A 72,089-nucleotide genomic window follows, 5' to 3' on the forward strand; every position below is an offset into this window, starting at 1 on the left:
CCAGGCCAGTAAAATTAAGTGGCAGACTAGTCGCCAGCAGATTAGTCATCCTCTGCTACCTTCGAGGGGATAAGACCGATGTGTTATGTTATTAGATTTTCAGGTGTGCAGATTTCTGAAAAATTAATTTTTTTTGCATGACCTGCTTGCTACCTTCATTCTGTTTGCCAAATCAAGGAAAAAGTACCAGCTCCTCCATTTGATTTGAGTGAAAAATGTTTCTTCATTCTAAAGATACACTGTCATTATCCACAGAATTTGAACTTACAGACGGCGATTCTCCCGAATGTGTGGTGACATAGTGGTTAGCACTGCAAGCTCGCAGCGCCAGGGACCCACGATCTATTCCAGCCTTGGGTGACTGTTTGTGTGAGAATGCATGTTCTCCCCGTGTCTGTGTGGGTTTCCTCCAGGTGCTCCGGTTTCCTCCCACAGCCCAGTAGGCTAGGTGGATTGGCAATGATAAAATTGCCCCCTGGCATCTAAAGATATGTAGATTAGGGGGATTAATGGGATAAATGCACAGGGTTACGGGCACAGGATAGGGAGCCTGGGTAAGATGCTCTGTTGGAGAGTCGGTACAAACACGATGGGCCAAATGGCCTCCTTCTACACTATAGGGATTCTATGAAAGCCCTTAAAAACATGACCAAGTGTGCCTGCTTAAGTGTTTCCCACTGGCGTCACCAGCAATCTGCACGCGTTATTCACAATACGGTAATGGGTCTGATCCCCACCCTCACGTGTTTCACACTGACCCCCTTCCTGATGACTGGCGGCACAATGGCACCGTGGGTAGCACTGCTGCCTCACAGCACCAGAGACGTGAGTTCGATTCCAGACTTAGGATACTGTCTGTGTGGAGTTTGCACGTTCTCCCCGTGTCTGCATGGGTTTCTTCCGGGTGCTCCGGTTTCCTCCCACAGTCCGAAAGACCTGCCGGTTAGGTGCATTGGCCATGCTAAATTCTCCCTCAGTGTGCCCGAACAGACGCCAGAGAGTGGTGACCAGGGGATTTTCGCAGTAACTTCATTGCAGTGTTAATGTAAGCCTACTTGGGACACTAATAAACAAATAAAGTTGGGGTTTAGCTGTTTGCCCTTTACAAGTGGGAGCAGCATTTCAGTGCTCCCTTCAACAGCACTCTTAGTCCAGCCAGTCAAATGGCCGGGAGAAGGTTGGTTCCCAGCTTCCTCGAATCAGAAGTGCAGTGGATGCTGGAAGCTGTGGAGGAGAGGAAGGCCACTCTATTCCTGCAAGTTGGCAGGAGGCTGTCCTCTGCCTGGGTATAGGTGGAATGGGAAACGATGGCCCAAGGAGCTTCAGCAAGCAAGCAGACATGCAATACCGGAAGAAAATGAACGACTTGCTCTGGTCTGCAAGGGTGAGTGCCCATGTCTGCCCTGGCATCATTCATGTCCCTAACCTCTGCCATCCCACCTTAAACCCCCTCGATCCCACTGCACCATCTTCTGACATTGTCACCCAGAATCCCCATCTGATCCCACACTTCCCCTACCCTGCAGTTCACAACTCACCCTGTGATTGGCCTGGCCTCATGTCCAAACATACCACCAGCTATCAGGTGCCCATCCAAGTCTGGCCACCCTCTCACTGTCAGCAATGATTGCCATCAATAAGAGGGACAGGGTGAAGACAGGCGGGGGGCATCCCAAGGTAGATGTTGGACCTCAGGAAAACAGTCCTCCCACACAACTGCCCCCCCACCAGATTGGAAATCTATTGATTTCCAACATCCCACATAATCTTACCATTAATCTTTTTCTCCGTAGCTTGAGATCATTTATATATCAATAATATATTTTCAATTATATATCAGATTCTCCTTCAAGAACTACTATTGAATACAGGACTACGACCCTTTCAGGCAGTGCATCCCACTTGCTGTTTAAAAATAAGTTGTTCTTATCTTTCCTTTGGTCTCCTTTGGCATGTTGGCACAGTGGTTAGCACTGCTGCCTCACAGTGTCAGGGACCCCGGGTTCAATTCTGGCCTTGGGTGACTGTCTGTGTGGAGTTTGCACATTCTCCCTGTGTCTGCGTGGGTTTCCTCTGAATGCTCCAGTTTCGTCCGAAAGATGTGCAGGTTAGGTGGAATAACGATGGTAAATTTGTGGGGTTACAGGGATAGGGTGGGGAAGAAGGCTGGGTAAAACACTCTGTCAGCGAGTCGGTGCAGAGTCGATGCGGTGAATGTTCTCTCCTGCACTGCCGGGATTCTATGATCCTTTCAGTAATTTTCTTAAATGCCTGTTCTCTTGTTACTGACTATCCTGCCACTGGGCACAGTTACTGTTAATGGTAAAAAAGAGAAATTGATTAATGATTATTACAATGATGTGATCAAGTTAAGATATTTGGATCAGGAATTGGCTAGCTGTAAGAAAACAAAGGGTGGTGGTTGATGGGAAATATTCATCCTGGAGTTCAGTTACTAGTGGTGTACCGCAAGGATCTGTTTTGGGGCCACTGCTGTTTGTCATTGTTATTAATGACTTGGATGAGGGCGTGGAAGGATGGATTAGTAAATTTGCGGATGACACTAATGTCGGTGGAGTTGTAGACAGTGCGGAGGGAAGTGGCAGGTTACAGAGGGACATAGATAAGCTGCGGAGCTGGGCTGAGAGGTGGCAAATGGAGTTTAATGCGGAAAAGTGCGAAGTGATTCACTTTGGAAGGAGTAACAGGAATACAGAGTACTGGGCTAATGGTAAGATACTTGGTCGTGTGGATGAACAGAGGGATCTGGGTGTCCATGTGCATAGATCCCTGAAAGTTGGCACCCAGGTTGATAGGGTTGTTAAGAAGGCGTACGGTGTGTTAGCTTTTATTGGTAGAGGGATTGAGTTTCGGAGCCAGGAGATCATGCTGCAACTGTACAAAACTCTGGTGCGGCCACATTTGGAGTATTGCGTACAGTTCTGGTCGCCGTATTATAGGAAAGATGTGGAAGTGTTGGAAAGGGTGCAGAGGAGATTTACCAGGATGTTGCCTGGTATGGTGGGAAAATCGTATGAGGAAAGGCTGAGGGGCTTGAGGTTGTTTTCGTTAGAGAGAAGAAGGTTAAGAGGTGACTTAATAGAGGCGTACAAGGTGATCCGAGGATTAGTTAGGGTGGATAGTGAGAGCCTTTTTCCTCGGATGGTGTTGGCTAGCACGAGGGGACATAGCTTTAAATTGAGGGATGAGAGATATAGGACAGATGTTAGAGGTAGGTTCTTTACTCAGAGAGTAGTAAGGGCGTGGAATGCCCTGCCTGCAGCAGTGGTGGACTCGTCAACGTTGAGAGCGTTCAAGTGGTTATTGGATAAACATATGGATGATATTGGAATTGTGTAGATTAGAGGGGGTTTAGATTGGTTCCACTGGTCGGCGCAACATCGAGGGCCGAAGGGCCTGTACTGCGCGGTAATGTTCTATGTTCTATATAAAGATTACAAATTCTGAACTTTTATTGCAGTCCCACTTTAACCGGCAGAAGTGATTTACTAGAACAGTTCCAGGGATGAGGGATTACAATTATAGGGATAGACTAGAGGGGCTGGGGTTGTTCTCTTCAGAACAGGAAAGGTTAAGATGAGATCAATAGAGGTGTTTAAAATCATGAAGGGTTTATACGGAGTAAATAAAGAGAAACTGCTTCCAATATCTGAAGGGTCAATTAAAAAAAGGGCGGCATGGACAAGTTGGGCCGAAGGGCCTGTTTCCATGCAGTAAACCTCTATGACTCTAATAGACAGAGGGCTCAGATTTAAGGTGATTGACAAACGGACCAAGGGCGTCTTCAGGATAAACTTTCTTCATGCAACAAGTGTTTAGGATTTATTACTCTGAGGAGATGGTGGAAGCAGATTCAACAATACCTTTCAATAGGGGATTGGATAAATGGTTGAAGAAGAAAAATTGCAGAGATATGGGGAAAGAGCCAGCAACGTAGGACTAACCGGATTGTTATTTGAAAGAGCGAGTGAAGACTCGCTGAATGGCCTCCTTGTGTACCATATTAAGTGTGAAGTTTATTTATTAGTGTCACAACATTTACATTAACACCACAATGAACTTACTGTGAAAATCCCCTAGCCGCCACACTCCGGCGCCTGTACAGGTACATTGAGGGAAAATTTAGCACGGCCAATGCACCTAACCAGCACGTCTTTCGGACTGTGGGAGGAAACCGGAGCACCTGGAGGAAACCCCACACAGACACGGGGAGAATGTGCAATACCCGCACAGACAGTGACCCAATCCGGGAATCGAATCTGAGTCCCTGGAGCTGTGGGACAGCAGTGCTAACCACTGTGCCACCGTGCCACTCTGTGTTACATATTTTATTTAATGATGTGATTGAACATTGAGTGGACAGCCAGTGACTGGCTTACATTCCATTGACTGAGACAATATCAGCATATTGAAGGTGACGTAGACCACCAATGACAAGCTGTGAATTTTATGCACACATGTGTATCATAAATAAAATGCCACGGCTGAAATAAAATGCTTCTGAGTATACTTCTCATTCATTTCTACATACCATTGGAAATAGATGTTTCCTAGACCCTGCTACTCTAGTGGTGAAGGAACGGTAAGTATCTGTGAGCGGGTTGTCAGGAGGGGAACATCTGCTCTCCTGTTCCATTCCCAGCAACGCGAATATTATACATTCCGAAGGATGAGCCTGAGCCAGCTGGGAGAATGATTACAAAATGTCGCCCCCATGTTCTGTCAAATATTGTTATTACTTCAGGCAAAGCGAATGTTCAGCGACAAACTATCACAATCTGTTAGGATCTGTTGAAATCTTTCTCGGATAAGCAGAGGTGAGGAGGGGGGGGGGGGGGGGGTGGGCGATGTTACTGGGATTCCACTAGGCTATAATTATATCAAATTTATCAAGTGCTCTCCAACCTAGAAATTGCTTCTGGCAATTAAAACAGATGAACAACAAATTATATTTGTATGCCAGCTTTAATGTAATAAAAGATAACAAAACAAATCAGACACTGAAGTCGCAGAAGGAGATGTTGGGGCAGATGACCAAAAGCTTGGTCAAATCAATAGAATTTAAGGACCATTCTAAAAGCAAGAAAATGAGGTAGGGATATGTCGGGAGGGAATCCAGGTCCGAGGCAGCTGAAGACAAAGCCACCAATGGTGGAGAAATTAAAACTGTGCTCACAAGACCAGACTTAGGGGAGTGTGGATATCCTCCAACAGCCTGAAAGACGTGCTGGTTAGGTGCATTGGCCATGCTAAATTCTCCCTCAGTGTGCCCGAACAGGCATCGGAGTGTGGCGGCTAGGGGATTTTGACAGTAACTTCATTGCAGCGTTAATGTAAGCCTACTTAAGACACAAATAAATAAACTTAAACTTATACATTTACTATCCATGGAAGAAGAGATTTCCGCGTTGCTAAGATAGTACATACCAGTGCTACATGGCACATTGCAAAATTTTGGGAATTGATACTGGTGACATGAACAATAATTGAGAAATGTACACTACAGAACAAGGCCATTCAGCCCATCATGCCTGGGCCAGAATGACAGAACTATCCAATTAGTCCCACTCCCCACTCTTTCCCAGTTGGAGAAAATAACCGAGATAGGTATGGGCAGAGCAATGGAGGGATTTGAAAATAACAATGTGCATATTAAAATCAAGACTTTGTCTCACTGGGAACTGACGTATTTGATCAGTAAGGGAATCAGGGGTTACGGGGAAAGGGTAGGACGTAAGGAATGTTGTCGGATCAGCCATGATCCTATTAAATGATGGAGCAGGCTCAAGGGGCCGAATGGCCTTCGACTTTTCCTATTTCGTCTGGTCCTATGGTCAGCGAGCACAGGGGTGATGGATGAATGAGACTTGGTGCAAGTTAGGATGCAGGAATTCGGGTTTGGATGACCGCAGGTTTATGGATGGTAGAATGTGGGAGAGCAGCAAGGAATAGTCAAGATGAGAGGTAAGCAAAGTATGAATGAGACATTCGGCAGCAGCTGAGCTGAGACAATGGCAAAGGTGGGCAATGTTATGCAGGTGGAAATATGCGGTCTTAGTGATGGCACAAACATATGGTTGGAAGCTCTTCCCAGGGTCAAATATGGGAACTCTGAAGCTCTCACTCTATCCTGGTTGCTGAGTACTCTGATACTTACTCTCCTACACTGACTTTCTAACATTCAGCGCGCCAATCCTAAAATGCTTCTTCTGATCTACAAATTTCACTGTGGCCTCACACCATCCCTTCTCCATGGAAATTATCCTTCATTTCTCTCAAATGAGCTTTTATCTTTTGTGGCACGGTAGCACAGGGATTAGCACTGCTGCCTCACAGCACCAGAGACCTGGGTTTGATTCCCAGTTCAGGTCACTGTATGTGCGGAGCCTGCATGCTCTCCCCGTGTCTGTGTGGGTTTCCTCTGGGCGCTCCTGTTTTCTCCATCAGCCTGAAAGACATGCTGGTTAGGTGCATTGGCCATGCTAAATTCTCCCTCAGTGTACCCGAACAGGCACTGGAGTGTTGCGCCTAGGGGATTTTCACAGTAACTTCATTGCAGTGTTAATGTAAGCCTACTTAAGACACTAATAAATAAACTTAAACTTATACATTCACTATCCATGGAAGAAGAGATTTCCACGTTGCTAAGATAGTACATACCAGTGCTACATGGCTCACTGCAAAATTTTGGGAATTGATACTGTTGACATGAACAATAATTGAGAAATGTACACTACAGAACAAGGCCATTCAGCCCATCATGCCTGGGCCAGAATGACAGAACTATCCAATAAGTCCCATTCCCCACTCTTTCCCATAGCTCTGAAGTTTTTCCTTTCAAGTACACATCGAAATCCATGTTAAAATTCATAGTCATCTTCCTCCTTTGGTAGAAAGTGGTTTCTGTAATGAGGAAATATTAACTGAGGTATAAACACGGTTTAGAGATATCTTTCAGGACTTAAATGTTTAGTGAACAATGATTTTAAAAATCTGACAGGGGTAGATCATTGTGTAACAGTATAAAATGGGTGACCACACATTCTCTTTGACACCATGCCGCACCGAAATAAACAGAATTAAAAACCACAAGATATGTACAATGGGCAGCTAGATTTCTATTATCCATTCTGACTATTAAACACATTCTAATGGCTGTATGAGGGGAACTCATAGAAACTTATACAATTCTAACAGGGTTGGACAGAGTAGATTCAGAAAGAATGTTCCCGATGATTGGGGAGTCCAGAACTAGGAGGAAACGCAAAATACTGGGGATGCTGGAATCTGAAACAAAAACAGAAAAATGCTGGAAAATCTCAGCAGCATCTGTGGAGAGAGAGTAGAGCCAACATTTCGAGTCTGGATGACCCTTCATCTAGGTCATCTAGACTCAAAGTGTTGGCTCTATTCTCTTTCCGCAGATGCTATCAGACCTGCTGAGATTTTCCAGAACAAGGGGTCATAGTTTGAGAAGAAGGGTTAACCCTTTTAGACTGAGGTGAGCAGAAACCAGAAGGGGTGGATGCGTGGAATTCGCTACCACAGAAAGTAGTTGAGGCCAAAACATTGTGTGATTAAAGAAGAAATTAGGTATAGCTCTTGGGGCTAAAGGGATCAAGGGATGTGGGGGGAAAGCGGGATCAGGATATTGAATTTGATGATCAGCCATGATCATCATGAATGGTGGAGCAGGCTCGAAGGGCCAAATGGCAAACCCCTGCTTCTAGTTTTGATGTTTCTATGTAAAGTGCGATGCGCCAGAACCATAAAGGCCTGAACATTTCGAGGATGATCAGTTTTGAGTTAACCAGAGTGATGGGCTGGGATTCTCCGACCTTGCCCATGGCTGAGATTTTCCGGTGCCAAGGTCTCAAGGTCGCCATCCTCCACGAACTGCACTCTTAACAGCGATCAGCGATCCTATCTGTGAACCATGTGAACAAGCACATCAGAGAGTATGTTTGTGGTCCCCTGCTGCTAAGTGGGGGCTCGCACTTGAAGAGAGCTGAGGCTACAGGTTGGATCAAGGTGCCGATTTGCTGATGGTTCTCTGTGTGTGTGTTCTCTGTTGGGGCTCAGAGGTTGCCCCACAGTTGAAGATGGGGTCAGACTCTGCCACGATGACCCCCCTCCCTTACCGAGTCAGATAACTTGCTCAGTACTCGCTGTGTCGGGTCACCCATGATGAATAGGCAGTCAGACAAAGTAATGCATAGTCAATCAGCCAGGACAAGGTAAAGGACTGACCTTCCTGTGGAATGAAGCAATGTATCTTGCAACTGCTATCGCAGCTCACACAGCAGAAACGTATGGGCCTCAATTTCATTTGAATGGGAGATTTTCACACCGGGCTGGGAGCTCAGACTGCGCTGCGAAAGAAACCGCAAACTGTGACATGAAATATTTCTTTGCGAAAGGGTGCACTGGTTCCGAGCTGACTCTAACCTAAGATTGATTTCACACCATCCATCGCCTGCATCACAAAACAACAAGGGGCTGCTCTGGTTGATCCGTGTATCATAAACACCTTCCTCTTGTGCACATTTATGACATTGTTACACTTAACAACAATCAATTCTTCCCTTGGTTTTCGTGATTTAGTTTCGATCAGCGGGCGGAGTGAAAAATTAATAGCACCGATATATACACAGTAAGGGAAAGTTGCAAGCACAATGTAAACTAGAATAAATCCAAATGTATCCCTTGCAGATTTGTCTGTTGTTACGTTAACCCAGTTAAGATCATTTCTGATGTGAAGCCATTAAAATAATGCCCTTTCCTGTACAGGGGTACAGTCTGACACTCTCAATGTGGAGGCGAGTTCAGGGATGGGAGGTCCAGGTGACCGCAGACAGAGATCACGATGATCAATGAACCAGCCTTTCGTTCCTCACATCAATAAAACCGATCAGCTGAAACTTGGGGAGAGCTACAAGCTGGGCATTCTTGACATCGGCACCTGATTGCCTAATCATGTCTTCCCGTTCAAGGTGACGTCACAGGTGGAGAAGGTGGTGAAGAAGGCATATGGCATGCTTGCCTTTATAGGACGGGGCATAGAGTATAAAAGTTGGGGTCTGATGTTGCAGATGTATAGAACGTTGGTTCGGCCGCATTTGGAATACTGCGTCCAGTTCTGGTCGCCACACTACCAGATGGACGTGGAGGCTTTGGAGAGAGTACAGGGGAGGTTTGCCAGGATGTTGCCTGGTATGGAGGGGCTTAGTTATGAGGAGAGATTGGGTAAACTGGGGTTGTTCTCCCTGGAAAGACGGAGGATGAGGGGAGACTTAATAGAGGTGTATAAAATTATGAAAGGCATAGATAGGGTGAACGGTGGGAAGCTTTTCCCCAGGTCGGTGGTGACGTTCACGAGGGATCATAGGTTCAAGGTGAAGGGGGGGGGGTTTAACACAGATATCAGAAGGACATATTTTACAGAGGGTGGTGGGGGCCTGGAATGCGTTGCCAGGCAAGGTGGTGGAGGCGGACACACTGGGAACGTTTAAGACTTATCTAGACAGCCATATGAACGGAGTGGGAATGGAGGGATACAAAAGAATGGTCTAGTTTGGACCAGGGAGCGGCACGGGCTTGGAGGGCCGAAGGGCCTGTTCCTGTGCTGTATTGTTCTTTGTTCTTTGTTCAGTGAGATCACGCTGGGAGGGAGTTTCACACGAATTGCATGTCACCTTTCAAATTGCAGCTGAGTGGGATTGCTGGCACCTGCTTGCTTCCATTTTGCTCACCAATGTCCTTTTCACAGCTGGAGTACTGTGTGCAGTTCTGGTCACCTCTCTATAGGAAGGATGTGATAGCACCAGAGTGGGTACAGGGGAGATTCACCAGGATGTTGCCTGGGATGGAGCATTTGAGCTCTAAGGGAAGACTGAATAGGCTTGGGTTGTTTTCTTTAGAACAGAGAGGGCTTAGAGGGGACATGATTGAGGTGGATAAGATTATGAGCGGCATGGACAAGGTGAGTAGGGAGCAGCTGTTCCCCTTGGTTGAGGGATCAAGCACAAGGGAGCATCATTTTAGGGTGAGGGGCAAGAGATTCAGATGGGATTTGAGAAAAAACTTTTCACTCAGAGGGTGGTGGGAATCTGCAATCCACTGCCTGGGAAGGTAGTGGAGGTCGAAAACCTTATAATCTTTAAAAAGTATTTGGATGAGCACTTGAAATATCAAAACATTCAAGGATATGGGACAAGTGAAGGAAATTGGGTTAGCACGTCTTTTGTGGTAGATATTGTTGGTGCAGGGTCGATGGGCCGAAAAGTATTTTCTGCACTGTAAGACTCCATAACTCTTTGTAAATACAATTTTTGTTCGTTTTGAGGCACCTAGGCACTGATGGTGCAGTTTGTCCTCTGCAAACTTATGGGAGCTCTTGCAACGGCTTTGATTTTGGGATCAGATTCTGGCTTTCCAAGTGCCTAAAATTTCAGGTTACACAAAGTTCTCACCCAGAAGGTAACAAAAGGTTCATACCTGTGCAAACATTACTGCCAATCTGCCAGTGGTTTAAGCACATTTGGAAAACTTTGTATCTCCTCTGACCCATCGGTGTTTATATCAGATATTTTCAGACTGTTGTATCACATGTTGTGTGATCTGGAACTTGTGTCACTCTGGATGGATGGGCATTGCAGCCAGCAAGCAGAGTCCTGATGGCCCAAGAGACTGGTTCTGCGCAGTAGTAGATGGTCCAAATTCCATTTAGCAGTAGATTTTTCCATAGGTTCTATTGCAATGGAATGAGTGTGGGTGCGTGGGGAGGTAACTCTGCAAAATGTACTGCAGTTAAAATTGACCTGGACACATGTTTCATTCAGGGTCAAGTTTGCTATTGGCTGACCTCATTTAGGTTCAAAGGTAGCAGAGCTATAATTCTATTAGGGGAGGCGATGGCTCAGTGGCATTATCACTAGGCTATTAATCCAGAAACTCACCTGATGCTCTGGAGATCTGGGTTCGAATCCCATCACGGCAGACAGTGTAATTTGAATTCAATAAAAAATATTTGGAATTAAGAATCTACTGATGACTGTGAAACCATTGTCGATTGTTGGAAAAGCCCATCTGATTCACTAGTGTCCTTTAGGGAAAGAAATCTGCTGTCTTTACCTGGCCTGCACATGACTCCAGGTCCACAGCAATGTGGTTGACTCTCAACTAGGGATGGGCAATAAATGCTGGCCAGCCAGAGATTCCCACGAATGAATAAAGAAAACAATCCCTGGGATAAAGAGGGATGGGTGGTGTGGGGGGTTATTCTGTCACTGTTTCAGCTGCAGTCTTTGCTGGGTGGGGTAGAGGCTGTTCTGACTGGGAAATGGATGGGAATGGCTGCCTCATACCTCAGACATGTGTAGCAGCAGAATGTGGCTCAAAAGGAGTGAACAAAAAAAAAAGAAGGTTCAGAAATGTAACTTATTGCCCTTTGATTAAATCTTGGGTGGGATTCTCCAGCCCCAAGACCGGAAATTCCCGCCCGAGCTTAATGGTCCGCCGATTTTCCATCTCGCCTGCTACGATTCCCGTGATGGGTGAGATGGGAGAATTTGTTACTGCGCTGGTTCAATGTAACCACCCAAAAATTTAAAACAGCCAGTGTCGGCTTTTGGTGGAACTTGCCGGATGACAAATCAAATCCCATCCAAAACTGGGCATATTGCAAACTTGGAATTGGGATTGGAAACCTGGGAAATGAGAGAGGAAAATTGATTAGGTTATTAAAAAAATACAACCAATTTCTAAAGTCAGTCATGAATAAATGTTAATAATACAGAGGATATTTAGGAAGGAATATTTCTGTCAAATAAATAAATCTGTAGAGTTAAGGATTGATGATTCATGATTGAGCTGCTGGTGTGGGATTTCACTCACTGGGAACATAGGCTGGGATTTTCCATTCCTGTTTTTCTTGGACGGGTTTAGTGACAGGAGGGAAAAACCTCGCGAGAGACCCAAATGATGTTTTCCAACTGCCGGAATTCCCACTGCGATTGTCCCCACTTCCTGCCTGAGGCCTAACAGGAGTAACGCTGGGGACAATGTTACAATGAATTTGAATATCATTTGCAGGCCGCTATGCCTGATCAGCCCCTTCCCGTAAGGTAATCCACTCACATTGATGTGAGGGCGCGCTGGCGTGAATCACAACTGGTGCACCTGGCGCGCAAACCTCCCAGTGAAGCTCAGGTGAGTAATTGCTCAGGGTGGGAGTGGGTCATGCCCTGGCAGTACCCAGGCAGTGGCAGAGGAAGGGTGGAAGCGGAGGGGGGAGGTGGCTGCATGAATATTTACGCACTGGGGCAGCCTTTTAAAAAACAATTACATTCCTAGCGAAGTGGCTCAATCAGAGCCTGCCCTGCCAATGTAGCATCGTGGGACCCGCCTCTTGAAGCTTTCCTCTCTGTGCCCCTAATAATGTGACGGAAAAAGCCGCCTTTGGTGCCCATGGTTTCAACGCCACTTTTCAAGCCCACTGCCACACTCTGTCAAAAAAAGGTAAAATTCCACCCAGATTGGGAATTGGGACCAAAGTGAGCAGGTCCTTGACCTCTGGGTTTGAATTCATGGTGCAGTGAGCGAAGCTCTGTGTTCACAAGTTCCCCAAAACTGACTCTTTCCACAGGTTCTTGAGTAACAACTATAAAGTTGCGTTCACAACAAGCAGAGTACTGACCATGTTCAAGCAGCCCACGCTTGCAAAACTCAAAATATAGCGTCCAACATTAGATTCTATGATTGGATTTCACTTACTGAATAATCCTGTGTGGGCTAAAAATTACACAAACAACTAATTGAAGATTATTAATCAAGCTCGCAGTGTTGCTCAGTTATGCTTGCTAATAGCTCATATATGTTCATACACAGGACCTGTCCACTGCAAATAGGAAGAATGTGCCCAGGCATTCCGCCTTTTTCAATTAACAAAAGTATGGGAGATATCTGTTTCCTGGTGCATGCTTCATCGCAATACGTCAACCAATCAGAATTCACTTGCCAAACAATTAACACCCTTTTCTCATGCAGTATAAATTATTTATTCCCTTTGAAATTAGGTACTCTTGTGTCAGTTCTAATGAGTACAAGACAAAAAAACTTCAACAGCATGTCTCTTTTTTTCAGCAACACTTTAAAATGTTTGAATTTATAACCTTGATTCTCACTGTTATATATTTAATTGGTTGCATGATTACTTTAAGAGCTGATCACATGATTTGATGGTGTTATCATTCGGGTATTTCACAGGCTATTATTTAATATTATCAGTTTTGGTTCTGTGCAGAGAACATCTCTTTCAATAAACCTGTTGTGTGTTACTTTAAATCTACATGTGAAAACCACATCTTGTCTTTTTGTTTAAAACCCACAACCCTTGACATAGTTAGGATGTTACACTCACTCCCAATGTGATTGGGGTGAATGGGTTAAACATAAAGCAGACAATAAACAAAATACAGAACTTGTATATTTGTACTGCCTTTCACAACCTCAGGATGTTAAAATCCCTCTACAGCCCATGAATGCTGATGTCATGTAAAGAATGCAACAGCCAATTTGCACACAGCAAGCTCCCACAAACGACACTGGGAAAATGACCGGATCATATCCATTTTAGTCATGTTGATAGCCTCCATTTAGTGAAGTTATTTCCACAGCTCCGTTCGAGATTTTGACCCAACAGTGATGAAAGACCGGTGGCATATTTCGAATCCAGGTTGGTGTGTGACCTGGAGGGGAACTTGAAGGTAGTGGTGTTCATATATATCCTCTGTCCTTCTCGGTGGTGATAGAGGTTACAGGTTTTGAAGGACAAATTATTGTAGTGCATCGCGCAAATGGCACACACTTCTGTCACATGTGCCTGTGATATGGAGATGCCGGCGTTCCGCACACATGAGGACGGCCTAAACCGGGATGTTGGATTTATGTCACATTATCAGCAACCCTTACAGCTTGCCTCCTGGGCTTGTAGAATCTCACTAGCTGTTCTGTCTGGAGACAATACACATCTCTTTAACCTGTGTTGAATGCTCCCTCCACCCACATTATCTGTACCTTTAAGACCTGGCTGGCTGTAGAGATTTGCATTCTAATTAGTATTCTGTAACTTGATTTCTGTGTCTGTGCACTGTTGGAGAACAGATATCCACTCCATCTGACGAAGGAGCTGTGCTCCGAAAGCTTATGGTATTTGCTACCAAATAAACCTGTTGGACTTTAACCTGGTGTTGTGAGACTTCTTACATGTGCCTGTGACAGAGGAAGTGAATGTTTAAAGTGGTAGATAAGATGACAAAGGCGATAGTCTGGTTTGTCTTGAATGGTGTCAAGTTTCCTGATTGTTGCATTCTTTGAGGCAAGTGGAGAGTATTCCATTATGTTCCTGACTTGTGCCTTGTAGATGGTGGTCAGGCTTTGTGAAGTAAGGAGGTGAGTTATTTACTCATAATTTTCAACCTCTGAGATGCTCTTGTCGCCACAATATTTATGTGACTTGCCCATTTAAGTTTCTGGTCAATGGCAACCCTCCAGGATGTTAATGGTGGAGGATTCAATGATGATAATGCCATTGAATGTCAAAGGAGGTAGACTCAGATGGTCACTGCCTGGCACTTGCATGGCGCAAATATTTCTTGCCAATCATCATTGCAGTCCTTAATGAGGTCCAGGTCTTGCTGCATATAGATACAGACTGCTTCATTTATTGAGGAGTCATGAATGGTATTGAACACTGTGCAATCATCAGTAAGGCATATGGTGAAGGAAAGGTCAGCTGGAAATGGTTGGGCCTCGGGCACGACCCTGGGGAACCCCTGCAGTGGTGTTCTGGAGCTGAGATGATTGAACGGTGGACAAATTTGCATGAGTAGTTTTCGTATAGCATCACCTGCCCGAGCAGGAGGAGCACTTTAATCAGTGTATATTTTTTCTCAAGTTATTAATATTGGCGTAGCTTAAAATTCAATATCCAGTTAATGCCGACAATTCCCTTCTCTCCCACCAGTTTATCCGAAGACAGTGGAGTTGCAAAGACTGCTTCGATTACCTGTGCACGTATGTGAATGGCAAGGGCACGGAGGTAGTGAATGCATTCCTGCTCCGCTGAAATAAGGAAGTGTCTTAACCTCAGAAATTACCGAACACAAATACTAATATTTCATCATCGTCCCCTGAGCATTATAGCAAGTTATCTATCCTTTCCCCAGATTGGAAGGTTGGTCAATGATGTACGAGCTTTCAGATTTTATTTATAAAGCAGACTCTTCCAGATAGGAACAGATCATTTACTTGCTGACACATTAAGACCCAGTAAGTGACCCCTACAAATCCATGGGGTGTTTACTTTCACATTCTTATAAAATATTGCAGTGTCGAATTTCCTGTGTGCCTGGAGGATTAATCATATGTTCCAGTTTACAGATCCTTTCCATGGTCAAGCAGTAAGTTGAAATTTGATTACTTTATCAATGGTGTTGGGTACATGCTTGTTTTTTTATTGTATAGTTAACAGAATTTCTTCAGTTGAGTCCCAGAGACATAAACTCGCAGCTGATTGCCAGTTTTGAGAGAGCCGTCTTTTGAAGCACATTTTGCCTCAATATCAATTGATTTTCTAATGCATTTTAAGCAGCAATGATGTTTTTTTTTATTCAATGGAGACAATTTGAAAAATGAGGCTATTTCATTTCTACTAGGTCTCCCAGTTAATAAGTTTCTACTGTGTTGCTGCTTTGTATTCAGTGACAGTATAACACATTCCCAGACTGGTGATGACATGGACCAGTTTCAATGTTTATCTCCTTTTACACAGCCCTGCAGGAATGGAATTGGAATTGTTTGAAGTTGGTTCTCATTTGCCATCCCCCTTTTCACCCCAGGGGTCAATGAGGGGAGACTTTATTGCTCTTTTTATTCTGAGCTGGGTTTTACCTCTCACCTTTAGCAGCACCTAGAACTCTCGTCCGTGAGCACAAACATTCACCAAAGATCCTTAGACAACACCTCTTAAACCCACGACCATTCCCATTCGAAGGGCAAAGGCAGCAGATACACGGAACACCACCACCTGCAAATTGCCCTCCAAGCCACTCACCATCCTGACTTGAAAATATAGAATCATAGAAGTTTACAGCATGGAAATGGGCCCTTCGGCCCAACTTGTCCATTCCGCCCATTTTTTTTAACAACTAAGCTAGTCCCAATTGCCCACATTTGGCCCATATCTCTCCACACCCATCTTACCCATGTAACTGTCTAAATGCTTTTTAAAAGACAAAATTGTATCCGCCTCTACTACTACCTCTGGCAGCTTGTTCCAGACACTCACCACCGTCTGGACCTTTTTATATCTCTCCCCCCTCACCATAAACCTATAAAATTTTCACCTCCTGCTGTGGTGGGTTTTGAACCCAGGTCCCAAGAGTAATACCCTACGTTGCTGGTCCAAGGACAATACCACTATGCCACTGCCTCCCCCTGTTGCTGTTCCTTCACAGTCACAGATTTAACATCCTGGAATTCCCTCCCTAACAGCATTGTGGGTCAACACACACATGAACTACAGCGATTCACGAAGGCAGCTCATGACCACTTGCTCAACTAGGGATGGGCAATAAATGTTGGCCATGTCCCACCATTGAATAAAATAAAGTACAAACCAACAGTCTCGGAGCATCATCTCATTGTCCAATAGAACTTGAATGCCAGAACTCATGGCTTTCATTCAGGTTGTAGAATAGCTATCACCTCAGTCGACATTGAGGCTAAATTCTCCCTCAGTGTACCCGAACAGGCACCGGAGTGTGGTGACTAGGGGATTTTCACAGTAACTTCATTGCAGTGTTAATGTAAGCCTATTTGCAACACCAGTGAAATAAACTTTAAACTTTAAAATTGAGAAGCCATATTGTACCAATTGTTTACATCAATAACTTCGGTTTCCTACATTTCATATTGTGTTACCCAAATGTTCATCATGTACTGATTACTGTCAATTCAGATCTCAGCTGAATGGCTGGATTTTATTGTCACTTGTAATGGAATTGCACCAAAAACTGCCCACAAATATTTAGCATTATAGAATCCCTGCAGTGTAGAAGGAGGCCATTTGGCCCATTAAGCCTGCACCAACAATGATCCCACCCAGGCCCTATCCCCACAGCCCCACCTATTTACCCTGCTAATCCCCCTGACACTAAGGGACAATTTTTCATGGCCAATCAACCTAACTCGCACATCTTTGGACTATGGGAGGAATCATCATCATAGAATCATAGAAACCCTACAGCACAGAAAGAGGCCATTCGGCCCATCGAGTCTGCACTGACCACAATCCCACCGAGGCCCTACCCCCATATCCCTACATATTTGCCCACTAATCCCTCTAACCTACACATCGCAGGACACTAAGGGGCAATTTTAGCATGGCCAATCAACCTAACCCGCACATCTTAGGACTGTGGGAGGAAACCGGAGCACCCGGAGGAAACCCACGCAGACACGAGGAGAATATGCAAACTCCACACAGACAGTCACCCAAGGCCAGGATTGAACCCAGGTCCCTGGCGCTGTGAGGCAGCAATGCTAACCACTGTGCCACCGTGCCACCTAAATCTAAATCCGCTTTGGAGTGTTGATTTCCATTGTTCAGATATGATTTGGATTTGGAACCATCTGTGGCATCCAACAACAGGCAGGCCAATCTGCCAATCAGATCGAAGGATTCTCATGGACAACAAGGAAGGAAATAACAAACAGGGATTGCAATTCATATTTTTGCAATTCTACCAAAAGTGAACTAAAGATTGAAGCATGTACATGGGATGAAGGGAGAAGACCAAATATCATAAACTTTGAGACAAATAAATTAAGTTTTAAGATTTAAAAATCTGCAACTGATAACTTTTACTTCTGCACAGTTTTGTGAGAATACAAAGATATAGGCCCAGATTTTTTGCTATGATGCACAGACTCTACATCTAGCAAAAATAGCAGATGAGCCTGGAAATCTTAAGTCATACCCCCCAAACACAGATCTTCCTATTGTTTGGGGGGTGGGGGGGCGGGGGGGGGGGGGGGGGTGTGTGGTGGGCGGAGGGGGTGGTGGGGGGTGGTGAGGGGGGGGGGGAGAGGAGGCTGGAGGGAAGGAGTTTGGTTAAGGTTCATGCGTGCACAGTTTACAGGGGTAGCTAGCCATTTAAATCAACAGCTACATTACTGAAGTAGAATTTTGGTTGGCCAGGAGTGTGAAACCCGGAGCGTGCAGATTACAGCAGGTCTGAACTTAGTGGATTTTTTTGGATAGTCAGGGTATCCCTATAGATACAGGCTCAGGAAATCTGTGAGTGAGGGAAGGCATGCTTTGGGGGAGGTAAGTTGGGATTGTTAAGAGCAAACAAAATTGTGCTTTAAAAGTACGTAACCTCATTGGAACTGTCAAAGCTGTCAAAAAACTGTCAAGGGATACCAGTTGAGTTGGCAGAAAGGGAGGTAAGGGAAAAAAGGGCATGAGTTGGCACTAAGTTAGCCTAGGGACTATATAAAGAGGCATGGGGATGTGGGGGGGGGGCATAGGGGGCATAGGTTGTTCTGAGAGATGGTGGTGGGGTCAGCCTGACTTCTAACCCAACTCACTTCCCTGGAATGAAAATCTGACCTGCAGGTGGCCATTTTTAAAGGTCCAGTTCGCAAAGCCAAGAATTCTCCCATCTTTGTGCACCTGACCCATGAGTGAAAATCAGGGGAGGTGATGGCCTAGTGGTATTGTCACGAGATTATTAATCCAGAAACACAGCTAATGTTCTGGTGACGCGGGTTCGAATCTTGCCATGGCAGATGGTGGGATTTGAATTCAATAAAAAATATCTGGAATTAAGAATCTACTGATGACCATGAAACCATTGTTGATTGTTGGAAAAACCCATCTGGTTCACTAATGTCCTTTAGGGAAGGAAATCTGCTGTCCTTACTTGGTCTGGTCGACACGTGACTCCAGAGCCACAGCAATGTGGTTGACTCACAACTGTCCTCTGAACAAGGGCAAAATAGGGATGGGCAATAAATGCTGGCCAGCCAGCGATGCCCATGTCCCATGAGTGAATATAGAAATAAATCTGGCCCATTGATAATAGGTGATTCATTAAATAGATGAAAGAAAATACTCTGGATGCTGGAATCTGAAACAAAAACAGAAAATGCAGGGAAATCTCAGCAGGTCTGACAGCATCTGTGGAGAGAGAATAGAGCCAACGTTGTGAGTTAGGATGGCCACCCTGACTCAAAGCATTGGCTCTATCCTCTCTCCGCACATTAAGTGGACACTCCATCTGCCCTCTCTGATGAACATAAAAGTTCCCATGGAGCTATTTCAAAAAAAAGGAGATGGGGAATTGTCCCGGGTGTCCTGAACAACATTCGGCCCTTGACCAACTGTTACAATAGCTGATGATTGATCATTTCATTCCTTGTTCTTAATGGGAGCTTGCTGTGTCACATTTCCAACATTACAATAGTCCCTACACTTCATTGAATGGAAACCATCCTGAGAATGGGAAAGGCACTAAATTAATGCAAGATTTTTCTTCCTGCATCTCCAAGAAACGCAAAAAATCATCGGATATAATTGAGAGAAAACCTGTTAATAATTTTACGCCCTATTAGCTTGATAGTTACCGAACCAGTATTTTCAAACACTGAGCAATGATCGTAATTATGAACAGTAAAATTCGCACTCCAAAATTGCTGGAAGTCACACAGTCACATTATTCATTAATAGCAGTTCAGCTGAGTGTTAAGTTTGTTGTAAAGCATGAGGAGAGGGAGCAATTTGAGCATGTCAGCACAGGTTGCTGAATTAAGTGTTTATTAGTGATATGTAAACTTCCTAATATGTGATCTGCAATTTCCTTGGCAAATCTGAAAAGGGGCAAAACAGAAAAATAGCCTTTGATTGACAGCGGAAATCAGTGATATCGGAAATTGCATCAAACATGTTCATTCAAAATAGAACCTACTTTGGCTAATTTTGTGCGAGAGGTTCTTCACACAACAATAACCATCATTTAAACAGTGCCTTTACTACAGCAACATATTCCAAGGCACTTCACAAAAGTTGATGTAGACTCATGCAAGGATAAATTAAGACAGATGGCCAAAAGTAGTGAAACAGAGAAGCTCGGAGAAGAAATTCTAGAGCTTAGGACCCAGGCACAACTGCTGATGATGGATTGGGGATAGACAAGGAGCAAGAATCAATGGAGTGCATAGATCTTGAGGGGTAAATGGCTGGAAGAAGTAACAAAGCTCAGGAGGGGCAAGGCTCTGAAAGGATTTGGAATGTAGATCAGTGAACATAATGGTTATGAGAAGTGCTACTGAAATGCAAGGCTTTTTTTATTTGTATATATATTTGAGGAAAGATGTAGTGGCATTGGAGGCAGTTCAGAGGAGGTTCACTGGATTGATTCCGGAGATGAGGGATTTGTCATATGAAAAGAGATTGTACAGGTTAGGCCGATGCTCTTTGGAATTTAGAAGAATGGGGGGAGATCAAATTGAGGCATACAAACTGATGAAAGATATGGATAAAGTAGACATGGAGCAGATGCTTCCTCTTGTGGGGCATTCTAGGACGAAAGGTCATAGTTTTAGGATAAGGGATAGCAAATTTAAAACAGAGTTGAAGAGAAACTACTTCTCCCAAAGGGTTGTGAATCTATGGCTACTCCGAAGTGAGGTGGATGCTGGGATAGTGAGTAAATTTAAGGAGATGGATTTTTGATTGGTAATGGGTTGAAGGCTTATGGGGAGAAGGCAGGAAAATGGGGGTGAGGAGCATATCAGCCATGATCAAATGGCAGAGTAGACTCGATGGGCCGAATGGCCTAATTCTGCTACTGTGTATCCTATTTTGTCTTATATAACCTTATTAAAACTTCGGTATAAGTGCTTGATTTTTCTCTGCAAATTCAATTGTTACTGTTTGTAATTATGATTTCATATCAATGTTTCACAATGAACATGCCTAAGTAAAGTTTAAAACTCTCTCAAAGCCCATCTGCATGGCAACATGAATCATATGGGCCTGATATCCAGGTAGAAATGCTAATTATTATCTTTTAGACCTTGAACTCCATTCTATTTGAAATTAAATAGACAGTTTTGAGTATAACTGTTTATAAGATTCCTGAGAATTGGAGACTAACAGTATATCTAATTGCCTACAAATGTGAATATTTTGCATCTTCTTCCAGTGAAAAAACCTGGGCCTCCTTCAACCTTTAACAACTAACTCATCCGTGCTTCTTGTTGGGCAGGATCCAGAACAAGCCACATAACCTTCATCCCACCATTTCACTCTAAATTAAGGACACAGGGTGGGATTTTCTGGCTGCACTGCCTCAAGGCTGGAAATTCCCGCCTGAGGTCCATGGACCTTTGCATGGTCTGCCCCCACCTGCTATGATTCCCGTGGTGGGCGGGATGGGAAAATTCCACCCACAGTCTCAAAACATAACAATCTTGTGAACTTCATACCTATAACAAAAATCCCAGGATGACAGCGAATGGCCATGGATAGAAGTGAAAAGTAGAATGTTTCCGAAGAAGCTGACTGCTCAGGAGCCTATTCTGGCCTCTGGTGCATCATCAAATTTCTTCATTCCTCTATTGACTATCGTGGCTTCAGCTACGAAAGACCTAAGCATTTCCCTCCCTTAACCCCTTCACCTCTCTACCTCTCTTTCCACCTTTAAGATGCTCTTTGACCAAGCCTTTGGCCATCTCTTTGTGTAGCCTGGTGTTAATTTTGATTTCATAGAAATCATAGGATCCCTACAGTGCAGAAGGAGGCCATTGGCCCATCGAGTCTGCACTGACCACAATCCCACTCAGGCCCTATCCCCGTCACCCCACATATTTACCCCGCTAATCCCGCTAACCTACATGTCCTGGGACACTGAGGGAGAATTTAGCATGGCCAATCAACCTAACCAGCACATCTTTGAAGTGTGGGAGGAAATCGGAGCACCCGGAGGAAACCCACGCAGACGCGGGGGAGAATGTGCAAACTCTGCACAGACAGTGACCCAAGCCGGGAACCGAACCCAGGTCCGTGGAGCTCTGAGGCAACAGTGCTAACCACCTGTGCCACCATGCTGCCCCATCATCACAGGATTTGATGATGCTTCTGTGAAGAGGCTTGTGTTAAAGGTGCTCTACAAATACAAGAGATACCATCATGGTTAATAATTCATTAAGGCGGATCATTGATGTCTGAGAACAGTTTGTGCCTTCCATTGTTGTGCTGGTTCTGGGATGCAGAATAAAAGAGAAAACTACATCTTTTGTCCAGTAAATCAGCAAGAGCTCTCTAGCTGTGAGTCAATGAAAATGTCATTGCAAAATAGCACATTATATGGTTGTAGGGTTGTAGAGGGGAGTCACGCTGTCCCCAACTGGGGCCTGGACACTGGCTCATCACAGTTGCCCTGGCAGCTGTCGGCTGGGTCAGGTGCAGCCCTGCTGGTTTCCAGATTGGAGAACAGTTTCAGGAGGCTTGTGGGGGAGGGGGAGGGGCGCGAGGGAAGGGTTGGGGGAGGGGGGTGGCAGTATTTGGGGTGCAACAACCAGAAGTTGGGCTAATTCAGAACTGTTTGTATCGGTGGGCAAGCTCTCAACATCTTTCAATTTTTTTACAACCTTAGAATAAGTTTGCAGATGACACCAAGATTGGTGGCATAGTGGACAGTGAAGAAGGTTATCTAGGATTGCAACGGGATCTTGATCAATTGGGCCAGTGAGCCAGTGAATGGCAGATGGGGTTTAATTTAGATGAATGTGAGGTGATGCATTTTGGTAGATTGAACCAGGGTTGGACTTACTCAGTTAATGGTAGGGGGTTGGGGAGAGTTCCAGAACAAAGAGATCTTGGGGTATAGGTTCATAGCTCCTTGAAAGTGGAGTCACAGGTGGACAGAGTGGTGAAAAAGGCATTCAGCATGCTTGGTTTCATCGGTCAGAACATTGAATACAGGAGTTGAGACATCTTGTTGAAGTTGTACAAGACATTGGTAAGGCCACACTTGGAATACTGTGTACAGTTCTGATCATCCTATTATAGAAAGGAGATTATTAAACTAGAAAGAGTGCAGAAACGATTTACTGGGATGTCACTGGGACTTGATGGTTTGAGTTATAAGGAGAGGCTGGATAGACAGGGACATTTTTCCCTGGAGCGTAGGAGGCTTAGAGGTGATCTTATAGAGGTCTGTAAAATAATGAGGGGCATAGAAAAGGTAGATAGTCAACAACTTTTCCCAAAGGTAGGAGAGTCTACAACTGGAGGGCAGAGGTTTAAGGTGAGGGGGGAGAGATACAAAAGGGCCCAGGGGGGCAATTGTTTCACTCAGAGGGTGGTGAATGTCTGGAACAAGCTGCTAGAGGCAGACGTAGAGGAGGGTACAATTTTGTCTTTTAAGAAGCGATTAGACAGTTACATGGGTAAGATGGGTATAGAGGGATATGGGCCAAACGCATGCAATTGGGATTAGCTTAGTGGTAAAAACTGGGCAGCATGGACAAGTTAGGCCAAAGGGCCTGTTTCCATGCTGTAACCTCTATGACACTATGACTCTAATAACTTTTTTTAAAACTCAAAATGCTTTGAACAGTCACTGAACTGGATCCATAGAATATCTACAGTGCAGAAGGAGGCCATTTAGCCGATTGAGTCTGCACAGATTCTCCAAATCTTACCCAGACTACCACTCCACCCTATCCCCGTAACCCTGTGCATTTACCATGGCTAATCTACCTAACCTACATGTCTTGGGACACTAAGGAGAAATTTAGCATGGCCAATTCACCTAACCTGCACATCTTTGAAGTGTGGGAGGAAACCAGAACACTCGGAGGAAACCCACACAGACATTGGGAGAATGTGCAAACTCCACTCAGACGGTGACTCAAGGCCGGAATTGAACCCCGGTCCCTGGCACTGTGAGGTAGCAGTGCTAACCACTTTGCCACCATGCCATCCTAACCTTCATGTTTCAATGTGCTTTTTCCTGTGTTGTATACTCATTTGGATAGAAACACTGGGGAACATGAAGGTGATCATATTCTCATGACATAGCAGTGCGTACCCTTTTCACTGGCCAGGGTCACAGAGGAGAGAGGTGCTGTGAAGTAACCTGGGTGAGTTACTACAATGCACACACTGCAATCACAGTGAGTTAGTACTGGAGGGAGTGACAAAAACAGAATGCCAGGAGCTGGAGAACTGCAAATGTTACATGACTGTTCAAGGAGAGGAGAGGGATAAACCAAATAACGACAGGCCAGTCAGTGGTGGGGATTCTTTAATAGACGATAATCCAAGATAAAATTCACTGTCACTTAGAGAACCAAAGGCAAAGCAATGATTGCTGTTAGAGGGACAATGCACCCTCCAATGCCAAGGCACCGTGAGAGACAGCTGGTTACAATAAGTTAAAAAAAAGTCAGGTTAATCCTACCTATCTGAGGCAGAATAAAAACACAAATACATTCATAGGCTATTCATAGAATCCTACAGTGCAGAAGGAGGCCATTCGACCTATCGAAACTCCAAAAGTGCATCTTACCCGGGTCCAACCCCTTTCGCCTTATCCCCGTAACCCCGCGCATTTACCGTGGCTAATCCACACAACCCCCACACATCCTGGGACACCAAAGGGGCAATTTAGCATGGCCAATCCACCTAACTTGCACATCTCTGGACTGTGGGAGGAAACTCACGCGGACCCGGGGGGAGCGTGCAAACTCCACGCAGACAGACACCCAAGGCCAGAATTGAACACGGGTCCTGGCGCTGCGGGGCAACCATGCTAACCACTGTGCCACCCAATACCGCCCCGAATACATGCTCCCATCAGAATGGTATCAGCTCAACTGAGGCCCAAGATTACGGGAGGAGAATACAAGGATGGTCGGAATGTGCTGGCAACATGGTTTTCTGTGACTAGAAGCTCAGCCTGTCCTGTTTTTGAAGGGGTGAGACTGGAAAGAGTACAATATACACAATTCCAATGTGGAGGTGCTCGCTGGCCTGTAGACATAATGTAGGCAGCAAGCCAAAGGAGTGAAATTTGGGCAAGATTTAATAATTCAACATGGTTTCAATTCTTCTTCTCTGCAGCCAGAGTTGTTTCATTTTCAAAGGAATGAGATCACAACTGTTGTTTCTCTTTCGACATGGTAATTTCCTTCAGCAAGTTGGACATAGCCAGCGTGAGAGCAGAGCTCGTGGATGCAAGTAATTGATCGGGACAGGATGTAATGAACTAATTTTCTCGTACCTAATACCTATGCTTATTGCTCAGCTGAAACATGTCTGTAATACAAGAAGGGCAAACCAGCAGCGCAGGCCTCAGTGAAAATGCCAGCTGTGTCTGAGAATGATTAGGATTTCTATGAACAGTGGCAGAGCCTTGGAGAGACTCCAGACGTGAGGGGCGACTTTGCTGAAGCATGGCTTTCGTCTTGCTTCAACACAAATGAAGCAGATCTCCGAGAGCAGGCTGAGATTCTATCTGCTGGGAAGCTGAGATATTTGGGATAGGAAACACAAGCTTCCATTAAGATTTGGATTAAGCGGGATTGACTTCAGCCAATGTGGTTAAAGTCACGTTTAACCAGAGCGAAAACAAGAGATAACAACCTAATTAAGCACCAAAACCATTAGACCATGTGGAGTATCGAACATGATCGGCCAACATGCGTGAACTTCTCTTCTGCAGTACGGTGGGTACAGTGGTTAGCACTGCTGCCTCACAGCGCCAAGGACCCGGGTTCGATTTCTGGTTTGGGTCACTGTCTGTGCGAAGTCTGCACACTCTCCCCGTGTCTGCGTGTGTTTCCTCCAGATGCTTCAATTTCCTCCCACAGTTTGAAAGACGTGCTGGTTAGGTGCGTTGGCCATGCTAAATTCTCCCTCAGTGTACCCGAACAGACGTCAGAGTGTGGCGACCAGGGGATTTTCACAGTAACTTCATTGCAGTGTTAATGTAAGCCTACTTGTGACACTAATAAATAAACTTTAAACTTTTTATCTTCTTGCTCTTTTCTCTTCAATTCCTTGCTTATTTTGAAAGGCTGGAATGTTACCACCATTCACTACGATGGGATTTTCCCATTCTGCTGCAGTGACTGGAGATTTGGCTGGCTGCCAAATTCTCCGACCTCGCTGCAGCGGAAGCGTGGCATGAATGGCTGGTAAGATCGCACCCAAAGTCTTTTGGAGTACCCAAGAGTGATAGGCTAAAATCAGCATGGATCCACCTATCAGAAGCCTCCCCCCCCCGCCGGCTGCCACTGCCACTGCCAACCACAATTAAATCCCTTCCAAACTTAATTACTTAGGTTGGAATTTTCCAGCCTTTTACGCCAGTAGGATTTTCCAGTCCTGCCAATGTAAATGGAGATTTCAATGGCTTGCCGGCTTTACCGTGGAACCTCCAATGGTGGGAGGGAGTGTGTGGGGGCGGGGGGGGGGGGGGGGGGGGAGCAGGATGGCTGGAAAATTCTGGCCTTTTACCTTATTTCAGGGTTGGACTTGGAGTCCATTTTAGTTATGGCCTCATTGCCCTCTGGAGGTTCCCCTTGAACACAAGGTCGAGTTCTTTGTTCAGATCATGAAGAGTAGTCCACTCTTGGTCAGCAAAGGACTATTTCCCCTGTGACATTGTGAGCTGCATCCCTGATCAGTTTCACAATTCCCTCGAGGCGCAGCAGCCTGCAGACATACTCAGTAAGCATTCCCATTGCTCATTTCTATCTGTTATCAGCTGTTTATGTTTTGAACTGCTCAAAGGTCAGTCGAAATCAGTGATGGGCAAACTGGGCTGGTGAGTGCTTCGCATGAGTGGCCCTCCTTCATCTCAGTGGGCCGCAAGATTGAAATCAGGCTTGTTCACTAACCATGACCCCATGAATAAGATTAAATATACTTAATATATGCTAAATATCCCATAACGAGTTACAGAAAATACTTAAGCATTAATATATTAATAAAGCTATCATCAACTTAAAACGGTAAAAAATACTTACACTTTGGACACAGAGCACGGCTCTCACCATCAATGTTGTGAGCAATCAACACGCACTTGCCCTGGCTTTATGTGAACAAAAAACAGTACAGCACAGGAACAGGCACTTCGGCCCATCAAACCTGCACTGACACAGGACCCCTTTCTAAACTAAACATTGTTTGCCTCTACGCGATCCAGATCCGCCTATTCCCAACCATTCATGTATCTGTCAAGACACCTGGGCTGATCATGTTTCCCTACCTAGACCAACCGATTGTGTCCCTCTTTACCCGTGTCATTTAAGTTATACAGGTAGGAAAAAAAGCTACGCAGATGGAAATCAGTGGTATTGTTGCAATCCTGTGCGTGGACAATGGTCAACAAAATGTCTCCTGTGTCGCATTTGGAAGCCGGATGGGCTGCGTGTGGCTCCCGGGATTCAGGTTGCCCACCACTGGTCTAAATACTCTACGCCCTTATCAGGCTATGTAACAATGGAATGAATCATTATGCTTGCAAAGATACCTTTTGCATTCTATTTTCACACATTTGTTAACTTAAATATTTTAGCAGCTTTGTTAAACAAGGTTAAAAGACAATCCTAACACAATTTTATATGTTTTTCTTATTTAGATTTCAAAAAATTACTTTTTCACTTTTGCAGAGGCATTATTTGGCCAGGCTCACCACTCTTTGGGTGCAGAAATGTCTCCTCACCGCTGTCCTAAATGGTCTACCCCAAATCCTCAGACTGTGACCCCTAGTTCTGGACTCCCCCATCATCGGAACATCCCTCCTGCATCTATCCTGTCGAGTCCTGTTAGAATTTTATAAGTCTCTATGAGATCCCCCCTCATTCATCTGAACTTCTGGGTTATTTCCTCTTCTGCATTTAGGGTAACTGTTATAGATCAGACTGTACACCCCACCTGCACAGTAGCAGAGTGGTTAGTACTGCTTCCTCATGGCGCCAGGAAACCTGATTCGATTCCGGCCTCGGGTTTTTTAATTTGATTTATTATTGTCACATGTATTGGTATACAGTGAAAAGTATTGTTTCTTCCTTGATGTACAGACAAAGCATACCGTTCATAGAGAAGGAAAGGAGATAGTGCAGAATGTAGTGTTACAGTCATAGCTAGGGTGTAGAGAAAGATCAACTTAATGCAAGGTAAGTCCATTCAAAAGTCTGATGGCAGCAGGGAAGAAGCTGTTCTTGAATTGGTTGGTACATGTCCTCAGACTTTTGTATTTTTTTTCCCGACGGAAGAAGGTGGAAGAATGTACGTCTGGTGTGCATGGGACCCTCAATTATGCTGGCTGCTTTTCTGAAGCAGTGGGAAGTTTAGATAGTGTCAATGGGTGGGAGGCTGGTTTGAGTGATGGATTGGGCTTCGTTCACGACACTTCACGACCCAGGGTGACTACCTGTGTGGAGTTGCACGTTCTCTCCATGTCTGCGTGGATTTCCTCTAGGTACTCTGGTTTCCTCCCACATCCAAAGTTGTACGGGTTTGGTGGATTAGCCATGCTAAGTTGCCCCTTAGCGTCGGGGGAATATCAGCGCAAATATGTGGGGTTATGGTGTAGGCTTGATGGGCTGAGTGGCCTCCTTCTGCACTGTAGGGATTCAATGATTCTGTCTTTAGTGAACAAAATTTATTATACTTTGCACATGCAGGGTACTAAAGCACCATAATATTTCTTCTAACCTATCGCCTTTCTATTGTGTTGGGTGAACACTACCCCTTCAGTTTGAAAAGTATTTACATAAAGGGTGAATGAAATCTTTTGCACTGATATGCTGGGCCTCGCCCCTCGGTTGAGTTCATTTGGCTGGACAGCTGGTTAGTGATGCAGAGCGATGTCAACAGCTCGGGTTCAATTCCTGTATCGGCTGAGGTCATTCATGAAGTCCTTGCCTGAGGTGTAATGATCCTCAGCTTACATCACCACCAGTCAGGTCGCCCCCTCAACGTGGGGGCGACTATGAGAACGTGCAGAGGTTAGGATTGTTTTCCCTGAAGTTCAGACAAATGAGGGGTGATCTCATAGAGACTTATAAAATTCTAACAGGACGAGACAGGATAGATGCAGGAGGGATGTTCCGATGGTGGGGGAGTCCAGAACTAGGGGTCACAGTCTGAGGATTTGGGGTAGACCATTTAGGACAGCGGTGAGGAGACATTTCTTCACCTGGTGAACCTGTGGAATTCATTACCACAGGAAGTAGTTGATGCCAAAACATTGAATGTATTCAAGAGGCAGCTGGATATAGCACTTGGGGCGAATGGGATCAAAGGTTATGGGGAGAAAACAGGATTAGGCTCTTGAGTTGGACGATCAGCCATGACCGTGATGAATGGGGGAGCAGGCTCGAAGGGCCAAATGGCCTCCTCCTGCTCCTATCTTCTATGTTTCTATGACAGTGACCCAAGCTGTGAATTGAACCTAGGTTTCTGGTGCTGTGAAGCAGCAGTGCTAACCATCATGCCACCGTGTCAAACCATAGTGAGGACTTCAGTAACGGATAAACTAAGGCAGCGATAGAGACAAATGTCAACGCCCTCACCTTCCCCATTTTTAAAAACCTCTTTAAATGCCGTTGTTTGTGACCCCCCTATCTTATTCTTCCTCCTCCTTCCACTATCCCTCAGTTATATTAGTCCATAAACCTTTGCAGAGTGAAGTCACAAAAAACTAAATTAAATATGTTATTATATAATTAATTTGATAGGTTAAATTATTGGAAAGCATTGTTTAAACTAACTTTGAGTACAATAGTGGAAGGTAAGATTTAAATGATCATTTCACAAATCATATCGGATGAGACCAAGCCTTTATAGATTTCGCACTCATTGTTAATATTCACATACAGATTTGATAATGAAAGCAAATGAAGAAGTATTGCTACAGAGATCAAATTGTATTAGTGTTCTTCTAATCTGACTCCCCCAGATATATTAAGATATATAGAGTACATGGCTTTCTCTATAAATCTTATTAAAAAAAAATCTGATATCACTATATACCCTTCAGACGCCAGAGGCATGTTTACTTCCAACATCAATGTTACTGCTGATTAGCTGGAATACTTTGCAGTGTAGTGACTCCAGTTCTTTATTCATGGGGTATCATTTATTCTGGCATGGTTACTGTTGGGCATTCATTGAAATTTGGGGAAAATACCATACATTGCAGAAGGAGACCATTAGCTCCATCGAGTCTACATTGACTCTCCCAAAGGGCGTCTCCTCCAGGCCCTCTCCTCCACCCTATCCCCATGACCCCACGCATTCACCATGGCTAATCTACCTAAACTACACATCTTTGGACATTGGGAGGAAACTGGAGCAACCGGAGGAAACCCACGCAGCCAGGGAAGAACATGCAAACTCCTCCATACAGACAGTCACCCGAGACCGAAATTGAACCTGGGCCCCTGGTGCTGTGAGGCAGCAGTGCTAACCACTGTGTCACCTAATTACTTGCTTGTCAAAACAACAACTTGCATTTATATTCTGTCTTTAATGTAGCACATCAGCCAAAGTCACTTTGCATTTATATAGCGCCTTTTATTCAATGGAATGTCCAAAAATGCTTCACAGATATAAAATGAAATAATGATCCACATATGGAAAAATGGAAATGATGTGGGTTTCCTACTTCTGCCTCCCTCCCCTGCACCTTCCTCTTCCTTCACCTCCCTCCCTCTCTCTTTCCTTGGCTTCCCACTTCCTCCTACCTCCCTCCTCTGCTCACCTGTCCTCCCCTTCTGCTCACCTCACGGTTAATCTGGCACAGGCATCCTGCAAACCCACCTCCCTCCTTCACCATCCCACTGTCCTACCCACCCGAAGGCGATCTTCATCTTTCTTGTGACTAGATCCTTTGGGGCATGGCTGACGTCATCAGCACATTGGTCACATCCTGGTAACACAAAAGGACCACTTGTGCATGGCACCTCTTGCCCATCAGTTCAGTCACCACTGGCCATGTTTAGGTGAAAACTAATTTCTAGGCCTCTATTTCTTGAACAGCATTAAAGGAAAGAAAGGCTAGATTTTATAAAGCATCTTTGACAACTTTTTTATTTATTTATTAGTGTCACAAGTAGGCTTACATTAACACTGCAATGAAGTTACTGTGAAAATCCCCTAGTCACCACATCCGGCTCCTGTTCGGATACACTAAGGCAATTTAGCACGGCCAATGCACCTAACCAGTGCACGTCTTTCGGACTGTGGGAGGAAATCGAAGAACCCAGAGGAAACCCATGCAGACATGGGGAGAGCATGCAAACTCCACACAGACAGTGACCCGAGGCCATAATCGAACCACTGTGCCACCCTTGGAATATCCCAAAATGCTAAACATCCAACGAAAACCTTAAAAGGCATAATCATTGTTGTAACAGGAACATAGGAGTTGGCCAGTTAGGCCAACGGGCATGGTTGATCTGTATCCTCACTCCATATATCCACTTTGGCTCCAATATTGCACACAGCAAGATTCCACAAACAGCACTAAGATAATGGCCAAATAATATGTTTATTACGAATATAGATTGTAGAACAATGTCCAAATCCCCTCTGTATCGCTTTGAAATATTGTGATGGTATCTTTTACATCCACCTATGAGGGAGGACAGGCTAACAGTTTCACTTCTCATCCAAAAGAAAACGGTACATCCAACAGGGCAGCACCATACGCACCATAGAAAACATTCTTTCTGGTTGTATCACAGCTTGGTATGACTCCTGCTCTGTCCAAGACCACAAGAAACTACAAAGGGTTGTGAATGTAGCCCAGTCCATCACACAAACCAGCCTCCCATCCATTGACTCTGACTACACTTCCCGCTGCCTTGGAAAAGCAGCCAGCATAATTAAGGACCCCACCCACTCTCTTCCACCTTCTTCCATCGGGCAAAAGACACAAAAGTCTGAGGTCACGTACCAACTGACTCAAGAACAGCTTCTTCCCTGCTGCCATCAGGCTTTTAAATGGACCTACCTCACACTAAGTTGATCTTTCTCTTCACCCTAGCTATGACTGTAACACTACATCCTGCGCTCTCTCCTTTCCTTCTCTATGAACGGTATGCTTTGCCTGTATAGCGCGCAAGAAACGATACTTTTCACTGTATACCAATACAGGTGACAATAATCAAATCACTCCCTCAGTCCTGTGCTGGAGTATCAGCGAATCTCAGCAAACACTACTCCGTGCTCGGAATATTTGACAGGGCAATGAAGCTGAGCATTACTCATTCCAAAATTAAAATTATCAATGCATTTATTAAAGTCTTAAAAGATAATCTTTTGGATTTTAGGTTGAAACTCAATGTTGTGTACCCATTCCCCAAAGTTGAATCCCTGGAGTGGAGTCACATCCCATTAAAGCAGAACTATCAATGTCAGGATACCGCAGTTCTGTTCTGATTCAGGCAGCTGTGTTACGTGTTTGGCACAGAGAGTGTTTAATCTCAGAATGTTGAAGCGATGAGACCAGCCATTTGTCCCAGTAAATCTGCATTTTTTCCACATGAGCCATCTTGTTTAATCCAACTTTTCTGCTTCTTTCTACCATTTCTCCTCTGTTTGGAACAAATATTGAAGCCATTTAAAAAAAAAAGATATTTATGGGATCTGTATGCTAACCACTTGCTGTGTGAACATTTTCAATTCTTTTGACTTGCATTTTAAATTTGTTCTTTCTCATTACTGTTTCACGGAAACCTCTATCTGATCATGACGCCACCTCTAATTTCCACCTCAGCCTCTGATTCAGCTCATCTACCACTGAAACCTTCACCCATGCCTTCGTTACCTCCAGACTTGATCTCTCCAATGCACTCCTGGCTGGTCTCCCACTTTGAGCCCTCTGTAAACCTGAGATCATCCAAAACCCTGCTGCCTATGTTCATACTCACCCAAGCCCCGTTCCCTTAACACTAACGGGGTGGCACAGTGGCACAGTGGTCAGCACTGCTGCCCCACAGTACAAGGGACCCAGGTTCGATTCCCGGCTTGGGTCACTGTGTGTGTGTGTGGAGTCTGCACGTTCTCCCTGTGTCTGCATGGATTTCCTCCGGGTGCTCCGGTTTCCTTTCACAGTCCGAAAGGCGTGCTTGGTTAGGTGCATTGGCCATGTTAAATTTTCCCTCAGTGTACCCGAACAGACGCCGGAGTGTGGCGACTGGGGGATTTTCACAGTAACTTCATTGCAGTGTTAATGTAAGCCTACTTGTGACCCGAACAAATAAGCTAAAAGAAACTTGTGCTTGCTGGCCGACACTGGATTCCAGTTTTGCAGAGCCTTGATTTAAAAATTCTCATCCTTGGTTTCAGATGCCGCCATAGCTTCACTCCTCCCAGATTTTTGAATGGACCTACCTTATATTAAGGTGATCTTTCTCCACACCCTAGCTGTGACTGTAACCTTACACTCAGCATCCTCTTCTTTCCTTCTCTATGAACGGTATGCTTTGTCTGTATAGCGTGCAAGAAACAATACTTTTCACTGCATATTAATACATGTGACAATAATAAATCAAATCAAATCAAATCAAATGAAAATCGTAATCTTGACAGCAAATGATGGTATTTGGACAGCTGTCCAAAAGCCTGGTCAAATTAAGAAGTCTTAAGGAGCATCTTACAGGAAAAAATAGACAGGCGGAGTGGTTTCCTCCAGCCTCGCAACCCTCTGAGTTATTTGAGCTCCTATAACTCTGGCCTCTTGAGAATCCTCAATTTTAACTGCTCCACTATTGCTGCCATGTTTTCAGCTGCCAAGGTCCTAAACTCTGCAATTCCATTCTGAAACCACTCCGCCTGTCTATTTTTTCCTGTAAGATGCTCCTTAAAACTTCTTAATTTGACCAGGCTTTTGGACAGCTGTCCAAATACCATCATTTGCTGTCAAGATTACGATTTTCATTTGATTTGATTTGATTTGATTTGATTTATTATTGTCACATGTATTAATATGCAGTGAAAAGTATTGTTTCTTGCACGCTATACAGACAAAGCAAATTGTTCATAGAGAAGGAAAGGAGAGGATGCTGAGTGTAAGGTTACAGTCACAGCTAGGGTGTGGAGAAAGATCACCTTAATATAAGATAGGTCCATTCAGAAGTCTGATGGCAGCAGGGAAGAAACTGTTCTTGAGTCGGTTGGTACGTGACCTCAGACTTTTGTATCTATTTCCCGATGGAAGATGGTGGAAGAGAGTCTGTCCTGGCAGTGTGAGGTGTGCTACATAATGCTCCTGTGAAGTGCCTTGGGACATTTTATTACCTGAAGGGAATCATATAAATATCAGTAATTGGTGCTTTCAGTTTGTTGATATCAGTAATCGGTTATTTTGTTCATCTCCTGCCTCTGCATCATCTAGGCTGCAGTGTTGTCGAGTACACATTTGCAATGTAAAAATGGCAGTACGTTGGAAAAGAGAAATTGTTAGTTGATGCAGCTTGCTGAATCTCACCATTGGAGGTAAGATGAGAACATAGTAGCGATTGGTGGTGGTGATGTGTTAAAACTTGCTCAGGGAGGCTGAGTTGCTATGGTAACGTGCATTTCTTTACTTACATGTTGTAGTCTGGAGCTCTGGCTAGTGATGTCAGAGGCTCCAACGTTCTCTCAAAACCGGGCTGCCCAAGAATCTCCCCCACTGTTACTGCCAGCCATTGGTGCGTGTTGGAAGGATTTTCAAGTTGTTACTTCACCTGCTTGGCCACATTATGAATGAACCTTCCATGACGATCAGGTAATGGAGTGGGATTTGAACCTGGAGCTTCTGGCTCAGAGTCAAGTGCACTACCCATTGCGCCAAAAGATTTCCAATGCCAATGAAAGGGAGGTTTCCTCTTTATTATTCTTCATTGAAAAATGGGCATCACTGGCAAGGCCAGCATTTTTTGATTATCCCCAATTGCATTTGAAAAGGTGGTGATGAGCTGCCTTCCTGAACTGCTGCAGGCCATCTGCTGTAGTCACACCCACATTCAGGAAGCTTGATACCATCCAGGACAAAGCAGCCTGCTTGATTGGCACCACATTCACAAGCAGATGGGTTTTTACAAAATGAATGATAGTTGTCATGGTCATAGTTACTGAGACAGATTTCGAGTCATAGGGTGGAATTTTCCCTTCCACCCGCCACGGGAATCGTAGCAGGCAGGTGCAGTCCATGCAAAGGTCCATTGACCTCGGGCAGGATTTTCCAGCCTTGGGGCAAGTACAGTCGGAAAAGCCACCCGTAGAGTCATACAGTACAGCAATAGGCCCTTCGGCCCACCATGTCCATCTATGCTGATCCCATTTACTAGCACTCGGTCCATAGTCTACGATACCAATTTAAGCACTCGTCCAAATGCTTCTTAAACCTTGCGAGAGTACCTGCCTCCACCACTCTCTCAGGCAGCACATTCCATATTTCCACCACCCTCTGGATGAAAACATTTTTCTTCAGATCCCCTCTAAAACTCTTACTCCTCACCTTAAACCTATGCCCTTTGGTCTTAGACATCTCTGCTATGGGGAAGCAGTTCTTACTGTCTACCCTATGTAGACAGTACATAATTTTGCTCCTCTACCAGATCCTCCCTCAGCCTCCTCTGCTCCAGGGAAAACAAACCCAGTCTATCCAGTCTCCACTCATAGCTGAAACTTTCCATCCCAAGCAACATCCTGGTGAATCTCCTCTGCACCTTCCCAAGTGCAATCATGTCCTTTTGATAGTGCAGTGACCAGAACTGTACACAACATTTCATCTGTGGCCTAACCAATGTTTTATAAAGTTGTACCAAGACTTCTCTGTTCCTATATTCTATGACCACGACGAATGAAGGTAAGCATCCCATATGCCTTCTTCATCCCCGTTTCTACGTGTGTTGCCAACTTCAGGGATTGATGGACTTGTACACTAAGGTCCCTTTATTCTTCAATATTTCTCTGGGCCCTATTGTTTACATCCTGCTCTTAAAAGACCTCCCAAAATGTATCACCTCACACTTATCAGGATGAAATTATTTATTAATTGAATGATTTGAACTCCACCAGCCACCATTTGAACCTGTGCCTGGGTTTCAGGATCACTAGTCTAGTGATTTACCATTATACAACCAGCCTCCATCAGGGATAATCATGAGAAACTATTTTGGCTAGTTGGGTTGTTAAGACATGGATATCGCCAGAACTTTTTGGAATGAAAATAGGAAACATTTATTGGTGCAAAGGGCAAAAGTCGTTGACACTCTCTTCTGCAATCAGCAAACTGTTAGATTAATTGTTAATTTCAAATCTGAGATTGATAGATTTTTTAATGCAATGGTGTTAAGGGACATGGAGCAAAAGAGAGTCAATGGAGTTGAAATGCAGATGAACCATGATCTCATTGAAAGAAAGAACTCAGTGCAGAATCCCTGATCCCATTTATCCAGTAAGAAGTCTCACAACACCAGGGTGAAGTCCAACAGTATTATTTGGAATCAAGAGCTTTCAGAGTGCTGCTCCTTCATCTCACCTGACGAAGGAGCAGTGCTCCAAAAGCTCATGTTCTTACTGTGCCCACCCCAGTCCAACGCCGGCATCTCCACCTCATGCTCATGAATCTAGGTTCCGAAATGCACCAACAATCGAATAATCATTTTATTCAGATGTTGGCTGAGCCATTGGGAAAGTTCTCCCGCTCCGTTTGAAAAAGCTATCTTTTACACTCACCAGGCTTTGCAGATGAGGCTTTAGTTGAATGTCTTAGTTGAAAGGCAGGACCTTTGTCAATAGAATGTTCCTCTGGTTACAGAGCCAGGATGTCAGATTGGATTGTGAGCTTCAGTCCATCGTTTGGGTTTAAAGTTTCTGATTGAGAGGTGAGACTGCTTATCAGTTGAACCAAGTTAGCATAATGCTGCATAGTAAAAGATAGAAAAAGATTTATACTTTCTGTCGTGTGTTTCACAACCCTCAGCATGCCCTGAAACCCTAAAAGTACAGCAGCCGTGTAGGAAATGTGACGCTCTATTTGCTCACAGCAATTGTCTCACAAACTGCAATGAGGTAACAACTACATAATCTAATTAGTTCACCTCTTTGGTTGAGGGATAATATTGGCTGGAACGCCAGGGAGAACTTCCCTTCTCTATCTTCAAAATGGACCCCTGGGGTCACTGACATTCACCTGAGAGTGTAGAGAGATTCTCATTTTAACATCTGATTGGAAAGCAAGCATCAACAACACTTCAGTTCTCCCTCTCTTTACTTTCGATCATTATTATAGATTTTGTGTTCTCAAATCTCAATGAGATTGAGTCTCATACCCACAATCTCTGTAACTCAGAGATATGAGTTCCACCCTTTAAGACACCGAGGGTCATAGACACATAGAAAATACAAGCAGGAGTAAGCCATTTGGCCCTTCAAGCGTGCTCCGCCAATCAATATGATCGTAGAATAAAGCTTATTTATTATTCACAAGGAGGCTTACATTAACACTGCAATGAAGTTACTGTGAAAATCCCCGAGTCGCGACACTCCGACGCCTTTCGGGTACACTGAGGGGAGAAGTTAGCATGGGCAATACACCTAGCCAGCACATCTTTCAGACTGTGGGAGGAAACCAGAGCACCTGGAGGAAACCCACACAGACATGGGGAGAATGTGCAGACTCCGTGCAGACAGTGACCCAAGTTGGGAATTGAACCCGGGCCCCTGGTGCTATGAGACAGCAGTGCTCACCACTGTGTCACCGTGCCGCCCCAAATTAATCAAATTCAATATCCTGATCCCACCTTCCCCCTATATCCCTTGATCCCGAGGTCAATGGACCTTTGCATGGTTCGTGTCCTGGCCGCTATGATTCCCATGGTGGGCGGGAGGGGAAACTTCCGCCCAATGTTTTGGCCTCAGCTACATTCTGTGGTAGTGAATTCCACATATTCATCATCCTCCGGGTGAAGAAATCTCTCCTCACCTCAGTCCTAGAAGCTTTACCCCTTATCCTCAAACAATGGCCCCCTAGTTCTGGACTCCCCCGTTATCAGGAACATTCTTAAAAGAGCCCCTGTTGGGGTCAATTCATTCATTTGAACAGACGAGGGGACAGCACATGGTACGAGTTTAGAAGTTTTCTTGAACCGAATTTAAAAGATTATTAACATAACAGAAGCGAAAAGAGAAAGAAAACTTGGAGACTGGCTTTTAGCGGCAGCCCCTGCACTGAGCCTTGAATATATTGAACTGAGCTCGAAACAAATACACTGAAAAAACACACTGAAACCCAAACTATATTTCAACCATTATCTTGTCATTGGAAATGTTTTCCTCAGGCTGTCTCCGTCTCAGAAGTACCATCTTTGCAGCTACGGTTATGAAAAACTTGTTTGCCTGAATTGTGTACCCTTCAGGAATGCAGTCAATTTTCAACTAACTTTTAGCCTTCTGAGTTTTAAAATGTAGCCTTGATGTGGAGCTGCCAGCGTTGGACTGGGGTGGGCATGGTAAGAAGTCTCACAACACCAGATTAAAGTCCAACTGGTTTATTTATAATCATGAGCTTTCAGAGCACTGCTCCTTCATCAGGTTCACTCACCTGATAAAGGAGCAGCGCTCCAAAAGCTTGGGATTCCAAATAAACCTGTTGGACTTTAACCTGGTGTTGGGAGACTTCTTATCATTTTAAAATGTAGTCAATTTAGCAGAGTTCGTGGTATAGGCAGAAATATCTTAAAATTAAGTCTTTGCATAGACTGAACCAATAGAGCTAAGCATACATAGGATCTTTCAGCACCTACGCCACAATTGTGGTTGAAACCTTTGGGCTCAGAGGTGAGCATGCTACCAGCTAATCCAAGCTCATGTAATACTGCGCGGCAGAGTGTACAGAGGGAAGAGATTGATTGGCGGAAGTCTAAACTGGAGGCAGACAACACGTTTTCTAAATAAGCAGGTGGGAATTGAGAGTAGAGACAATAATGATGCAAATTACTGCAATCAATTAATCAGGGTGGAAGTACTTGGGGCATACAATTAGATGAGCAATTAAATCAAAGATTTGAAACCAGTGCAACAATCAGTGTTTCATTCTGCTGCGATGACATTAACAAGAAGTGCTGGCTCCACGTTTCATAACCAGATGAGGTAAAGCTCGTAATTGAGCAAGTTTTTTTCCATAAACTCCTGCTGTTGCCGCACAATTGATTCACTCCTGAAGAAATTTGCTGCTCCCAATTTTATAACCACTTAGTGGATAATGAAAACCCGCTGTTAGAGATGGGTTAATGATTTTAGACCTCGTGCATTCAGAGGGCAAAGGATTGCCGATTGGGATTAGTTCACACTGTGCTTTTAATGGTATTTGCTTAACAGGAACAATTGGATGAGGAGAATGTATTCCTCACCATGCAAGCCTTGCCATTAACATTACTGGCAGGTGAGCACCTTTTGAAGAACTCGCATTCTGTTCCTTCTTTGACAACAGTCACTGAGTATTGCTATTCATGCTGCATAATTCTGTCACAGGATCTTAGAGGCATACAGCACTGAAGGAGGCTATGTGGCCCTTCATATCTGTGTCAGCTCTTTGTAAGATTGATACAATTATCCCCACAATCCGCTTGCTGCTCTTTCTCTGGTATCCCGCAAACTTTCTTTTTTGTATTCAGTTCCCTTTTGAAAGTGACGATTGAATTAGTTTCCATTTTCAGGCATGCATTCCATGTCATTACAGCGTGTTTTTTTTATGGCTCAGTTGGTAACACTCTTGTCTCGGAGTTGCAAGGTTCCTGGTGGAAGTCCATCTCCAGGACTTGGACACAGAAGTCAAGGCTGGCGCACCAGTACAGTACTGAAGGAGTACTGTTGTGCTCCCACCCCAGTCCAATGCTGGCATCTCCACACCGTGTTTATGAAAGTTAGAGACAGCTCGTACCAAACAATTTCAATACAACATAACGGAAAACTTATAATTCTCTATTCAGTCATATGTTTTTCAGTTAGTTTTGGATAAAGTCTGTTTTCAAGACCAGTACAATACTGGCTTTTGCTAGTATATCTCCCTCTCTCTCTCTCTCTCTCTCAGTTTTTTCACTTTCTGTAATGTGTTAATTTTAAATTCTGCTCAATAAAAGAAACCCAACATATCAGTGCTATATGCATCTATTCTGAGGAATGAATGGACCATACAGACATGATCTCTTTTGGATGAGATATCAAATCTAGGCCATATCTTCCTGTTTCCTGGATGTAAAAATAATTATTTCAAAGAATAACAGAGGAGTTTTTCCTTGGAGTTGCAACCCATATTTACCCCTCAATCAATGACACAGAAATACAGATTATCTGGTCATTGTCATATTGCTATTTGTGGGAGATTACTGTGCGCAATTTAATTGCTGCATTTCTTGCATCACAATAGCGACTACACTTCAAAAATATTTCATTGGGTGTCAAGGACTTTGAGATGTTCGGTCATGAAATGTGCTATAAAAATAGAAACCTTTCTTTCCTATGTAAAAACCAAAATTCTCTGTATCTCCTTACTAGCTGTTCTAAATGTTGTGTTATTATAGTATTGTTGTACACAGGTCAAGAGGATTAATGGGGTCTTGGGGTACAATGGTAATGTCCCTACCTCTCTCTAGGCCAAAAGTTCTGGGCTCAAGTCCCACTCCAAGACTTGATGGGCATGGAAAGTGTGTTCACTATGTAGCCAAACAGGTTGAGTATAAGCATGTAAAATCTTCCAACATGCCCGATGGCATGGATGATAAGAGGGCGAGCCAAACATAGAGTCATACAGCACAGAAAAGACCCTTTGGCCCATCGAGTCTGCACTGACAATAACGACCACAAAAGGCGCATAATCCCATTTTCCTGAGCTTGTCCCTTATCCTTGAAAGGATAAATTTTCATCCAAATATTTTTTAAAGGTTGCAAGGTTTCTGGCCTCCACTACCAGGTAATGCATTCCAGATTCCCACTATCCTCTGAGTGAGAACGTTTTTTTATCAAATCCCCTCTGAATCCCCTGCCCCTTACCCCAAAACTATGCCCTCTCGTGATTGAGCACTCAACCAAGGGGAACAGCTGCTCCCTACTCACCCTCTCCATACCCCTCATAATCTTATATCATAGAATCATGGAATCCCTACGGTGCAGAAAGAGGCCATTCAGCCTATCGAGCCTGCACCAAAAACAACCCCACCCAGACCCTATCCCCATAACCTCACACATTTACCCTGATAACATCCCTGACAGTAAGGGGCAATTGAGCATGGCCAATCAATCTAACCCGCACATCTTTGGACTGTGGGAGGAAACCGGAGCACCCGGAGAAACCCACGCAGACACGGGGAGAACGTGCAAAGTGCACACAGACAGCGACCAGAGGCTGGAATTGAACCCGGGTCCCTGGTGCCCTCAATCATGTCCCCCCCTTAGCCCTCACTGCTCTAAAGTAAACAATCCAAGCATATTTAGTCTCTCCTTATAGCTCAAATTCTCCATCCCAGGCAACATACTGGTGAACCTTTTCTATATCCCCTCTAGTGTTATCATATCGTGTAGAAGGCAATGGTAAACTACTGCAGTACTCTGTCAAACATCATCATGGACCAATCCAATGGAAGTTCATGATTGCCAATGCTGTCTTAGGGCATGGTATCCAAAGGAACAGGGAATTGGGTTCAATTATGAGGGGACTTTGTATGGACCAGGTTTGTTTTCACTGGAAGATTGGGGGATGATCAAATTGAGATGTTGGGGATGATTAACAAAGTTGATAAGTTGGAAATTACTACCTCTGGTGGGGGGTATCCAGAATAAAGGGGAATACTTTTAAATTCAAAGCTAGGCCACTCAGGAGTGACACTTTTCCGTACAAATCTGTGAAAATCTGGAATTTGCTCCCTCAAAACACTGGGGGTTAATTGAAAACCGCAACACTGAAATTGATCCATTTTCATTCGGCAAGGGTAAGTTTAACTTTAAGTTCATTTATTAGTGACACAAATAGGCTTGCATTAACACTGCAATGAAGTTACTGTAAAAATCCCTTAGTCTTCGGGATTTTTACACATTGGGCGGCACGGTGGCACAGTGATTAGCACTGCTGCCTCACAGCGCCAAGGACCCGGTTTCGATTTCTGGCTTGGGTCACTGTCTGTGTGGAGTTTGCATATTCTCCCTGTGTCTGCGTGGGTTTCCTCCGGGTACTCCAGTTTTCTCCCATAGGCCAAAGATGTGCGGGTTAGGTGGATTGGTCATGCTAAATTGCCCCTTAGTGTGAGGGGGACTAGCTCGGGTAAATGCATGGGGTTGTGGGCATAGGGCTTGGGTGAGATTGTGGTCGGTGCAGACTCGATGGGCCAAATGGCCTCCTTCAGCAATGTAGGGATTCTATGATTCTATTAAGGGGCATGAAGAAAAATAGAGTTAAGATATAGATCACCCCCGGAATAACTGCTGGAACCAGCTCAAGGGGCTTAATGGCCTCCTATTCCTGGTGGGGCTTTTTGCTTTTGTAACCGAGTATCACTTCATTCTCACCCAACGCCGATGTTCTACTTGTGTTACGATATGAAGAGAAAGCCAAATATATTAGTGCGTTGCCAAAAGTAGCAATCAGCTTTTATCCCTCAGAAGGTAACCTTAGCTAAATAATGCATGAAGATTAAATGAAAAATGACATAAGCCCTTTAAAAAAACAAGATTCCTTTAAAATTAAATTTCACAATTCAGAGACTGAACTGCACCACTGAATGTAGCACATCGGATGAATTAGCTAGTGGGGTAAATTCTACATAATTCATCAGTCGTCACCTAGATATATTAACACTCTTCAGTAAAGCATGCACCTCTGAAAATTTGTCAACTGTTACATTTTCGACATAGCAGAAAGAAAGCTGATATTGCATTTCTTTTTTCCAGACATTCATCTATTTGTTACAGGAATAAAAAAAATTGATTTTAATACATTTGGCTATGAATGAATGAACCAGTTCAATTATGAAAGATCTATTCTTTTATCTAAATTCTGCCTCCATATAGTTCATCACAAAGATGTTGTTTAATGCTTAGTATAACTCGACTTGAAGACTCCCAGAATTATCAATACTCTGATTTAATGTCCACAAGTTGTGATGGTGCTGAGCAGAATCTGGCATCATTCATTCAAAATTATTCATCACTTTTAGTTTAATGGTGGTGTGATGACAGATATGCTTCAGCATGAGGGATTTTGAGATGCTCCCTAAGTGCCAAGAGGTTCTAGATCAGTCTTGTAATTGAACTGGTTAGACAAAGACTGAGAGGAACATCCACGTGCAAGATGGGGATTTTCATAGAATCCCGACAGTACAGAAGGAGGCCATTCAGCCCATCGAGTCTGTACCAACCACATCCCACCCAGGCCCTATCCCCGTAACCCCCACACCTTGCTAATCCCCCTGACACTAGGGTCAATTTATCATGGCCAATCAGCCTAATCCGCACATCTCTGAACTCTGGGAGGAAACCGGAGCACCCGGAGGAAACCCACGCAGACATGGAGAGAAAGTGCAAACTCCACACAGACAGTGACCCCAGGTCTGAATTGAACCCGGGTCCCTGGTGCTGTGAAACAGCAGTGCTAACCACTGTGCCACTGTGCCACCTGTATTTTATTCGGAATCTAAACTGATGAGTATCAAAGTGCTTTTTAACTGTAACAAATTTATCAAATTGTTTTTGTCATTCCATGTTAAGCTATTAGAGACACTAAAAGCCGTAGCGTCGTAGAGGTTTACAACATGAAAACAGGCCCTTCAGCCCAATTTGTCCGTGCTGCCTTTTTTTTAACACAAGCATAACGTGACATGGGAGTATGTATATATATATATTCACGCAATGGGCGTGTCCCTGACAAGGGCAGTCTTTATTGCCCTAGACAACGTGGTTGAGAAATTGTTGCATTGCCTTTGTTTAGATACACCCACAGTGCTGTTAGGAAGTATGTGCCAGGGTTTAAACTCAGCGCTGGAAGGGCAATTAATTCCAAGTCAGGATGGGGTGTGACTTGGAAGGGCCTTGCAGGTAGTGATATTCTATGCACCTGCTGCCCTTGTGCTTCTAGGCTGTAAAGGACATGGCTTTGGACTGGTTACATGTTGTTACTGCCAACTTTGCACTTAGAAGCACAGATATTATAGAAACAAAATTTCCCTCTGGGGTTCCCACTGAAAACATGGCTACAGAATGGGCCCCAGTATCTGAGATGAGGGTGACCGCTCCTGACATTGAGGCAACATTTGACTGAATGTGGCATCAAGAAACCCTAACAAAATTGAGGTCAACGTGATTCAGAGGAAAACTCTCCACTGGTTGGAGTCATACCTAGCACAGACAAAGTGCTTGTTGGAGGGCATTAATCTCAGTCCCAGAAGGCTGGGTGGATGACTTGTGCCCTGCCATCATATCCAGGCACCATATCTTACTGGTTGTCGGATATCAAATGTCCCACCGTTGAAGTGAGGCGGTTCACCTGATTAAATAGTCTGAAGACGGATGTTCCACCCACTCACTGCCTCACGTGATGTTCCAGAGTCCTCTGCCGCTGGGCTTCTTCACCTTCGCTATGAGCTACCCCAGGCCTTCTTGCAGGTAGGCCCAACATTTGAAAGCCACATTAGTCTAGGCATGTTCTGTACCAGTGTGACAATCCGCTGGTGGCACGGATGGTTGGGCAGAGTGGACCATTCCGGCCAGGCCAACAGTTTCATTATGGTGGGAGCACACGTTGCCACCAGCGTAAAATGATAGCTTTGTAGCTCCAACCATATTGTTTCCCTCCCCCCACACCCCAACCATCCCCCTGCCCTCCAGCCCCCACCCCTCTTCCCCCCCTCCACCCCCCACCCCCCATCCATCCGCACAAACTCCCACCTCCCACCAGTAAAACTGCCATGGGGTTTCTGGAAAATTCCACCCATCATCCAAGAGAAAGCATCTCATGAGTGGCATCCCAACCACCGTTTTAAACATTCACTTCCGCGACCAGCAGTCGCAGTATATACCGTCTACAAGATGGACTGCAGCAACTCACCAAGACCCTTTCAACGGCACCTTCTAAACCCACAACCATTACCATCTGGAAGGACAAGGGCACCAGATACCTTGGAACATCACTACCTGTAGTTACCCTCCAAGCCACTCACCATCCTGACTTGGAAATATATCGCCCGAGTCTCTGACTGTCGATCAGAGTCTAGTCTTTGACTGTCGGGCAGACTCTAGTCTGTAACTAAAACTGAAAATGCTGGAAAATCTCAGCAGGTCTGACAGCATCTGTGCAGATATAATAGAGCCACCATTTCAAGCTCTGATGAAGGGTCATTCTGACTTGAAACGTTGGCTCTATTTTCTCCCCGCAGATGCTGTCAGACCTGCTGAGATTTTCCAGCATGACTAGTTTTTAGCTATTGGTCAGTTTGATGAGTTTTGGGATGTCTGATTAGTCCAATGTGTGATCTTCAGACAGCCAGATGCACGGCAGGTGTTGTTTGAGGGGCCTTTTGGAGGTTTGCAAGCCCCTTCCTCCACCTCTGCATGACCCTAATGGGGCTTCCTTCAGTTGGCCTTTCCCTGTAGGTTGTGTTACGGGCAGAGAGGGGCCTTGCTTCAATGGAAAATTGTTCCAAGATGACTGGTAGCCAAGCCATTAGCATGTTCTGTGCATAATCATATGTATGTACCTGCACGCAGGAAACATCCCAAATAGAATTGTTAGCAGACCTTTAATTATTCATCAAAATTGCAGATGGGATCACAACTGCTGATTTCAGAGCTGCTAATTTCAGTGCTGCTGATTTAAGAGCTGCTGATTCCAGTGCTGCTGATTTCAAAGCTTCTGATTTCAGAGCTATTGATTTCAGGGCTGTTGATTTCAGATCTGTTGATTTCAGGGCTGCTGATTTCAGGGTCCACCCACCTATGCTGAAATCTTGCTGCTATTTAGGCTGGCAGGATCTTATAGTCCCATCGATGGCACACTCCCTGCCACAGGTTTCAGGACAGTGAGGGGCATATTCAACAGGAAATCTCAATGACAATGGTGGGCCCATGAATCCCACTGGCAACGAGTGCGCACAGCCCCCCGCTGCCACCAAACACACCACAGAGAGGGAGAAAAATCCTGCCCAATGTGTTTGACAGGGATCAGAGTGGGGCTGGGCAGAGAGTTAGTGGGCTTGTCAACACTCAGCAGAATGGGTGGCACAGTGGTTAGCACTGCTGCCTCACAGCACCAGGGACCTGGGTTCGATTCCCGGCTCGGGTCACTGTCTGTGTGGAGTTTGCACGTTCTCCCCGTGTCTGCGTGGGTTTCCTCCGGGTGCTCCGGTTTCCTCCCACAGTCCGAGAGACGTGCTGGTTAGGTGCATTGGCCATGCTAAATTCTCCCTCAGTGTAACCGAACAGGTGCCGGAGTGTGGCGAGTAGGGGATTTTCACAGTAACTTCATTGCAGTGTTAATGTAAGTCTACTTGTGGCACCAATAAATAAATGTTAAAAAACTTTAAACAGAAGGGTGGCAGCCTCGCCAATGCCCAAAATATTTAACGTGCCCCCCACGTGCTGTTGAGGTGATGGGGTGAAATCAAGCCAATAACTTCTCTCATTTTTTTTCCCAAGTGGATGCTATTATCTTTGTTCTTAGTAACATGCAGATACTTCCTGCCGCTCAGAATCCATCCTCCTCTATCTCTCTGTGGCAGTCTTTCAGTTCTTGTCCTCGCAGTCCCTTCCTTATCCACTAACCTAATTTATTGGCTGCAAAGTGCTTTGGGACGTGAATGAATGGCTTGATGTATAAAGGGAAGTTTTTTTTCCCCTTTCATTTATTGCTCCGAGCGTACCCTCAGCCAACTCCCCCGTTTCCTCTCGCCCTGTTGGTTGGAGGTCCGTGTGCGATCCCTGCTAACCCGGTGTGGACAATCTGCCACCGGAATTTGAAAAGGAAACATTTTCGAGTCAACTACAAATTTTAAAATAGTGTAACTGAGGAGAACAGAAAGGTATTCTTCCTTGTTTAATTCCAAAACCTATTCATGTTCAGCGAAAACAAGTTAATATGTTTTAACTGAGGTTAACCGTCATTTGGCAAAAAAAAAATTAGATCCAGATTTATCACTAATTCATAAACAAATATAATTAATTTCTGTCCAATTGCTTAACGTGGAGGCCATGTTCAATGCAACAGAAGACTTCGAGCACTGTAAACTGTGTTTCATCTGTTACCTTAGAAACATTGCTTTGCCCATGTATCATAATCCCTCAGTGACTGCCATTTTATGAGAGGCTGTTAGTTGACATTATAATAATCTGTTCAAGGTCACGTTTAATTATTATTTTCAGCCACCTGACCTTATCTATCTCAATGTTTAGTGTCTGATTACAGTTACTGATTTATACTGACTTAATGTAAAAATAAGAGGACTGTATCCAAGCCATTGTATACTATGAGTGTAGCTTCCAGCATAGCAAGCAGTAAATTGATTCATTAGTTCATAAATCAGTATCCTCTTTTTACTGCTCAGGTAGTTTTGCAGAGATTCTGCTGTCACTTTCTGTTATTTCTGTGGCGGTCGGTGCATCTATTTATCAGAACTGTCAGCTTGGTCTGCTTCAGAACTCTCTTCCATCTGATTACCTTCCTCTTCCTCACTGGCTTGCTTCCCTTTGGCACTATCTCCTCAAAGCACAATGCCAAATTTCCCGGGCGGAATTTTACGAGAAAAATTCCAAGTGTCCAGCTAGTGTGGAAACGGGAGAGTTGCAGATCCGCTTTTTGGGCAAGTTTTTATTCCCAATCTTGTGCACATAGTGCATGAAAAAAATGGGCTAGATGGTTTCTAGTACCTCGAGGCAGTGGGCAGGGCTTAACTCACCAGTCAGCAGCAGAGGGAGCTGTTGTGCATGCGCAGATCTCAGTGTCTGCACAGGCGCAATTTCAGCAGCAGAGTCCTGACAGAGAGAGAGAGAGAGAAAGAGCTGTCAGGCCTCTGATGTTGGAGCCAACCTGAACCTAGCCCAACCCGCATGCCCCCGCAATTGTGAGTGCCCAGTGCCAATGACGGGTCCCTGAAAATGTAGCCCCCGCCACCCCCATCTGCTGCCCAGCTGATTGCGCGGGGCCAACCATCGATGTGCAGGGCGAGCTGGTAAAATCGTGGCCCCCCATCTCTGTCATTAGCACCTAACTCCACTCTCCATGCCTCTGGTGGTCCTGGCCCTGTGCTGTCAGACTGCTCTTTCAGCATCCACTTTTGGACAAGCTGCATTTTAATCTGATTAAATATTGGAAACATCGAAGCCATTGGGCGGGATTCCTCCCCCACACCCCCATTCCACGGCATGTGTTGCAGCCATGGAGGTGGCCCGCCATTGGCCGGTGGTGGGATCCTGCCGCTGTCAATGGGTTTTCCCATTGTTCTCAGCCTCCTCCACTGGGAAACCGGAAAATCCCGCTGGCAGGAACGGCTGGAAAATTTTGACCATTGTTTTTGGCCCTTGCCACAAACTCTGCGCCCTCACGTCAAGACGTTGGGCGCTACCTTGAACCCACTGCCGCCATCCCCAAGGTTACTGGCGGGTGCTCAAGGTGCAGTGAAACCCGGAAGTCACGGATCTTGCCAGCGAGATTGCAATTTCCAATGTTGGTCGCCCCTCGTCACCGACGTCATCAGGTTGACGTCCACGATTGGCATGAACCCAATTTAAATACATTTCAATAGATCTCCATGTCATTCACTCTCCCCTGCCAGCTATTGACCCCCTGCCGTATATTCAAATGACGCCAATGCAACCTCACATTGGCGATGTTTACAACAGGTTCAGCCAGACGTGAACCTGTCATTCGGATGCCCCTGGGGGCATATAGGAAAGAGAGTGATGACCAGGCAGTGGCCTGGAAGTGCGCCCGGCACCAGTTGGCAGTGTCAGGTTGGCACCAGACTGACTGGCCAGGGGCAGTGTCATGGGCAGGCCCCGGTGAGAGCCTCATGGGGCCGTGGGGAAAGGCGGGGGAATATTCATGCTTTTTTTGTTTATTTATTAGTCACAAGTATGCTTACATTAACACTGCAATGAAATTACTGTGAAATTCCCCTAGTCGCCACACTCCGGCGCCTGTTTGGGTACACTGTGGGAGAATTTAGCACGGCCAATGCACCAAACCCAGAACATCTTTCAGACTGTGGGAGGAAACTGGAGCACCCGGAGGAAACCCACAAAGACACGGGGAGAACGTGCAAACTCCACACGGACAGTGGTCCAAGCCGGGATTCAAACCCGAGTCCCTGGCGCTGTGGGGCAGCAGTGCTAACCACTGTGCCACTGTGCCGCCCAACTGTATGTGGTGGTGGCTGGGAGCAGATTGGGAACTGGGGTTGCCAGCGATGGCAGTATGGCTGGGGAGTTGGGGGAAGGAAAGGGTCCAATGTTTGAAAAGGAACATGGGCGGCACTGTTTGTAGGGGGAGGGGAGGTGCCCACTCCGATTTGTGGGGAAGGGGGGGCGGGAATGAGTGCCAATTCTGATCGGGAGAGGAGAAGGAGAGGAGCCCCTAAGACTGCACGCTTTCAATGCTGTACTCCCTCAATACCGCACTCCCACAATACCGCACTCCCTCAATACCGCACTCCCACAATACCGCACTCCCTCAATACCGCACTCCCTCAATACCGCACTCCCACAATACCGCACTCCCACAATACCGCACTCCCTCAATACCGCACTCCCTCAATACCGCAGTCCCTCAATACCGCACTCCCTCAATACCGCACTCCCTCAATACCGCACTCCCACAATACCGCACTCCCACAGTACCACACTCCCACAATACCGCAGTCCCTCAATACCGCACTCCCACAATACCGCACTGCCACAATACCGCACTCCCACAATACCGCACTCCCACAATACCGCACTGCCACAATACCGCACTCCCTCAATACCGCACTCCCTCAATACCGCACTCCCACAATACCGCACTCCCACAATACCGTACTCCCACAATACCGCATCTCCTCAATACCGCACTCCCACAATACCGCACTCCCACAATACCGCACCTCCTCAATGCCGCACTCCCACAATACCGCACTCCCACAATACCGCAATCTCTCAATACCGCACTGCCACAATACCGCACTCCCTCAATTCCGCACTCCCACAATACCGCACTCCCTCAATACCGCACTGCCACAATACCGCACTCCCTCAATTCCGCACTCCCACAATACCGCACTCCCACAATACCGCACTCCCACAATACCGCACTCCCTCAATACCGCACTCCCACAATACCGCACTCCCACAATACCGCACTCCCACAATACCGCACTCCCTCAATACCGCACCTCCTCAATACCGCACTCCCACAATACTGCACTGCCACAATACCGCACTCCCTCAATTCCGCACTCCCACAATACCGCACTCCCTCAATACCGCACTCCCTCAATACCGCACTCCCACAATACCGCACTCCCACAATACCGCACTCCCACAATACCGCACTCCCTCAATTCCGCACTCCCTCAATACCGCACTCCCACAATACCGCACTCCCACAATACCGCACTCCCACAATACCGCACTCCCTCAATACCGCACTCCCACAATACCGCACTCCCACAATACCGCACTCCCACAATACCGCACTCCCTCAATACCGCACTCCCACAATACCGCACTCCCACAATACCGCACTCCCACAATACCGCACCTCCTCAATACCGCACTCCCTCAATACCGCACTCCCTCAATACCGCACTCCCACAATACCGCACTCCCTCAATACCGCACTCCCTCAATACCGCACTCCCTCAATACCGCACTCCCACAATACCGCACTCCCACAATACCGCACTCCCTTAATACCGCACTCCCACAATACCGCACTCCCACAATACCGCACTCCCACAATACCGCACTCCCTTAATACCGCACTCCCACAATACCGCACTCCCACAATACCGCACTCCCTCAATACCGCACTCCCTCAATACCGCACTCCCACAATACCGCACTCCCACAATACCGCACTCCCTCAATACCGCACTCCCTCAATACCGCACTCCCTCAATACCGCACTCCCTCAATACCACACTCCCTCAATACCGCACTCCCTTAATACCGCACTCCCTCAATACCGCACTCCCACAATACCGCACTCCCTCAATACCACGCTCCTCGATACAACGCTACTTCAATACCGCACTCCTTCAGGCATGCACAACCGAATCACAGAAGTTATAAACACACCTCCTAACTAGGGACTTGAATCCACAATCTTCGGATTTGGCACAGAGTGCTAATTGACATTACTTACAAGGCATTTATTTCAAACAGAGGAATTCTTCACTAAGATAGCAGCCAATAGAGATTCACACACATATATTAAATGATCCTCTGCATTTATTCCCTGGTGCAATTTTGAAATATTTGAGAATTAATGGAGAGGATTAATTAAAGATAACTCACATTTATATAGTGCCTTTTCAAAGTCAAGTGTCCTGCTGTTGCCCACAGGCATCCAAATTTGACACCAAGGCCTGGATTTCCATCCACGGGGCAGGTCGGGCGTTTGTTGGGGAAATTCCATGCAATGCCCATCTGGCTTGGGAGAGAGTGCCTACCAAGGCGGGATCCTCATTGCTGGGGCCGGATGTCTATGTCAACAGAGATGAAGTAGAAAGTGTTGAAGCTTCAAGTTTTTAGGTGTCCAGATCACCAACAACCTGTCCTGGTCCCCCCATGCTGACACTATAGTTAAGAAAGCCCACCAACGCCTCTACTTCCTCAGAAGACTAAGGAAATTTGGCATGTCAGCTACGACTCTCACCAACTTTTACAGATGTACCATAGAAAGCATTCTTTCTGGTTGTATCACAGCTTGGTATGACTCCTGCTCTGCCCAAGACTGCAAGGAACTACAAAAGGTTGTGAATGTAGCCCAGTCCATCACGCAAATCAGCCTCCCATCCATTGACTCTGTCTATACTTCCCGCTGCCTCGGCAGCACAGCCAGCATAATTAAGGACCCCACGCACCCCGGACATTCTCTCTTCCACCTTCTTCCGTCGAGAAAATATAGTGAGGTCATCTACCAACCAACTCAAGAACAGGTTCTTCTGTCGGGATAAAGATACAAAGGTCTGAGGTCCGACTCAAGAACAGCTTCTTCCCTGCTGCTGTCAGACTTTTGAATGGACCTACCTTGCATTAAGTTGATCTTTCTCTACACCCTAGCTATGGCTGTAACACTATATTCTGCACTGCACTCTCTCGTTTCCTTCTCATTGAACGGTATGTTTTGTCTGTATAGCGCGCAAGAAACAATACTTTTCACTGTAGACTAATACATGTGACAATAATAAATCAAATTGAATCAAAAATGTGGGCTGGAGTTGGACCAGGTGGCCTGGAAGGAAATGCGGAAGTGAACCACGGGGGTTGTCAGCCACAGAGGCAAGCTGTTTACAAGACCCACCTTGGTGCCATGGAACTTTGCCCCCATGAAATAAGTAACGCAAAAGCCCCCCCAGCCCTCAAACCCCCTTCATCCTCCAAACACTCCCCATGCCTCATCCATGCAAACTCATGCCCTGAACCCATCCCGAAGGTCCCTCATGGTCCCTCTGCCAGGCTCTGCCCTTCCATCTCTTCCTATGTTAAGCTCTGGCACTGGCCTGCCCATTGTTCCACGATACACTTTTATAGAACCAATGGCCTTCAGAGTGTAAAGTGGGATGTATAAAAAATGTATTCATTTCATTAATAAGTTTCTTCTATGAAGAAAAGGTCTGGACTGAAAACTATTAAAAGTGTCATTCATTCAGGACCTTTGAAATTTCAAAAACCACAACCCCCCAAGCACTTAAACCTAATTGAGCTCTGCATATAAATATTGTGAAATTGGCTGCAGTGATCTGAGTGCCTGAGCTGTAAATCAACAACGTTGATACTGGGGAGCAGGTGTTCCATTATTTTAATGGATGCCTGGGCTCTCAGCTTGCTTGTGGTTTTTGATTTTTGAAACTTCAAATGGCCTGGATGTGATGTTCACTGGTTCTAGGAGGTGTACAGTTGGTTAATGGGCATGGCATAGGGAGCATGGCGTGGATGAAGGGACAGACAGTGCCTGGCATAGGAGGCATGAGGGAGACCTTTTGAACTTGCCTTTTAAAGATCTCCTCATGAACACCAGGGTTCATAACTACTCTAAGGGGCTGTAAATTATGAGCCTTTACCATCCTGACCCCACTGAATGAATTTAGCAGAGGAGCAGGAGGTGTCAAACTCCGCAATGGATGGGGCTGGGTCAGGATTGCCAGGTGCACGTTTCTGACAGGAAGCACCCCACGCCCTTATAAAGGCATTCCCAGAAATTACACAGCCCAGGAATGGGATTGGGAATCCCGGAACTGGGACCTACCTTCTATTTTTAAATGACTCCCGGTCAATCTGACTTTGTGAAAATCCAGGCCAAAGTCCCAAAAGGAGACATTTGCTCAGGTGACCAAATGCTTGGTCAAAGTCATTGATTTTAAGGAATATCTTAAGGGAGGAGAGGGGCGGCATGGTGGCACAGTGGTTAGCACTGCTGCCTCACAGCTCCAGGGACCTGGGTTCGATTCCAACCATGGGTGACTGTCTGTGCAAAGTCTGCACATTCCCCCCGTGTCTGCGTGGGTTTCCTCCTGGTGCTCTGGTTTCTTCCCACAGTCCAAAGAATCACGGGTTAGATTGATTGGCCATACTAAATTGACCCATAGTGTCAGGGGGATTAGCAGGGAAAATACATGGGGTTACAGGGATTGAGCCTGGATGGGATTGTTGTCAGTACAGACTCAATGGGCCGAATGACCTCATTCTGCACTGTAGGGATTCTATCCATTCTATGAGAGTGAGTACAGAGTTGGAGAGGTTTAGAGAAGGAATTCCAGGTCTTTATAGATGAAGTCATTGAAACCTAGGATACTGATGAGATGAGCTGGAGAGGGGCTTAGTTATGGGCTGGGGGAGATTACAGAGAGCAAGAGAGGTCATGCGGCGATTTGAAAACAAGGATGAGAATTTAAATTCAAGGCATTATGTAACCAGGAACCAATATAAGTCAGTGAGCACAGGGGTAAAATGAAAGGATGCTATTAGAACGTGCTTTAAACAGAGAACATCTGTTCTAAGCATTATAGTTAGGAAGTCCGTGATTCCTCCAATGCCCTATGTCAAATCAACAATGGCCAATTTGACTTATTATTGTCACATGTATAACATATAGTGAAAGGTATTGTTTCTTGTGCACCATACAGACAAAACATACCATCCATCAAGTACATAGGGGAGAAGGAAAGGACAGGATGCAGAATATAATGTTAAAGTCATACCTAGGGTGCAGAGAAAGATCAACTTAATACAAGGTAGGTCCATTCAAAAGTCTGATGGCAGGATGGAAGAAACTGTACTTGAGCCGGTTGGTATGTGACCTCAGACTTTTATATCTTTTTCCTGATGGAAGAAGGTGTAAGAAAGTATGTCTGGGGTGCATGGGGTCCTCGATTATGCTGGCTGCTTTTCCAAGGCAGCAGGAAGTGTAGACAGAGTCAATGGATGGGAGGCTGGTTTGAGTGATGGACTGGGCTACGTTCAAAACTCTTTATAGTTTCTTGAGTCCTGGTCAGAGCAGAAGCCATCCCAAGCTGTGATACAGATGCACTATGTCTATGGTGCATCGGTAAAAGTTGGTGAGAGCCGTAGTGAACATGCTGAATTTCCTAAGCCTCCTGAGAATGAAAAGGCATTGGTGGACTTTCTTAACTATCGTGTCATCGTGAAGGGACTGGGACAGATTGCTGGTGATCAGGCACCTAGAAACCTGAAGCTCTTGACCATTTCCACTTCACCACCATTGATGTAGACAGGGGCATTTTCTCCGCTACCTTTCTGAAGTCAATGACTACCTCCTTCATTTTACTGACATTGAGGGAGAGATTATTGTTGTCACACAAGTTCAACAGATTCTCTATCCATTCCCTGTACTCCGATTTGTCATTGTTTGAGATCCGACTAACTTGAAAATGGAGTTGGAGCAGAATTTGGCCACAGTTATAAGTGTATAAGGAGTATAGTAAGGGGATGTGGAACAGCACAGAAGGAAGCCATTCATCCTATTAGGCCCAAGATGTCTATTTGAAGGAGCTATCCGATTCATCTCAATCCCCCTTCTCTTTCCCTGTAGCCCTGTAAATATTCCCCTTAAAGCATTTATCTAATTCCCTTTTGAAAGTTACTGTTGAATCTACTGCCACCCCCCTTTCAGAGAGCACATTCCAGATCAATGGCTCCCAACCAAGGTGCTGCAGCAGACAGGTGTGCCATGAAGACCCCCAATGAAAAATGATTCGAAGTTCATGTAGTTTAACTAAAACTAATCTTCGTCTTCAGCTCTGTGATTGAAGCCTCCAAGACCCGATGAACCTCAGGTCCCCCCACGGAAAGGGCCGCACATGCACGGTTTAGATGTTTTACATTGGTCAGGCCTATGCATGTGACCAATGGGACTTGGAACTGAAGACAAAGATCCCATGTGCCCGCGCAAAAAACAAGAACTCAAAAAGGGCGCAAAAACCCTGGGAGAAGCGAGAGAGATAGGGAAAGGTTAAAAATAAAACAGCCGAGAGAAGTTAAAAATGAAGTTCCCAGTCAGGGGAGAGGAAAGAAAAAATAGGAAGTGTGTTTCACAATTTTTTTAGTAGTACAGAGGTGTGCCTTGAGATATAAAACGTTGAGAACTCCTGTTCCGGATCATAATAACAAGAAGCATTCATCCTTTTTCATGTCCATTAATACATCACTGGGCCAGGGGAGGTGGCAGGGTGACACAGTGGTTAGCACTCTGCCTCACGGCGCCAGGGACCTGGGTTCGATTCCTGATTTGGGTCACTGTCTGTGCGGCGTCTGCATGTTTTCCTTGTGTCCGCGTGGGTTTCCTCCGGGTGCTCCGGTTTCCTCCCACAGTCCGGAAGACGTGCTGGTTAGGTGCATTGGCCATGCTAAATTCTCCCTCAGTGTACCCAAACATGTGCCAGAGTGTGGCGACTAGGGGATTTTCACAGTAACTTAATTGCAGTGTGAATGTAAGCCTACTTGTGACACTAATAAATAAACTTTTACTTTAACCTTTTTTACGGCCTGACTCAAGCGAGACCGGAAATTTCTGCCCGAGGTCAACAGACATTTCCATTGTCGGCCCCTCACCTGCTCCAAATCTATGGTGAGCGAGGCGGCAGAATTCCGGCGACTGTCCCTAAATTGAAAGATTGCCAGAGATGCAGGATTATCTGTTCGCAATCTTCACGTTTAACCGTTAGGATTTAGATGCTGCGAATCCACATTTTAGGACCTTTCTGGTTGCAACATTGCACCAAAAAGATTAAATTAATGACAACTCCCGTGTTTAGCATAATCTCGTGTTGCGCATGCGATTTTCCATTTAGCTGCTGCTCAATATCTGTAATCGCGCGAGTATGCTTCTAAATTGATCACAAATGAATAAAATACTCGAACAGCCAGTGCTCCCCAGCTCCCGCTCTGAAAGCTTTGTCAGTCCAGCCTGGCAGCTGTAATGTATGGGGCCATCTCGATTCCAAATGTGGGCCATTTCACCAATCTATCACGGGTCGAGTGCACATTCATCGCTGCGATTTGATGTGAATACCAAAAAAAAAATTGTCAAATACCTTTTCAAATTCATGATCGCCCACATATATATGGGGGGGAGAAACGGCCTCACCAATTCAATTCCTGGAACTGCTGTTGTGCTGTAATAAATTTTGCTGAATTCAGGGCCTTGACTGCAATATACTCAGAGCCTGCTGCATGGAATTAAAGCAGCTTTCCTTGTTGTGTACAGCAGCTGATGACAATTTGAAAATTGAGCTTTTTTTTATAGTTACTCGCTGAAATAAAATTGCACTGGGAGAAATGTTGGGGGAGGGACGGGGAGTGGGCTTCCTTGCGTTTAAACACAGCACGCCTCTGCTTTGAACAGGTGTTTTTAAAAATTCATTCATGGGAAACAGCGTTTATTGCTCATTCCTCGTTGCCCTTGGAGGACAGTTAAGAGTCATAAGGACATAAGAACACAAGAACCAGGAGCAGGAGTAGGCCACCTGGTCCCTCGAGCCTGCTCCGCCATTCAATAAGACCATGGCTGATCTTTTCTTGGACTCAGCTCCACTTACCCACCCACTCACCCTTAATTCCTTCACTGTCCAAAAATCTATTTATCTTTGCCTTAAAAACATTCAATGAGGTGGCTTCAGCTGCTTCACTGGGTAGGGAACTCCACAGAATCACACCCCTTTGGGTGAAGAAGTTCCTCCTCAACTCAGTCCTAAATCTGCTCCCCCTTATTTTGAGACCATACCCCTTAGTTCTGATGTCACCCGTCAGTGGAAACAACCTCCCTGCTTCGATCTTATTTATCCCCTTCATAATTTTATATGTTTCTATAAGATCCCCTCCCATTCTTCTAAATTCCAATGAGTGTAAGCTCAGTCTACTCAGTCTTTCCTCATAAGCCAACCCTCTCAACCTCGAAATCAACCGAATGAATCTCCCCTGCATTCCCTCCAGTGTCAGTACATGTTTTTCTCAAGTAAGGAGACCAAAACTGTACACAGTACTCCAGGTGTGGCCTCACCAGCACCTTATACAGCTGCAACATAACCTCCATTTTTAAACACCATCCCTCAAGCAATGAAGGACAAAATTCCATTTGCTTTCCTAATTACCTGCTGCACCTGTAAACTAATTTTTTGTGATTCATGCACAAGGACACCCAGGTCCTTCTGCACAGCAGCATGCTGCAATTTTTTACTATTTAATTAATAATCCATTTTGCTGTTATTCCTACCAAAATAGATTGCTATGGCTCCAGCATCGCATGTAGGCCAGACCAGGTAAGGATGGCAGATTTCCTTCCCCAAAGGGCATCAGTGAAGCAGATGGGTTTTATGATAATCAACAATGGCTTCATGGTCATCAGTAGATTCTTCATTCCAAATAATTTTTTTATTGAATTCAAATTCCACCATCTGCTGTGTCGGGTTTCAAACCTAGGTCCCCGGAACATTAGCTGAGTTTCTGGATTAATAGTCGAGCAATAATATCACTAGGCCATCACCTCCTCTATGTCTGTGCTATATTAATGGATGTGATGTTGGAAGATGTTTGTTAATAAAACTGTGACAATTCAATGCTTGTATTAAAGATTCTGTTGGAGGGGCTGTGTGTTGGTGGATATGTTAATATTTCTGTTAGCAACATAAAAACAATGTGGCCAGAATTTTCCAGCCATTCGTGCCCCACCATTGCATCAATCCCCCAAATCCAACGCTGGCCAGTTATGGCCAATCACACCAACATCACATTATGGTTAGCAAACTGCTTTCCACATTACAGTGTCGTAACTAACTTTGAACTGCAATAACACGGCCAGTCTAACATCACAGTTGTCGGAGAATGTGAAAGGTTGACTGCCTTATCAGGGTGTACGGTTTAATGTGGGACTGTGGAAGCAGTATCTCACATTATTATGTAGAGAGTCACGTGGGAATAATAGAGTGTAGTCGTGCATCTATTAGAAGTCAGCATGAAGATGGCACCCAGTCAAGACCGTACCCTTAGATATATGTATATATAATTATTTATTATGAATAAACTCGCTGATCGACTCCCAGAAAACCTGAGGTGGGAGGGAGAGGAGCCAGAGGTAGCGGTACATATTGGTACCGCTGATGTGGGTAGGAAGGGGGAAGAGGTCATGAAAAGAGAGTATAGGGAATTAGGGAGACAGCTGAGAAGGAGGAAAGCAAGTAAACTCAGGATTGCTGCCTGTGCCACGGGAAGGTGAGGGCAGGAATGGAGTGAGGTGGAGGATGAATGTGTGGCTGAGGGACTGGTGCAGGGGGCAGGAATTCAGGTTCCTGGACCATTGGGACCTCTTTAGGGGCAGGTGTGACCTGTACACAAAAAACGGGTGGCACTTGAATCCCAGGGGGACCAATATCCTGGCAGGAAGGTTGGTTAAGGCTACTGGGGAGAGTTTAAACTAGATAGGTTGGGGGGAGGGGATCGAGACGAGGTGACTGGGAGCGAGGAAGTTAGCTCGCAAACAGAGAAGGGTGATAGACAGTGCAAGAGGGAGGATGGACGGGGGATAGAGAAGGGGAGAGCTCAGACCAAAGGATTGAGATGTGTTTACTTTAATGCCAGGAGTATAGTGAATAAAGGGGATGAGCTCAGAGCGTGGATCGATGCCTGGAAGTGTGATGTGGTGGCCATTACGGAGACTTGGATGTCTCAGGGACAGGACTGGATACTCCAGGTGCCGGGATTCAGATGTTTCAGGAAGGACAGGGAGGGAGGCAAGAGAGGGGGTGGAGTGGCACTGCTGATCAGGGATAGTGTCACAGCTGTAGAGAAGGTGTATGCTGTGGAGGGATTGTCTACAGAGTCTCTGTGGGTGGAAGTTCAGAGTGGGAAGTGGTCGATCACTTTGCTGGGAGTTTTCTATAGGCCGCCCAATAGTAACAGGGAGGTAGAGGAGCAGACAGGGAAACAGATCCTGGAGAGTTGCAATAATAGCAGAGTTGTTGTGATGGGAGACTTTAATTTCCCAAACATAGATTGGAATATCCCTAGGGTAAGGGGATTGGATGGGGAGGAGTTCGTTAGGTGTGTTCAGGAGGGTTTCCTGACACAGCATGTGGACAAGCCTACAAGAGGAGAGGCTGTACTTGATCTGATACTGACCAATGAGCCTGGACAGGTGTCAGATCTCTCAGTGGGAGAGCATCTTGGGGATAGAGATCATAACTCTATCTCCTTTATGCTTGCATTGGAAAAAGAGAGGATCAGGCAAGCTAGGAAAGCATTTATATGGAGTAAGGGGAAATATGAAGACATAAGGCAGCAAATTAGAGGAGTAAATTGGAAGGAGGTATTCTCGGGGAAATGTACTGAAGAGAGGTGGCAGTTTTTCAAGGAATGTCTGTCTAGAGTTCTACAGGACAACGTTCCAAGCAGACAGGGAGGAGTTGGTAGGTTAAAGGAACTGTGGTGCACGAAAGCTATGCAGGACCTAGTGGAGAAGAAAAGGAAAGCGTACAAAAGGTTCAGAGAGCTTGGCGAAGATAGGGATCTAGATGAGTATAAGGCTTGTAGGAAGGGACTAAAGAAGGAAATTAGGAGAGCCAGAAGGGGTCACGAGAAGGCCTTGGCAGGTAGGATTAAGGAAAACCCTAAGGCGTTCTATAAATATGTGAAGAGTGAAAGGATGAGACGTGAAGGAATAGGGCCTATAAAAGGTGAAGGCGGGAAAATCTGTACGGAACCAGTAGAAATGGCAGAGGTGCTTAATGAGTATTTTGTCTCGGTTTTCACAGAGGAAAAGGACCTGGGTGGATGCACTACGGGCTTGCGGTAGACTGAAAAGATTGAGTATGTGGACTTTAACAAAGAGGTTGTGCTGGAATCTTTGAATGGCATCAAGATAGATAAGTCGCCGGGTCCGGATGGGATGTACCCCAGGTTACTGTGGGAGGCGAGGGAAGAGATTGCAGAGCCTCTGGCGATGATCTTTGCGTCGTCGATAGAGACGGGAGAGGTGCCGGAGGATTGGAGGATTGCGGAGGTGGTTTCTATTTTCAAGAAGGGGAATAGGGATAGCCCAGGAAATTACCGACCGGTGAGTCTAACCTCAGTAGTTGGTAAGCTGATGGAGAAGATCCTGAGGGACAAGATTTATGAGCATTTAGAGAGGTTTAGTATGCTCAGGAATACTCAGCATGGCTTTGTCAAAGGCAGATCGTGCCTTACGAGCCTGGTGGAGTTCTTCGAAAATGCGACTAAACACATTGATGAAGCGAAAGCGGTAGATGTGGTTTATATGGATTTTAGCAAGGCGTTCGATAAGGTCTCCCATGCAAGGCTTCTAGAAAAAGTGAGAGGGCATGGGATCCAAGGGGCTGCTGCCCTGTGGATCCAGAACTGGCTTGCCCAAAGGAGGCAGAGAGTGGATATAGATGGGTCTTTTTCTAAATGGAGGTCGGTCACCAGTGGTGTGCCCCAGGGATCTGTTCTGGGACCCTTGCTGTTTGTTATTTTCATAAATGACCTGGATGAGGAAGTGGAGGGATGGGTTGGTAAGTTTGCCGACAACACGAAGGTTGGTGGGGTTGTGGATAGTTTGGAGGGATGTCAGAAGTTACAGAGGGACATAGGATGCAAGACTGGGCGGAGAAGTGGCAGATGGACTTCAACCCAGATAAATGCATAGTGGTCTATTTTGGCAGGTCAAATGGGATGAAGGAGTACAATGTAAAGGGAAAGACTCTTAGTACTGTAGAGGATCAGAAGGACCTTAGGGTCCGGGTCCATAGGACTCTAAAATCGGCCTCGCAGGTGGAGGAGGTGGTTAAGAAGGTGATGGTGTGTTGGCCTTTATCAATCGAGGGATTGAGTTGAGGAGTCCGGCGATAATGATGCAGCTATATAAGACCCTCGTCAGACCCCACTTGGAGTACTGTACTCAGTTCTGGTCACCTCATTACAGGAAGGATGTGGAAATGATTGAAAGAGTGCAGAGGAGATTTACAAGGATGTTGCCTGGATTGAGTGGCATGCCTTATGAGGATAGGCTGAGGGAGCTCGGTCTTTTCTCCTTGGAGAGACGTAGGATGACAGGAGACCTAATAGAGGTATATAAGATGTTGAGAGGCATAGATCGGGTGGACTCTCAGAGGCTTTTTCCCAGGGTGGAAATGGCTGCTACGAGAGGACACAGGTTTAAGGTGCTGGGGGGTAGGTACAGGGGAAATGTTAGGGGTAAGTTTTTCACACAGAGGGTGGTGGGCGAGTGGAATCGTCTGCCGTCAGTGGTGGTGGAGGCAAACTCAGTAGGGTCTTTTAAGAGACTCCTGGATGAGTACATGGGAATTAATAGGATGGAGGGTTATAGGTAGGCCTAAAAGGTAGGGATATGTTCGGCACAACTTGTGGGGCTGAAGGGCCTGTTTTGTGCTGTAGTTTTTCTATGTTTCTATGTTTCTGAACAATTATTATTCAACCATAAAAGCCTCTAAATCTCTTCATGAGATGACAAACAATGCTACAACATGGTAGCAGTTGGGGAAGGATCTCAAATCCCAAAGAATGAAGAAGAAACTGTACTCTGACCTGGGAGAATTGCGCCTATCTTGAAGACTTCAAATTAACAGCTGAATGTCACCTAAGAAGCTCCATTTCATGTGTGGAAATTGAAGAGTTGAAGCAAGATCAATTGTGCAGCATGAAGGAACTCCACCAGAACATGTGAAGGTCCATTACAAGACCCGATCGATAAAAGAATCAAAGGATCTCGCCAGATTGCAAAAGGGGAGGCAGTAGTGTAGTGGTATTGTCACTGGACTATAGAATCACAGAAGCATACAATCCCTACAGTATCGAAGGCAGCCATCTGGCCCATCGAGTCTGCATCAACACTCTGAAAGAGCATCTTACCCAGGCCCACCTTCCCACGACCCCCGCACCCTATTCCTGTAACCCCATGCATTTACCATGGTTAATCCACCTAACCTTGGACACTACTGGGCAATTTAGCACTGTCAATCCACCTAACCTGCACATCTTTGGACTGGTAATCCACAGACCCAGGGTAATGTTCTAGGGACCTAGTTTTGAATCCCACCACAGCTGATGGTGAAATTTGAATTCAGTAAAAAAAATCCAGAATAAAAAGTCTTAAAGATGACCACGAAACCTTTGTTGTAAAAACTCCTCTAGCTCACTGAACAAAGAACAAAGAAAATTACAGCACAGGAACAGGTTCTTTGGCCCTCCAAGCCTGCACCGACCATGCTGCCCGACTGAACTAAAACCCCCTACCCATCCGGGAACCATATCCCTCTAGTCCCATCCTATTCATGTATTTGTCCAGACGCCCCTTAAAACTCACTGTTGTATATGCTTCCATTGCCTCCCCCGACAGCGAGTTCCAGCCACCCACCAGCCTCTGTGTAAAAAAACGTGCCTCGTGCATCTCCTTTAAACATTGCTCCTCGCATCTTAAACCTGTGCCCCCTCATAATTGACTCTTCCACCCTGGGAAAAAGCTTCTGACTACCCATTCTGTCCATGCCCCTCATAACCTTGTAGATTTCTATCAGGTTGCCCCTCAACCTCTGTCATTCCAGTGAGAACAAACCAAGTTTCTCCAACCTCTCCTCACAGCTAATGCCCTCCATGCCAGGCAATATCCTGGTAAATCTTTTCTGTACCCTCTCCAAAGCCTCCACATCCTTCTGGTAGTGTGGTGACCAGAATTGAACACTATATTCCAAGTGCGGCCTAACTAGGGTTCTATAAAGCTGTAACATGACTTGCCAATTCTTAAACACAATGCCCCGGCCGATGAAGGCAAGCATGCCGTATGCCTTCTTGGCTACCTTCTCCACCTGCGTTACAACTTACCTGTGTACCTGTATACCTAGATCCCTTTGCCTGTCAATACTCTTAAGGGTTCTGCCATTTACTGTATATTTCCTATCTTTATTACACCTTCCAAAATGCATTACCTCACATTTGTCCGGATTAAACTCCATCTGCCATCTCTCCAAGCGTTCAACCAATCTATATTCTGCTGTATCCTCTGATGGTCCTCATCGCTATCTGCAAATCCACCAACCTTTGTGTCATCCGCAAACTTACTAATCAAACCAGTTACATATTCTTCCAAATCAATTATATATATTACGAATCAAAGGCCCCAGCACTGATCCCTGAGGAACGCCACTTGTAATTACCTGGATTATTCTTGCTACCCTTCTTAAAGAACGGAACAACATTGGCTATTCTCCAATCCTCTGGGACCTACCCTGTAGCCAGTGAGGATACAAAGATTTCTCTCATGGCCCCAGCAATTTCCTCCCTTGCCTCCCTCAGTGTTTTGGGGTCTATCCCATCAGGCCCTGGGGACTTGTCTACGTTAATGTTTCCCAAGAACCCCATTAGCTCCTTTTTGATCTCAACATGACTCAAACTATCTACACACCCTTTCCCAGATTCATCATCCACCAAGTCTTTCTCTTTGGTGAATATTGACGCAAAATACTCATTTAATACCTCGCCCATTTCTTCTGGCTCCATGCATAGATTCCGCCCCCCCCCCCCCCTGTCCTTGAGTGGGCCAACCCTCTCCCTTGCTATCCTCTTGCTCTTTATAAATGTATAAAAAGCCTTGGGATTTTCCCTAATCCTGCTGGCCAATGATTTTTCATTACCCCTTTTCGCCCTCCTTGTTCCTTGCTTAAGTTTCCTCCGTTGTGGTCTCGTGGTTCGGATTCAGCGCTTTTAGTGTTGCGGCCTGGGTTCGATTCCCAGTCAGCAGATTAAAATTTATAATTTTCTTTTTTCTTTGGGATATGGTCCCCGGAAGGGTAGTGGGTTTTAGTTAAGTTGGGCAGCATGGTCGGTGCAGGCTTGGAGGGCCGAAGGACCTGTTCCTGTGCTGTAATTTTCTTTGTTCTTTGTTTCTTTCTACTTTCTTTGTATTCCACACTTGCTTCGTGTGTCCCATCCACGCCCTAAGTGAGTCCCAGTCAATATAGGGGAAGTTAAAATCTCCCACCACAACAACCCTGTTACTTTTACACCTTGCCAAAATCTGCCTACATATCTGTTCCTCTATCTCTTGCTGGCTGTTGGGCAGCCTATAGTCAACCCCCAACATTGTGACTACACCCTTCCTATTCCTGAGCCCCACCCATATTGTCTCGCTGCACGAGGTGTTCTCCCGCAGTACAACTGTAATAACCAGTAATGCAAGTCCCCCACCCCTTTTACATCCCCCTCTATCCTGCCTGAAACATCTGTATCCTGGAATGTTAAGCTGCCAATCCTGTCCTTCCCTTAACCAAGTCTCTGTAATAGCAACAACATCATAATTCCAAGTACTAATCCAAGCTCTAAGTTCATCTGCCTCATCTGCTACACTTCTCACATTGAAACAGATGCACTTCAGTCCACCAGACCCTCTTTGATTAGTAACTACACCCTGCCTGTTCTTTCTCTGAGTCTTACTGGCCCTACTCTCTGGTTCCCCTTCAGTTAATTCACCTTTGCCACCTCCCTGCCAAACTAGTTTAAATCTCCCTGTGTGACACGAGCAAACCTCCCAGCCAGAATATTTGTGCCTTTCCAGTTTAGATGCAACCCCGTCCTTCTTGTACAGGTCCCACCTGCCCTGAAGCAATCCCAATGGTCAGATATCTGAAATCCTCCCTCCTATACCCACTGTTTAGCCACGTGTTGAGCTGCACTATCTTCCTACTCCTAGCCTTCCTGGCACGTGGCACAAGGAATAATCCTGAGATTACAACCCTAGAAATCCTGCTTTTTAACTTTCTACCTAACTCCCTAAACTACTGCTGCAGAACCTCATCACTCTTCCTGCCTATGTCATTAGCAGTCATGATGTGGAGATGCCGGCTTTGGACTGGGGTAAACACAGTAAGAAGTTTAAGAACACCAGGTTAAAGTCCAATAGGTTTATTTGGTAGCAAAAGCCACACAAGCTTTCGGAGCTCCAAGCCCCTTCTTCAGGTGAGTGGGAATTCTGTTCACAAACAGGGCATATAAAGTCACAGACTCAATTTACATGAATAATGGTTGGAATGGGAATACTTACAACTAATCAAGTCTTCAAGAAACAAAACAATGTGAGTGGAGAGAGAATCAAGACAGGCTAAAAAGATGTGTATTGACTCCAGACAAGACAGCCAGTGAAACTCTGCAGGTCCACGCAACTGTGGGAGTTACAAATAGTGTGACATGAGCCCAATATCCCGGTTGAGGCCATCCTCGTGTGTGCGGAACTTGGCTATCAGTTTCTGCTCAGCGACTCTGCGCCGTCGTGTGTCGCGAAGGCTGCCTTGGAGAACGCTTACCTGAATATCAGAGGCCGAATGCCCGTGACTGCTGAAGTGCTCCCCAACAGGAAGAGAACAGTCTTGCCTGGTGACTGTCGAGCGGTGTTCATTCATCCGTTGTCGCAGCGTCTGCATAGTTTCCCCAATGTACCATGCCTCGGGACATCCTTTCCTGCAGCGTATCAGGTAGACAACGTTGGCCGAGTTGCAAAAGTATGTACCGTGTACCTGGTGGATGGTGTTCTCACGTGAGATGATGGCATCGATGATCCGGCACGTCTTGCAGAGGTTGCTGTGGCAGGGTTGTGTGGTGTCGTGGTCACTGTTCTCCTGAAGGCTGGGTAGTTTGCTGCGGACAATGGTCTGTTTGAGGTTGTGCGGTTGTTTGAAGGCAAGAAGAGGGGGTGTGGGGATGGCCTTGGCGAGATGTTCGTCTTCATCAATGACATGTTGAAGGCTCCGGAGGAGATGCCGTAGCTTCTCCGCTCCGGGGAAGTACTGGACAACGAAGGGTACTCTGTCCACTGTGTCCCGTGTTTGTCTTCTGAGGAGGTCGGTGCGGTTTTTCGCTGTGGCGCATTGGAACTGTTGATCAATGAGTCGAGCGCTATATCCTGTTCTTATGAGGGCATCTTTCAGCGTCTGGAGGTGACTGTTGCGATCCTCCTCATCCGAGCAGATCCTGTGTATACGGAGGGCTTGTCCATAGGGGATGGCTTCTTTAACGTGTTTAGGGTGGAAGCTGGAGAAGTGGAGCATCGTGAGGTTATCCGTGGGCTTGCGGTACAATGAGGTGCTGAGGTGACCGTCCTTAATGGAGATGCGTGTGTCCAAGAATGCAACCGATTCCGGAGAGTCTGATGGTGGGATGGAACTTGTTGATGTCATCATAGAGTTGTTTCAGTGATTGTTCACCATGAGTCCAAAGGAAGAAAATGTCATCAATGTATCTAGTGTATAGCATCGGTTGAAGGTCCCGTGCGGTGAAGAAGTCTTGTTTGAACCTGTGCATGAAGATGTTGGCATATTGAGGTGCGAATTTGGTCCCCATGGCTGTTCCGTGTGTCTGAATGAAGAACTGGTTGTTGAAGGTGAAGGTATTGTGGTCCAGGATGAAGCGGATGAGATGTAAAATTACATCTGGAAACTGGCAGTTGTTGGCGCTGAGCACTGAGGCCGTTGTCATGGGGGATGCTGGTGTAGAGTGCCGAGACATCCATTGTGACAAGGAGCGCTCCTGGTTCAACTGCTCCATGTGTGCCGAGTTTCTGTAGGAAGTCCGTTGTGTCGCGACAAAAGCTGGGGGTTCTTTGTACAATGGGTTTCAGGATGCCCTCGACATAGCCGGAGAGGTTCTCGCACAGGGTCCCATTACCCGATACGATGGGACGGCCGGGTGTGTTTGCCTTGTGTATCCTCGAGAGGCAGTAGAGATCTCCAACGCGAGGAGTGCATGGGATGAGAGCACGGAGGGCGCTCTGAAGGTCCGGATCAAAGGTCTTGATCAGAGTGTTGAGTTGACGGGTGTGTTCTTCGGTCGGATCTGCAGGTAACTGTCTGTAGTGTTCCTCGTTGTTTAGTTGTCGGTACACTTCTTTGCAGTAATCCGTTCTGTTCAATATGACAATGTTGCGGTTGGTCTTGAGAGCGTGGATGGCATTGTGTTGTGCTTGGGTGATGTTCGGGGCTGTCTTGTGAGTGCGGCTGATGAATTTGGTGTTGACGCACCTCCTGACGGCTTGGGCATACATGTCAAGTCGAGGGCAGCAGCCTTCCAGAGGAGTCCAATTCGACTCTTTCCTCTTCGGATGCACTGCGGATCTCTCTGTCGGCTGTTCTGGTTCATTGGTTGTCTCATTGTGTTCGCTGTTGGCCTCTTGGGGTTTGTGGAAGAACTCCCTCAGTCTCATTCGCCTGATGAATTCCTCTGTGTCTGCTGCGAGACTGATGGAGTCTATTTTGGTGGTGGGGCAAAAATTAAGCCCTCGGCTGAGAACTTCGATTTCATCTGATTGAAGTGTGTAGTCGGACAAGTTGACAATGGACTTCCCTGCAGTGGTACTGTTTTCTACTGTGATACCGGCTTGGTTGCTGCTGGTGGTGATGCCGAGTTTCTCAAGTTTCCTGTTCTTGGTGTGCATGTAGATGGCGTAGTTCCTTTGTCTCGTCTGCTTGGCAGAGTTTCGCAGCTGGTCTGCATCCTGAGCGCAAGTTGAGAATATGGACTCTATCTTGGTTTCCAGGCTGCGGCGTTTGCTGTAGAGTTGGTGTATGAGGTGGTTGAGGAGGGTGAGAGAGGTGCGACGGCTTGTTTGTGAACAGAATTCCCACTCACCTGAAGAAGGGGCTTGGAGCTCCGAAAGGTTGTGTGGCTTTTGCTACCAAATAAACCTGTTGGACTTTAACCTGGTGTTGTTAAACTTCTTACGATGTCATTAGCACCAATATGTACCACGACCTCTGGCTGTTCATCCTCTCCCTTCAGAATGTCTGATGTCCTTCAGGGAATTAGGCAGCACTGGCAGACTGACTGTGAATGGCGAATGCTGCAGCTGGGAGTCAGAGTCAGCGACCGAGAAGTCAGAGCAAAAACTTACCTTCAGCTTGGTTCTCCAAAATTAGGAAAGCAAACAGCTGGCCAAAATGATTAATTCAAAAGATTTTCTGCGGAATCGCTGAAGTTTAAAATGTCTCCGTAACCATACCTGGAGCTTGCCAAGTCTAAACAACTGCGGGGGAAAGAGAAAGAAAGCAATTATTGCAGCTCCATTAAAAAAAAACAAATAAATCTAAAGCTGTATTCCTCTGTTCTGAAACCAGCCCTGGATGGTAAATTTGGCTTTATGGAGAAGACAATTTTTAAGATATATGATAGCATCAGACTTGAATAGGAAAACAGAGGCTGAACAAATAAACACACTGTTCTATTCAGTCAATCCAATGGCTGATAATGTAATTGCTATTTTTTATTTCAATTAGAGTCACAAGTAGGCTTACATTAACACTGCAATGAAGTTACTGTGAAAATCCCCTAGTCGCCACACTCTGGCGCCTGTTCACATACACTGAGGGAGAACTTAGCATGGCCAATGCACCTAACCAGCACATCTTTCGGACTGTGGGAAGAAACCGGAGCGCCCAGGAGAAACCCACGCAAACAGAGAGATAATGTGAAGACTCCGCAAAGACAGGGACCTAAACTGGGCAATCGAACCCGGGCCCCCTGGCGCTGTGAGACAGCAGTGCTAACTACTGCACCACCATGCCACCCCAAGGAATAAATGACTCTTTTGATAACTTTGAAGAGGTTATGAAGTCCCATGACACCAAGGAGCAATTTAAGAATTTAAAAAGAGAGTTCAAAAGCCCAGGGAACCCATAGATCAGACTCTTTCGTAAGTTAGTTATATAGATTGGCTAAAAGCTGTGACTATTGCAAAGTGAAGTTGGAGCTCAAAGGAGATTGAATGGTCGCGGGGGTGACTGATGATACTCTTTCAAATGTACTCCAATCTAACGGAGATCTGACTTTGAAACAAGCCAACTAAATTGTCAGGCAATCGGGAGTCCACCAGAAAAAACTAATCTATTTAGAGTGGCAAGGTTGAATGGTGCAACAGAGAAACACCAGCTATCCAGCTCACAAAGCAAGAAGAAGGCACTTGCAGCACAGTTACATGAACCAGGGGACATTGAGCTTTAGGACAAAAGTTCATTGCAAGCAACACGCCAATATAAAAACAAACAAATGTGGGATACATCAAATGTGATTCACAACCAAGAATGTTATCTCTCAGCAGGGAAGGCTCAACTTCAGCCAAAAGATCAATGAGATTAACCAGCATGGATCTGGTTCCGATTTAGAAAAGGATGTTCCAACACTCTTCATTGGGCTGGGGTGACTGAAAACTGGCTACAACTGAGAAACTAATGTCAAACTCGTGTACTTGTTTACAGAAAACACTGTACATTTTGATTTGATTTGATTTATTATTGTCACATGTATTAGTATACAGTGAAAAGTATTGTTTCTTGCCCGCTACACAGGCAAAGAATACCGTTCATAGAGAAGGAAAGGAGAGAGTGCAGAATGTTGTGTTACAGTCATAGCTAGGGTGTAGAGAAAGATCAGTTTAATGCGAAGCATGTCCATTCAAAAGTCTGGCAGCAGCAGGGAAGAAGCTGTTCTTGAGTCGGTTGGTACGTGCCCTCAGACTTTTGTATCTTTTTCCCGATGGGAGAAGGTGAAAGAGAGTATATCCAGGGTGCATAGGGTCCTTAATTATGCTAGCTGTTTTTCCGAGGCAGTGGGAAGTGTAGACAGTGTTAGCGGATGGGAGGCTGGTTTGAGTGATGGACTGGGCTTCGTTCACGACCCTTTGCAGTTTCCTGTGGTCTTGGACAGAGCAGGAGCCAAACCAAGCTGTGATACAACCAGACAGAATGCTTTCTATGGTGCATCTGCAAAAGTTAGTGGGATCATCGCGGACATGCCAAATTTCCTTTGCCTTCTGAGAAAGTAGAGGTGTTGGCGCTTATGCTTATGCAGCAAGTACAACAACAACCTGATGAGATGGCCAAGATTGGGGGATCATCTCCCCATCACTCAGCTGACAGAATGGTGTTCTGGGATAGTCCCAGTTCTGAAACAAAATGGGTCCATTCGCATCTTGGTCAACCTGACATAACTCAGCAAGGTAGTGGTGAGGTAAATTCACCCCATGTGGCCAATGGTCTGACCAACTCTTCAAGATCACAGTGATTTCGAAACTTGCTGTCAACAGCAGCTTCTGGCAGGTTCCAATAGACAATAAATCCAAGTTGCTGACAAATTTTACCACCCTATTTGACAGATTGTGCTTCAATTATTTGCTCTTCGGCATTACCTCAGCACACGTGATGTTGGTCATTTTACAAGGCCTTAAAGGAGTCATCTGCTGTGTGGATGACCATCGAGGAACACAACATTGGACTCAGAGCTGTCTTGAAAGGCTTGTAGGAAGCAGAATTGATGTTAAATGATAAGTGTGAGTTCTCCAAGACCTCCATTCGATTCTTGTGAGCAGGAAAGGCATCATGGCGAACCTACACAAAGTGAGCTTCCAACCGCAACATCCATTCCAAATCTCCAAAAATTCTTGGGCATGGTGAACCAATTGTTGAAATTTCTGAATCAGGTGCAGAAGACAACTGACACGGGGTGGCATGGTGGCACAGTGGTTAGCACTGCTGCCTCACAGCACCAGGCACCTAGGTTTGATTGCCAGCTTGGGTCACTGTCTGTGTGGAGATTGCACATTCTCCCCATGTCTGCGTGGGTTTCCTCCAGGTGCTCCCACAGTCCAAAAGGCATGTTGGTTAGGTGCATTGGCCATGCTAAATTCTTGATCAGTGTACCTGAACAGGCGCTGGAATGTGGCAACAAGGGTATTTTCACAGTAACTTCATTGCAGTGTTAATGTAAGCCTACTTGTAACACTAATAAATAATGAAATGCATAGCTAACTCTTACTGAAGCCAGTTTATTACCGACAGCATCCCACGTTGCTTTATGTTGGATTTCATAGAATCATAGAAACCCTACAGTGCAGAAAGAGGCCATTCTGCCCATCAAGCCTGCACTGACAACAATCCCACCCAGGCCCTATCCCCGTAACCCCATGTATTTACCCTACTAATTCCCCTGACACTAATGGTCAATTTTGCATGGCCAAAACCTAACCTGCACATCTTTGGACGGTGGGAGGAAACCGGAGCACCCGGAGGAAACTCACGCAGAGAACATGCAAATTCCACACAGACAGTCACCTGAGGCCAGAATTGAACCCACGTCCCTGGCGCTGTAAGGCAGCAGTGCTAACCACTGTGCCACCGTGCCACCCACAGTGGGTCCTAAATTTAATACATTTTACTCTCAGATTATGCTACTCTGAATGTAATCT

The sequence above is a fragment of the Mustelus asterias genome, chromosome 4, assembly GCF_964213995.1.
Source record: "Mustelus asterias chromosome 4, sMusAst1.hap1.1, whole genome shotgun sequence".
NCBI classification, from domain to species: Eukaryota; Metazoa; Chordata; class Chondrichthyes; order Carcharhiniformes; family Triakidae; genus Mustelus; species Mustelus asterias.